Below are 60,005 nucleotides of genomic sequence, written 5' to 3'. Positions count from 1 at the left end.
CAGTTGTGAGTGCTTTTGTGGATTTAATACAAACGTTTTTAATGACATCTTTACCAAGTTCAAAAATTCGACACTCATCGCTCGACTTTCCTACAGAATATCCTAAATAACAATATTAATTAAAAAATAATCAATACCAACTTCATAACAATTAAATTCTATATTTGGCAATAAATTTGTGTTTCTTCGGCTCTTGAAAGTCTAATCAAAATTTTTGTATCAATTAAACTTAATACTGTTCAAAATAAAAAAAGCACCAAAAGCACTAAATGAAAATGCCAGAAAGCACCAAGTTGGTGCTTTTTTTGAAAAGGCACCAAAAAGGCAATTTGGTGCTTTTTAGAAATCAAAAAGCACTAAATTTGGTGCTAAAAGCACCAAATTGGCAACACTGCACCAGATGAATGACTTAATGGTCGTAGGTCCTTCTAGCATTGTCTAAGACAGAGAGAATAAAAACACAAGAGAACGAAAATTTCTCTTCTACAAAAACAACAAATGTCAACCGTATAGATGTCGCACAATGCCTGCAGCTTTGGTATTACCGGCGTTGCGGTCGAAGCTCTGTTTTGATAAATTCTTTATAAAGGTATCGGCAGTTATAATTTCAAATTGTCTGCCAAAAAAATTAATAGAATGAAAAGATTTATATGAAAGAACATTTGTTATTACAAAGTAGGTTCTAAATCCTAGTTTCCTTACGTTTCGTAAAGCCGGCAGAGAACTGAACTGGGTGACGCCGACGCAAACTGTATGATATTTGAGAGAAGCGCCGACAAAAGCTGCATGATATTAGAGAAATTTTCCTCATGACTGCCACCTACTGAATCAGTTTCGCTTCACAGTTTCGTCCTCTTGTCATTTTATTCTCTCTGGTCTAAGAATGTTCTCGTATTGCCACACCGTCATATATAAACGCGCTCGCATGCTGCTAACGAGTCAGTCTTAATTAAAGCGTCAAACGAATAACTTCAGTGTGAACGAATTATAAAGTGTGAAGTCATAGTAAATAAATTGTAGATTGTCGTTATTTAAAAGAACTGTGTTTTAATTGTCGGGTAATTAAAATCGCCTAAATATAAAAACGTAACAATACTTAATGCGCCGCCCAGACTATAAGTTTATCCGGATGACAGTGTTCGTGTCGCACATATCCCAAATGTTGGCTACACATACCTTGTCCAACTCAACAAGAAAGGAAAGCAAAAAATTATGACAAAAAAAGTTATTTCATATCGTTATCTTATTCAGCAAAAAATTTAAGGATTTTGACTACATTAGGTATATTTTCGTACATTTGTGTTAATCCTTTTGTACTTCATGGTTTTAAGTAACTACTTAAAAATATCAAGGCATGCAAATTTTTTTCAGATAAACGCGATCTTGTCATATTGTCGACGGACCTTTTATCATTGCTTGAGGACCTTATCGTTTACTTTGGTTTTTGATGAAAATTTGCTTTTTATAGTATACGCCATGTATAATAAATACTTACTCAAGGTGTACCATAAATGTTTGTTAACTCAATTTGTCGGGTATGAAATCTAAGTGCCGTTTGCACTCAAAAAAGTCTTCATATTTTCACCAAAACACTAAATTAAAAGTACAAAAATCGTTTTCAACGATTATATTTTGATAAAGTCTTGTGAAAGAAGGAATGGAAAAGATCTAAGGAATTGATTGCGAACATTTTTTTATTTATAATTTAATTAATTTAAAAAAGTAACCGTGAAAATAATCTGATTTTCAGCTTGAAAACTGAACATAGTACTTAGCTTAATGGTAAAAAGCTATATATTTAACAAATTTCAATTAGTTTTTTGGGATCCCGAAAAATCCCTGGATTCAAAATTAAAAATCCCAGGATTCGGGACGGGATTTATCCCGATTGACAGTCCTAATCACAATACACATTTTCCATTCATCCAGGTCCCAGTTTCTAGGATCAGCAGCGTTAGCACGACGGCGTTCATCACGCTCATCTCCGAAGCAGGGCGCCACCTGGGAAGTGAGCGGCTCATGCCTTGATAATGCCCTGGAACACCCTCTGGGCAACATGAACATAACGGCGTTGTAGTGATTCCAAGAAGTGCCGTAAAATTCAAACAATTCTACGACATCTATATTTGTAACATGTGTTGATCTCTCAATAATAGAGAGTAATTCCCTATCTTTCGTAAATTGTCTATGTGGTTAAAAATGATTGGCATCTCAGTTATGCAGTGTTAGTTGGCAATGCAGTAACAGTACAGCTGATTACCTCAACTACAACAAAAATTAAACTGTTTTCAAAATCGTCTTTGTTGCAAAATTTTGGTAAACAAACCAATTTGTTTTGGTAAATTTAAACATTCATTCGAAATTTTTAGTTTTAAGTGCATATTTGATAGAGCCATCCTGCCATGCAATGGTAAGTAATGACATGTAGCATAACAAATTTGTTATCTAGTATTTACCAAAATATACATTATTGCAATCGAATTGCGAATTGCTAGCAATAGAATTTGGCCGATCTCCCGATTTTACTTCTTGGGCTTATAGAAATCGTAGTTTTTATCCAATTTGCCTGAAATTTGAAATCTAGAGGTATTTTATGACAATAAAGAGGTGTGCCAAAAATGGTGAGTATCGGTCCATGTTTTGGTATAGCCCCCATATAGACCGATCTCCCGATTTTACTTCTTGGGCTTATAGAAACCGCAGTTTTTATTCTTACCTGAAATTGGAAATCTAGAGGTATTCTAGGACCACAAATACGTGTGCCGAAAACGGTGAGTATCAGCCCATATTTTAGTATAGCCCCATAAGAACGATCTCCCGATTTAACTCCTTGGGTTTCTAGAAACCGTAGTTTTTATCTGATTTGCCTGAAATTGTAAATATTCTGGTATTTTAGGCTCACAAAAAAGTGTATCTGATTAAGTTTTTATCGGTCCATTTGGTAATGCCTCCAAAAATATACATTATTGCAATCGAATTGCTAGCAATAGAATTTGCTCTCCAATGTTGGCACTTCATTACAATATTGTGGCTTGAAATTACATTATGAAAATAAAAATTGATTTAAAAAACCCAATGATTGCAGAACATAAATTAAATTGTGTAATGTAATGGAAAACAAATGGGTAAAAAAGCCCAAAAAAGTCTCCTTCATAATGATCTCTGGCAATGAGTACAAAATTGTCGCACTTGGAATCTTTATAGTCGTAGTTGCTTGACAAAACATTGACCTCATATGGAATTTTCAGGGTATTTCCAAAAAATACGAAGATCGGGTTGATCAAATGTTCGTGTAAAACTTTTTGATATTTTCTCCAATTGGGCAGCTCTACACTTAATTTCCCAGCGTTTTTCTTTGAACCATAGGCTTGTATTTTGATTTTAGTCACGTTCCTATGGTGCGATGGAGTTGTGGATATACTCCAAGAGCAGGATTAATGTTGTAGTTTTTCACAGCTTTCCTTACATTTGCTCTTGAAACCTACCGGCTGTAATAGTTTCTTACTCTACACCCCAAGTAATTTTTTGTTTACTACAAAGAAGTTACTAGAATCATGGGTAATTCCTTGTTCATGTGACACTGGGGGCCACCATAGAGCAATGGTTACATGCCTGCCCTGCATAGAATCGAGCAACACTTATTGATAAGAGAGTTCATCACATGTAATACCATAATGATCTGAATAATCTAAGTGGACCTAAAATAACGTGCTGCCAATACAGTTAAGCTAACATAACGCCATCTACTCAACCATTAAGCTGGGAAAATGTAGTTAATAATGCAAGTAAGTATTGATTGAGGTAAGTGTAGTGGCAGACATTAAAATAACATACAGACCATTCAGAACTCCAATTGACAGGGTGTCTCAACTTGATCATTTTTGTGTGGAGACCAAGATCCTTTCCAGCAGAACAGGGTAGTTTTTTTGCCCAACTAATATCAGATAAGTTTAGTCACCCCATCTGTAATCAAGGACCACATGACACGCGTCACCTTTTTGCTTGCCCATCCTAACATTCTCAGATCACTTTGGACGCATCCCATCTTAGAATCTGGACGCTGATGTACCAATAGCGTAACACAAAAATAGATGATAACATAACATACTGTTACAACACAACAACAAAACGAATCAGATCCACCACTCGGCACCCGAGAAATACATCCATCACCGTCAATTGAGCGGACTGAATTCCATGTATCCTTGCTAACGGAATTCGACAGGGCACTCTGCACATTTGTAGCAATTTAAAATTTTCTCAGGGTCAGGTAAGCTGAACAACCGTAGCACTACATTCATGAAATGCTCAAAAAGGCGACGGAGGAATGGTTGTCCACAGCGTTGCGTTACTGGCTCTAAAAAATCAAATTGGCTCGTTTTTGAACTGCTGTCTCTTTCTTATTTTGGCTCTAAACTTGGCTCTTTTTTACTTGTTTTTTTTTTCCAAATTAAAGTAACTAAATTGAAGGCTCAATCAAAAAAAAAAAAAAATAAAATAATAAATAACAAAGAAAATGAAAAGCGAGGATGTAAGGTTGGATCGAAAGTGGGTGTATTATTCTGAACTATTTTGTGGGAGATACAAGTTCAGTAAATCTTTATGGTTCATTTGTGTATAACTTTTCCCCTTCTGTAGTTAATTTAACTAACGTACACAAAAATTATTAAAGGCAAGAAAACTTTCTCCAAACATAACAATTTCATGAACTAAAATAGAGTTAAATTGGCCTCAGTGCTCTAAAAGGTTCACTTTATTTGAGTGTAGACTAAGCTCAGATTTGTTATGAATGAATATCAGCAAAAAAACTTGTCTGATACCCAGGGCTGTGGAGCCGGAGTCGGAGTCTGAAGATTTTGCTGGAGTCGGAGCCGTAAAAATTTTGCTCGACTCCGGCTCCGGCTAAACCAAATTTTTTAAAACACTTCACATTTTTGTAACTAAGCAAGTTTTTACGCAAATTAGTTTCCTTTGCGTTATTCATTCGATCAATGTACAGCATGATTGTAAATGAAAATCAAATTCCAATTACGGCTATCTTTTGATGTTTCCTAGAATGTTAGACTAGCAGATGGGCTGGATCGATCCATTTTAATACCCGAAATTATTTGTTTTTTAATTTTTTTTTTAAGGCCATATACATATGTGGAATATTGACAGAAAATTTTTTCAAAGTTGTTTTTATAGAAAATTTTGTCAAAATGTTATTTTTATAAAAAGTTTTGTCAAAATTTTATTTCTATAAAAAAATTATACAAAATTTTACTACTATAGAAATATTTTTTTCTATAGAAAACTTAGTCAAAATTTTATTTCTATAGAAAATTGAGTCAAAATTTTGTTTCTATAGAATATTTTGCAAAATTTTATTTCTATATAAAATTGTGCAAAAGTTTGTTTGTTACACAAATTTTTTTTAAATTTTATTTCTATTGATATTTTATTTCTATAAAAATTTAAGTCAAAATTTTATTTCTATAGAAAATTTGCCAAAATTTTATAGTAATAGATTTTTTATTAGAAAATTTGGTCAAAATTTTATTTCTATAGAAAATGTTGCCAAAATTTTATAGTAATAAATTTGTTTATTAGAAAATTTTGTCAAAATTTCTTTTCTATAGAAAATTTAGTCAAAATTTTGTTTGTGTAGAATATTTTGCAGAATTTTATTTACTACACAAAAATTTTTCTAAAATTGTATTTTTACTGATAATTTATTCAAAATTTTATTTCTATAAGAAAAAATTGTCAAATTTTATTTCTATAGCAAATTTTCTCAAAATTTTTTTTCTTAAGGCCGGTATGCACCTCTAGCGAAAAATTTCATTCCCACAAGAAATGCATTGCTATTTATGCTAACGAAATTTTCGGTAGCGTTCAATTTCGTAAGCTGGTACGCACCTCTAATGAAAATAACAGGGTTGTCAAAAGCATATTTTGGCAGCAAACATTTAATTTATTACAATCATTGTGTGCGTAAAAGTTTTAAAAGGTCTGTAAATAATAAACAATTTATTTGAGGAATATTTGGAACATATATTAACAATTTTTTAAAGCGATTAGCTGGTTTAAAATTTGTGTACACAGCCCTGTTTTTTTTGTTGTAGACTTAAATAAATTTTTGCTACCGAAAATTTCGCTAGAGGTGCATACCGGCCTTTACTGATGCTCATTTCTATAAAAAATGTATTCGAAATTTTATTACTATAGAAATATTTTTTTCTATATAAAATTTAGTCAAAATTTTATTTCTATAGAAAATTTAGTCAAAATTTTGTTTCTATAGAATATGTTATTTTGCAAAATTTTATTTCTATAGAAAATTTTGCAAAATTTTGTTTGCTACACATTTTTTTTTAATTGTATTTCTATTGATAACTTTTTCAAACTTTTATTTCTATAAAAAGTTTTGCCAAATTTTATTTCTATAAAAATTTTATTCAAAATTTTATTTCAATATATTTGGTCAAAATTTGACTTCTATAAAAAATTTTGCCAAAATGTTATTTCTATAGAAAATTTGGTCAAAATTTTGTTTCTGTAGAAAATTTTGCAAAATTTTATTTACTAGGCAAAAATTTTTCCAAAATTGTATGCTCACTGCTAAGTCGAAAACTTGTAGAAATGACTCAAATTTTCAAAGTTTTCAATGAGTGAATTATAAATGCATTTTTGCGAAATTGTCTAAACAATTATAAATATTTCCCAAATATTGCCCGAGGTTTTGTAGAAGTCTGATTTGAGATTTTATCAAAATGTAGATCTAAATACAAAGTTGTGCAGAGTATATTATTTTGCATTTTTTTTTTTTTTTTTTTGTTAAAATTGTGTTACGTCCCATAACGTTAGATTTAAACTTAAAGTACATAGATTTTGTAGAAGTATATACAATTTTGTCTAAATCTATTCAGATTCAAATTCATGCATATGGGAATATAAACTTTTATATAGCTCGCAACAAATTTAAAGGATTTGAGATAGTATCAATAATTTTGGTCCACAAATACATATTCTGTTGGTATCTTCTCATATTATGATGGGTATTTATAGCATTATTTTATTTATTAAACATTGCCCTAAATTTGAAATATAGAGTTCAATTGGCATCTAATGTGAAATTAAGACCTTTTTTTTGCACACATAAATAAATACGATACTTTATATCGATCCACTTACGGTACCCCCACAATAGAACTACAAATTAGTGGTATTAAAACGAGATTTAGTTATATTACCCGGAGTCGGAGTCGAGCTGATGAAAAATGCTGGAGTCGGAGTCGAGCAAGATTGGCTCGACTCCACAGCCCTGCTGATACCGACCCAAGAGGATGGATTCCGAATATAGATTTAACTGATAATACCGAAAACATTTATCTACAAAACGAAAATGAAAAAAAATCAAGCATAAATTCTTTTTTTTTACAATTGAATTTAACGCGTAACTTTTTCAGTTTTCCTTTGCAGAATTTACTCTTGTGTTCCTATGAATTTCCAATTCGTTTTTCTTCTAACAAAATAAATTTTTAAAATTTGGTTCTTTTTCAAAAAAGTTAGCGGCCACACTTACTTATACCTGAGTCGAAGTTACATTACTTCAGGTGTTCTAGATATGCGTTCTTACGAATTTCGTTGTAGTTTTTGAAGCTCTCCTTCCTGTTAATATACGGTTATGAAATCGTAATTTGGGTCAATTGTGCCAATTATGTGGTCTTTGTTTTTGATTTGGTTCTTGGAAATTTGAACGTTTCAAATCTACACGTTCTTGTCCTAATCTATCCCATATATTTCCTTTCTCTTTATAGCTTCAAAAATACTCGCCGCAAGATATTCAACGCCACAACATTAAAACAAGATAATCCCCATCGTATTGCAGATACATCAGGAAAATCTATAAACGATGTTCAAACTATTATCATTGGAGCTGGCTTGGCAGGACTATCGGCGGCTCATCATCTTTATAAAAATGGCTTCAAACGTACTATCATTCTCGAGGCTAGTGATCGCTATGGAGGACGAATTAATTCGAAACATTTTGGTGATGCATTCTGCGAATTGGGTGCTAAATGGATAACTATTGATGCAACGCACAACTCAGTTTATGAACTTTTACAACAAACTTCAGGCTTATCTAAAAAAATACAAACCAAAACGGAAACGGTTTATGTGGACACTAAGGGGGGAGCTATTAATAAACACATTCCCGAAGCAGTTGATATTTTCTTCAAAAAACTATGTGCCGGCGTGGAGTTGAAAAATCGCTATGCCAAAGGAAATCTCCATGAGCTGAACAATGTCCATACATATTTTCAAGCAGAAAGTTCTAAACTTATCAATGCTATGTTCAAGGAAAAAGATCGTCTGCTGGTGGGCGATGTTTTCAATGCTTTAATGAAAGAATTTGGTGGTAAATTGGGTTGCAATCTGGAATATTTAAACATTGAACAATTGATTAAATTTAAAAATCAATTTGCCTATCCCATTTATATACCTACGGGTATGAATAGTATTCTCCATGACATAATAACAGGCATAGGTAAAGAAAATCTTCTCATTGGTAAGCCTGTTGGAGAAATTAAATGGTATGGACCTAGCAGAGATACCCAAAAGACTGTAAACTGTTTGGATGGTTCAGTTATTGTTGCCGACCATATTATATGTACTCTACCTCTGGGAGTACTTAAAACATTTGCTGGCCATATGTTCAAGCCAGCACTTCCGTTGGAAAAAATGAAAGCCATTAATAACATAGGTTTTGGTAGTCCAGTAAAAGTTTACTTCGAATATAAGAAACCTTTGCGTCCATGGTTTTCGGCTAACGTTCGTCCATTGTGGTCGGCAGAGGAAAGACTACAAGATCGGCATTGGACTAAACAGGTTGTAGAGATCTCAAAGCTGCCCAGCAGCACACGTGTTTTAGAGGTTACCATTGGTGGCGCCTACTATGATGAAATTGAAAAGCTACCTGATCGTGAAGTTATTGACGAAATCACAAAATTACTAAGGGCTGTGTTAAAAAATCCAAAAATTCCTTTTCCCTCCGAGGTCTTAAGATCCGATTGGAGCAGAAGTGCGTGCTATTTAGGAGGAAGACCATATTTCTCTACGAACAGTAGTGCTCAAGACATACAAACATTGTCATCGCCATTGGGCGATCCCAGTCTACTATTTGCCGGTGATGCTACAATTTTGAATGGTTTTGGCACTGTTGATGGAGCTCGTATGAGTGGTATTCGAGAGGCTCAACGTATAATAGATTATTATAAGAAATAATTTTATTGCCTGTGACGACGCTTTTTCTATTGTGATCCTTATAATTATGTCAAAATTATTTTGTTATTATTAATCGCATATATTTTATTAAAAATATTAAAATATTATTTAAATTTTAAATTAATTAAATTTAATATAAATTAATATACTAAATTAATATACTATCGCAATTCGATAATAAATTTGCAATATTTACGAATATCTTATGAGTTTTTCTATTTACGAATATCCCATGAGTTTTTCTAATACGAGAACGATTGAAGATGGAATTAGGTATCGACAAAATATACATTTTTGGGACTTTAATCAAAAATCTTTAATTTGAATCTGTTTATACCAGCGCGGGATGAAGTCGCCGATTTTAGTCCATGCCGACTATTTCACTTATATTTACTGTCTGCCAATTGTCACGCAGTCGACAAAAATTGAGTGTCAATCGCCGCCTGCATGGGTTGGCTTAATTCTCCGATTCAGACTTAAAAATATGTTAGGCTAAAGGTGCCGTCTGTTTTATACACTCATAGAAAATAGTCTGCTAAAAACAGCGGTCGAAGTCTGCTGTTATATTTTTGTACTTCAGGGTTTAACGAACAACAAATTATAAAATTATTAGCTTATAAATTTTTTCTCAAAGCATACTTAAGAACCAAAAGTAGTTTTTGGTATTTTTGGTATATTAACTCAATTAATGCGCAGTTTCTTGTTCCTCTAGATTTTAGCAAGACTTTACAGGAATATGTTTTTTGTCGTTTATAATTCTGATTATTTAATATGGTGTTCTCACCAAGCATGTTTTGGGGTTTGAGATGTTTTCCCTATATAAGCACTTCAAAACGAGTCGTTTTCGCCATACTAAAAAACAAGTTCAAAACACAAGTTTTCCTCCAAAACACGTCAATTTTAGAATGTGAACCCACCTAATTTGGAATATACCCCGAATAACATACCCTATTTAAAATATATGTCAAAATATTGAAATAAGTTTCATAGAAAAAAAAGAATAAACAAAGGCTTTTTAGAACATGGACATGTGAAAATAACATAAAACATTTCTTCCCTTTGCGCTCGCGGTAATTATTTGGACATAGGTTGCATATATGTGAATTTCGAGTAAAGGTGAGTATTAAGTTCGAGTTTAGCCGCTAAAATCGCTAAAGTGAAAACTAAATCAGTAAGAAAAATGCATGAAATTATACATATTTGTTGCAAATTTTATTATAACTTGATGGAGAAAAGCCCAAAGCAAATTTTCACAAAGTTTGTATTCGTTAAAATGGATTATTAAAGAAAAGTAATTGTGAAAAAATCATGTTTTTAGCGGCTAAACTCGAACTTAATACCCACCTTAAATGTGAATTTCTAGTTTCCATGGTAACTGTCAAACTAAAACATCTCAACCCGGTGTGAACGGTGAAATGTTTTGGAAAAACGAATGAGGAAAATGAGTCGGTGGGAAAATAGCATAAGGACAAATAATTGCGAAAATAAATTAGTTTTCAACACGAGAACCGAACCTAGTACCTACTATAGATTGTAACGACGAGTTTCCTCCGTCTGCTGGGATTAGCTCGCGGGGGAAGGGTCCGTCACAGAAATTTATAGGGGGAAGTGACAGCGGAAGAAAACGGCAATGTTTGGTTTGGTTTTATTCTTGATTGGCTGATCCGTGTATGGAGGACTATATCGCGAAAGTGTGCCGTTGGAGTGCTTGCTGATTGACACTGGTGGAGGTCCTAAGGAGTGGGGTTGGAAAGGACAGGCGAGGCCGTGACCGGGTTCGGAGCACTTATTCAGCGCGACGACGGTGGTGTTGGTACCCTATCTGTGACCGGGGTCGGAACACAAGTTTACGTGGGCGTGAGGCGAGAATTGAAGACACGTGGCTGTGACCGTGTTCGGAACACAGTTTTGGTTAATGCTCGGCTAGAAAACGCTGTCGTGGATAGAAGGCTGTTGGCAAATGACCTTGGTGACGTCCTTGACCTGTATCGCTACGAAGAGGGCGGAATCAGGGCTGTGACCGAGTTCGGCACACAGAGCACGGCAGTCGTGAATAGGTGGCGAGCGAGGTGGATATTGAAGGAGACGAAGATGTTCCGCGTAACTCACGGCTGACCTTGACCATGACCTCGGACTGTGTTAACGCGACTGTCAAGGTAATATGACTGTGACCGCGTTCGGAACACAAGTCAGAGTAAAGATGTCCCCGATAAACAAGAAAACGTGACTTTGACCACGTTCGGAACACAAGTCACAGTAAAGATGTCTCGGATAAACAAGAAAACGTGACCGTGACCACGTTCGGAGCACTAGTCGTGAGAATCAGGGTGAAGCAAGAGAATTGACGTGACTGTGACCGCGGTCGGAACACAGAACACAAGGAGGCGGAAGTATTTGACGGTTGGCGCGAATGTCGATAGAAATCGAGGCAGAAGCACGCGTTATTCTCGCGACTGTCAAGGAGATATGGCTGTGACCGCGTTCGGAACACAAGTCGAAGTAAAGATGTCCCGGATAAACAGGAAAACGTGACTGTGACCGCGGTCGGAACACTAGTCGTGATAATGAGAGTGAAGCAAGAAAAACAAGACAGAAGCACGCGGTTTTCGCGAGTGACCTTGACCGTGAATCTTGACGACGTACACTAGTCAAAGTAGAGGAACACTAGTCAAAGTAGAGGATGACTCGGGTAAACAAGAAAACGGGACCGTGACCGTGTTCGGAACACAAGTCGTGGTAACGTGAGTGGAGCAAGGGAAGTGACCGCTGTCGGAACACAGAACGTGAACATACGGGGGTAATGGATGGTTAACGGAAATGTTGATGGGAGCGAAGACCAAACACGTGTTATTAGCGATTGTCCTTGACGGTGACCTTGAACTGTGATGACGGGCCTTACGAAGGGATATGACTGTGACCGAGTTCGGAACACGTTCGAAGCACAAACCGTGATGGAAGTTATAGATGACCTTGGACGGTCACGCGTACTCGAGCAATCGCCAAAAAAAATAAACGGCGTAGGAATTTAGTTGCTCGTTCGTCGCGCGGAATAACAACGTCAACCCCCGGTCACCTTGAGAAATTACCAATCTTTTTCACTGGATTTAGTTCACTACACTTCTTTGATCTCACACTGATTTTTCACTCTACTCACCTGTGTTGCTTCGTCTACGTGTCGTCACCAAAGAGACCGGTTTCAATTGTTATTCTTGCTTTTATAGCCTTGCCTCTTTGCGGTTTTTGCATACCTGTTTTGCATGTGGGTGTTGTGTTGTTTCAAACCGATAACGGTACCTTGTTTACCACTCATGTGCCCAGCAACAATTCGTACGTTTACCCAACCCACATTTTTTATCTCGCATGAGAGAGAATAATGCTATAAACTTATAGTATAACTCAAAATAAATGTATTTCAAGAAAAATAAAAACAATTCATTTTACTTAAAAAAACTTAACAAAATGACTTCGGTCTTAGTTATTAATTATAAAAAAAGAAAGAAAATAAAATGGTGAGGCGAAAACGAGTGTAACGACTTTCGCCGTTACAAGATATTCAAAAAAGATTATTTTAATTGTGTTACGATAGCCCCTAAGTTGACATTTATATTTGTTTCAACCAAACTGAAATATGTTTTAGTGTAATCGAGTTTAAAAAATAGCAAACAATGTTTGCTATTTCAGCAAAGAGTGACTGCTTTCCCTTTTTCAGCAGACTTTTTGTTGTTTTTGCAGACTTTTCTACTGGTTCTACTAACAAATTTCTTTGGGTGTATGTATTGAACCTACCCAATTATACATTCTTTTCGAACCAGCGTAATTGTTTCAGAACCATTACCAGCCTGTTTATGGTATGTTGAAACTTATGCTCCCTATTATTCCATCGACGTATACAAATAAAAGACATGGAACTCACAGAAGAGGTATTTGATTGGTGTTCTTCTTCCTCGTAATAACTCATGGAGTCATTGTACTTCAAAACAACCGTTTTTGCGCATTGAGCACACTAGACATTTAAATCAGGCCACCTTTGCTAGATGTCTTCGCTATGCTTGATTTGTATCATCGTTCATGCGCCAATCCTAAAAATCTAATTATGAGGATGGCCGTGGTGAGGACCCCTATTTGAGGACAGATATTTGAGTTATCAAGCAACTCCACAAAGTACCAGGTATACCGGTATGAAGTGAACGTCAAGATACAAATGTCTCGATAGAGAACACTTGTTGTGAACGAACTCTTAGTTTTTTTTGTTTTCTATAACATCTGTGAAAAATATTTAGTTTACATCAAGTCATTGAACATACAACGTCATATTTTCCATCGTGTTAAAAATGTAGAATTTTGTACCAGAAAGTTATGATTTGCGGAAAGCATTAAGTTTTTGTTTTCATTTGGAGATAAGTGCTACAGAAGCGCATCGAATGCTTGTCGAGGCATATGGTGATCATGTTCTATCAGAAGCAACATGCAAAAGATGGTTTCAATGGTTCAGAAATAATGATTTTGATGGGAGAAATGAAGAACGTGGAAGACCACCAAAAAAGTCTGGAGATGCAAACGATATTAAAAACGAGGAATTGAAAGATTATATCAACATAACCTTGATACATCATCGGCTACTGAAGGGGCGCCTATGTTTTCAAATTTATCTTGCTCAAGTGCTCGCAAAAAATATACGGATGAAGAAAAAAATTCTAAACTTATATTTCAAGTTTCCAAGGACTTTGGATTGCAATAAATATGAAGAGGACTTTTCTTTGCCATCTAAAAGATCAATCCGATCGTTGGTTCCGCAAAAAAATGTAAAACCAGTCATCAATTAGAACATTACAACATGATTAGCAAAATTAGCAGCTTTAATGAGCGAGAGAGATAGGTGTTCCATACTTCTCTTTGATGAACTGAGTTTGCGCACTGAATTGACCTATAACATTGAAAATGACTGCATCGATGGATTAGAAGATGACGGACGTGGTAACAGAACTAAATTCTTCGTAAAAAAGTCTTTGTATTCATGATTAAAGGAGCGTTCAAAGCTTGGAAATTCGCATTTAGTTTTTATTTTGAAATTGTTAAGGAGACAATAAATATTTTGGAAGAACAGTCCAACATAAAAATAATTTGTTAATTGTGGATCGCTTACGCCTTACACAAAATGCAGGGCTGCCAAGTGATCAGCAGAAGAACTAGTGCAGGAATATTAACTATGTACAAATCGCATAACTTTGCCCATTTGGAGGAAATTTATAATATTCCAACCGCTATATTGTTACAAGAAATGAGTGATGGATTTGATTTATTAAACGGACGTTCATTTGCACACAAAAATCCAAATAAACGGCCAATTACAAGAACAAATAAAATTACAACAAAAATTAACAAGTTTAAAGAATTTTTAAATTCATTGTCTAATGGTAGCCAGACCAAAAGCATCAATTTTTTTGGAAGCAATCTTAGACATGGCCGAATAACACAATGCCTCATATCAACTTTATCTGTCAAGGAAGATACAACCAGGATGCACTAGAGAATCTATTTGCAGGTTATCGGTTTAGTGGCGGAAATAATACAAACTCATCAGCTCGAGAATTTCCCAATCATATCAAATTTAAAATGCATGACATATGTCAAAAACAATGAATCGATGACGAGGAATATAATACAATTACCATTGACATATTAAGAAGTAATCTGAAAATTGTAGCTGTGGTGAATACACACAAAAAAATTTTTTTTGATTCAATCACGAAAATCGCGGATTCAATCATCTTTTTAATTGAAATGTCTTCAATCACGAAAATGATAGTATCAATCAATCATTTTGATTGAATACCAACACGATTTTCAATTAAAAATTTTATTGACTTTTGTCGCGGAATCAATTAATTGTGTGATTGAATCAATTAAAAACGTGATTGATTTTTAACATAAAATTCAATCATAGTTTTAATTGAATCAATTAAAATTTTAATTAATTTCGCGACAAAAATCAATCAACTATTTGATTCATTCAATTAAATAATTAATTGAAATTGGCTATAAATTTCGATCAAATTTATATATTGCGACCCCAAAATCGTATTTAGTTTTATTTGAAATAAAAGAAAATATATGTTTCTTATAAAACATATTTAATATTTTATTATTTTTTGAATTATGCAAAAGACAAATAAATTTGGTTCTTGTCATTTGTGTTTTGTTCTAACATAACTTACAAATACAATTACTATCAATAACAACTATAGGGAGAAAAAATAAATTATATAAATCATTATCTTCATTATAAGAATAACCATGTTAGCATGTTCCTTCTAATATGTAGATGCGCCTAGATTTCCAATAAATCAGCACCCTGTAAGCTAAATTAGTTTTTCTGAAAGTAAACAGAATAATTCGAATTTAATTTTGTTCAATAAAAGTTAATTTTGTTAAACATTACCTGCGTAGAATATCAAGTTCAATTCTTAGTTCCAGGTTGCAGATTTATAATCTTCTTTTGCAGTTGTAGTCTTTTAGCATAAAAAGGTGTATTAAGGAGCTCGGTAATTTAATTTTAGTAACAATTCCTTTCCAAAATCCACACATTGAAATCGTCTATTAAAATTTGAACCAATCAAAGACAAAAATAATGGGAAAACAATGTAATATTTGGTATTCTATTGATGATACTTTGCAAATTCTGGAAATAGAAAAAAATATAAATACATATTTTTATTATTTTCGGATATTTTTCATATTTTTAAATCCAAAAGAAAGAACTTTTTTAGCTCATTAGTTTATATATCAGAAATACTGCTCTCTACTTGGGTTCAAACTGAAAAAGGCAGGTAAAACAAAAATGCAATTTAATGCCAACGCCACTTCGCAACTTCAAGGTGAATCTTTCAACAAACCCATACCGCTATTGGTTTTAAGAAAACTAGGATCAATACGGTACCCACTTTTTTATTGCAAACATATTCTTATATATTTGATAAAATGATGGAGTTGATGGGATTGATTGGTCAATTTCACGAAAAAAAATTGGTCACTAAAAGAAATGAATAAAAAATATATTATTTTAGTCCGTTTAATGTAAACAGGCTTCAATGGAAAACGGTATTCACATTTCACAATTTCTTACTTCAATAAACGTAGATTGTTTTCCATTTTTACAATACCACGAAACACAAACACAGGTAATTTCAAATGCGTTCTCTCACATATTTTTTTCAAACCTTTACCGCGTGGTCGTTTGCTGTTGCACACTTTATTTATTTCAACCCTTTGCTATGATTTGTTGTTGCGTTCAAAATATTTATGCACACATTTTGAATGCAGCAGACAGAATGTCGCCAATCATGTTTTTCAATTTACGCGAAAAACAAAAACCCAACCGTTCGTTACGAGTTACTTCCACATACTGATCTCTCCATCATACATTGTTGAATAAATACCCATTCTCTTGTTCTCTTTTCGCTCTTTCCATTGCTCAAAATTATTCAATTTCAATCACAAAGGTGATTGGATCAATCACATGTGTAATTGGAAACGGAAAAAATTTCAATCACGTTTGTAATTGAAAATTATTTCCGAATTGATTAACAAATTGATTGAATCAATTAATATTTTAATTGGAAACGTAACAAATAGCAATCATTTTTTTAATTGGCTTTTATTCGGATTTGATTAAATAATTAATTGAATCAATTAACATATTAATTGAATCCGTTTCCAAATTCAATTGAGTGTTTAATTGAAAAGATTTTGGTGATCATTTTTTGTGTGTATATGGTTAAAGTTGGCGAAATACAAAATATATCGGAAAATGTCATTGCATTTAAGAATTGTACAAATGTGCTTATAGAATCCAAGCGAAATGTTTTATAAAATAGTTCAAGTTCACAATACCATCCTGAACCTGATTTATTCTGAAATTTTAGAAGTAATGGGAATATAATGGAAAAAAGTATAGAAGTGAACAAGAATTTATTTCCGGAGTTCTTCCAGCAAAATGAGTGCTATGACCACAGAATAATGATCCTAGATCATCTAACTATGGTGCTTCTTTGAAAAAGAAAATGGGCAAGAGAGGATGAAAGAGAGAAGAAAAAATAGCGGATTGCATTGCGAAAACCAACTCAAAAGTTTCATTATCAGCACAAAAACGGATTTCCCATTAAATTGATTTAATAATTAAATAAATTGTCGTATTAAGTACCTATTACGAATTTAAAGTGTGGTGGTACACTTAGCCACCATGCAGCGAAATTCAAAGTTATCCACTGGGTTGCTAACTTCAGGGCCCAGTTTTCGACTGAAGTTATAAATGTTACCAATGACCACGAGTTAGGCCCAATAAGTCGACCTGCAGACGTGTCGATAGGTGGCGACACTTTGGCAACTCGAACCTTTTCTAAGGTAACGTTAAAAGTGGATAATCCCTCTCGAAAGAAATTAAAGGAACGCAGAAATGTGATTCCTTTAAATTGGTGAAAGTAATTCTTGAAGTTGGGAAAAGGGAACGATGGGCTGCCATCTTCCAAATGGGATCAAAGATCTCTGTTGCGAAAGACAGCCTTGTGATGGCTATCAATAACAAAGGAGCATTGGGCGGTATGATTCCAAACGTAGCCATTCTGAAAATAGTAATGAAAATATTGGGAAACATAAAAGGAAGATGCCTCAATGTGCCGTTGAGATGGTTTTTAATAAGCCCTTTGATGAACAAAGGCGGTCTAAATGGAGCCAAGCCTGTTGTATTTCTTTGAACTCGTCTGAATTCATATGTAAGGAATATTTTCTAGTAGGTGACATTATAAGATATGTTGGTAAATATAGATCATTGTTTCCAAGAGCTTTACTTTTTATATTATCAAAAAGCAACAAAATCACGTATCCAAATAAAGGGTAAGACGTTTTAACTTCTTTGACCGTTTATGTTAATATATGATTCTCAGGAATAACCCACAACATGAGATACCAATATCACAACAAGAATTGCATAATGAGATAATATCGTAATATTATGAAATGGAGATTTCATTTTGTCTTGCGGAAGAGTTCAAAAAAGCTGCATCATATGGTATAAGGGTATCATATCATTTGACTTTATCTTTCAAGGAAGATATAATCGGGATACACTAGAGAATCTATTTGTAGGTGCTCGGTCTATAGGCGGAAATAATATAAACCCATCAGTTCGAGAATTTTCCCCAAACATATCGAATTTAAATTTCATGACATTTGTCAAAAAACATTGCAATTGCGAAGATGACGAGTATTATAACTTGAACGTTAAAATGCCAATTATATACGCAGCAGATGAAAAAACAGTTAACAGGTTTATATTCGCAGGGAGCGGTTAGTTTAACAAAACGGAAAAGCTATAGCAGAGGAATGTAGCGAATATGCGAGGAACGAGAAAACTGTAACAGCTGTGGAGGGTACCAATTACAACGGTAACGCGACGACTATAACAGATGTAGAAGAAAAAATTTATAACGACAGCAAGGCAAAAAAATACAATATATATCGGAAATTTTCATTGCATTAAAGAACTACACAAATGATTTGCGAATGTCGAATCCAAGCGAAATGTTTTATAAAATAGTACGAGTTCATATTACCATCCTCAACCATATTTATTCTGAAAATTTCGAAATGATGGGAATGAAACAAAAATGATGGGAATAAAAAAGGTATAGAAGTGATTTCTTCCAGCATAATAAATGCTATGGCCACAGAATGATGATCCTAGATCATCTAACTATGGTGCTTTTTGGAAAAAGAGGAAAATTAGCAAAAGAGAACGAAAGGGACAAGACAAAGCAGCGGTATTGTTATCTGCAAAAAACGGATTTCCCATTAAATTGGATAACACCATCAACAAAAGGCGTTCGAGTAACATCATCATTCCACAATGATTAATACAAGTGTTGAACCACACAGAGCTAGACTCACAGAACTTTCGATTTAAATAAATTATCGTAATAAGCACCCATTACGAATTTCAAGTGTGGTTGTATAGCGAAATTCAGAGGGTTGCTAACTTCAGGGCCCAGTGGGGTTTGGAGTTATACATGGGAGAAATGAAGAACGTGGAAGACCACCAAAAAAGTTTGAAGATGCCGAATTGCAAACGATATTAAAAACGAGGACTTGAAAGATTATATCAACATAACGTTGATATATCATCGGCTACTGAAAGGGCGCGTGTGTTTTCAAATTTAACTTGCTCAAGTGCTCGCAAAAAATATACGGATGAAGAAAAAAAATTTCTAAACTTATAGTTCAAGTTTCCAAGGACTTTGGATTACATTAAATATGAAGAAGACGTTCCATTGCCATCTAAAAGATCAATCCGATCGTTGATTCCGCAAAAAAATGTAAAACCAGGCATCAATTAGAACATTATAACATGATTAGCAAAATTAGCAGCCTTCATGAGCGAGAGAGATAGGTGCGCCATACTTCTCTTTGATGAACTGAGTTTGCGCACTGAATTGAGCTATAACATTGAAAATGACTGCTTCGATGGATTAGAAGATGACGGACTTGGTAACAGAACTAAATTCTTCGTAAAAAAGTCCTTGTTCTCATGATTAAAGGAGCGTTCAAAGCTTGGAAATTCGCATTTAGTTTTTATTTTGAAATTGTTAAGGAGACAATAAATATTTTGGAAGAACAGTCCAACATAAAAATAATTTGTTATATTGTGGATCGAGCCCAAACAAATACCAAGTTGACCTTGAAGAGTACTGAGAGCCAACATTATTTTGTTTCAAATGGAAGGCGCATATATACATTTCATGATGTGCCACACATGTATAAATGTATACGGAATGCACTAATTATGGAGGAGTTTTATTAAGAAGATATACAATCAACTTCCGCGAGAGTGGGGGAAAATGACAAACAGTCATATATACTAGAGGTCTGCACAATTGCATTTGTAAATGCAGAGTACACGTGTACTTGCTACATGAGTACATCTATTTGAGAGAGTCGCAAAACAATTGGTACATATTTTAATGAACATCAAAAGCCACGAGTAACTTCTTGTTGCTACTCTGATGTCTTCACTACCAACAAACACATATTCCTCTTTCTCTCTTATTGAAGTGTACTCAGATTGATCACGTCGAGTATGTTGCGAGAACAAAACTTCATAGAGTACTCCATGTACCACGTGAAGTTTCAGAAATACAAGAAAACAGTTACTCTCCATAATATATGTTTTCGGATTGATATAAAGAACGGAAAACGTTAAGGTAAGTGTGTGACATACACAAATATATGAAATATGTGACATACATACATATCTATGATTAATAATAATGGAAAGTTTTGCTTCGCACATAGCTAAGCAATACTTGTGGTACCACGTGAAGTGAAGAGAATCCATGTTGTACTTTTTCTCCAGTACTTACATTTTTATTGTTCCTTTTTTTCGGAACACATATTGTTTCGGATAAGTACTTGGTGGTATTTGACAAGCAACCGTTCTCTTCACTTCACTACTTGCGCTCTGAGAGAAAGACAGTGTATGTACTATATTCGACAGCGAATTGCATACATGTAGTGAAAAGTTATTCGATGCAGACCTCTAATATATACCCAAATGTTTTCCATAAAATAAACGTCCGAATGTGCAGGCAAAGTTAAAGTGGAAGTCAGATTTGATTCAGACTGACTTAGACTATTCAGTCCATTGTAATCCCACATTAACTAAAAGTACCTATTACAAATAGCCACTTCTAGTTTTTTACCGTTGAACCCACGCGATTATTTTCTTCTGTTGAACCAACCTGATTGTTCCAAAAACATTAGCAGTCTGCTTAACGTCTGTCTGTAATCTAAAGCTATATACCCTTAAAATTCGCTTACGCCTTACACAAAATGCAGGACTGCCAAGTGATCAGCAGAACAACTAACGCAGGAATATTAACTATGTACAAATCGCATAGCTTTGCTCATTTGGAGGAAATTTATAATAAAGCTATTCCAACCGCTATATTGCTACAAGAATTGAATTATGGATTTGATTTATTAAACGGACGTTCATTTGCACACTAAAATCCAAATAAACGACCAATTACTAGTACAAATAAAATTACAACAAAAATTAACAAGTTTAAAGAATTTTTAAATTCCTTGTCCAATTCATTAGAAGTAATCTTAGACATGGCCGAATACATTTTTAACACAATGCCTCATATCAACTTTATCTGTCAAGGAAGATACAATCAGGATACACTAGAGAATCTATTTGCAGGTTCTCGGTTTAGTGGCGGAAATAATACAAACCCATCAGCTCGAGAATTTCCCAAATAATATCAAATTTAAAATCCATGGCATATGTCAAAAACCATTACAAATTTTTAATTGCGACGATGACGAGGAATATAATGCAATTACCCTTGACATATTAAGAAGAAATCTGAAAATTGTAGCTGTGGTGAATATATGGTTAAAGTTGGCGAAATACAAAATATATCGGAAAATGTCATTGCATTAAAGAATTGTACAAATGTGTTTATAGAATCCAAGCGAAATGTTTTATTAAATAGTTCAAGTTCACAATACCATCCTGAACCGGATTTATTCTGAAAATTTAGAAGTAATGGGAATATAATGGAAAACAGTATAGAAGTGAACAAGAATTTATTTCCGGAGTTCTTCCAGCAAAATGAGTGCTATGACCACAGAATAATGATCCTAGATCATCTAACTATGGTGCTTCTTTGAAAAAGAAAATGGGCAACAGAGGATGAAAGAGAGAAGAAAAAATAGCGGATTGCATTGCGAAAACCAACTCAAAAGTTTCATTATCAGCACAAAAACGGATTTCCCATTAAATTGATTTAATAATTAAATAAATTGTCGTATTAAGTACCTATTACGAATTTAAAGTATGGTGGTACACTTAGCCACCATGCAGCGAAATTCAAAGTTATCCACTGGGTTGCTAACTTCAGGGCCCAGTTTTCGACTGAAGTTATAAATGTTACCAATGACCACGAGTTAGGCCCAATAAGTCGACCTGTAGACGTGTTGATAGGTGGCGACACTTTGGCAAGTCGAACCTTTTCTAAGGTAACGACATTAAAAGTGGATAATCCCTCTCGAAAGAAATTAAAGGAACGCAGAAATGTGATTCCTTTAAATTGGTGAAAGTAATTCTTGAAGTTGGGAAAAGGGAACGATGGGCTGCCATCTTCCAAATGGGATCAAAGATCTCTGTTGCGAAAGACAGCATTGTGATGGCTATCAATAACAAAGGAGCATTGGACGGTATGATTCCAAACGTAGCCGTTCTGAAAATAGTAATGAAAATATTGGGAAACATAAAAGGAAGATGCCTCCATGTGCCGTTGAGATGGTTTTTAATAAGCCCTTTGATGAACAAAGGCGGTCTAACTGGAGCCAAGCCTGTTGTATTTCTTTGAACTCGTCTCAATTCATATGTAAGGAATATTTTCTAGTAGGTGACATTATAAGAAATGTTGGTAAATATAGTTCATTGTTTCCAAGAGCTTTACTTTTTATATTATCAAAAAGCAACAAAATCACGTATCCAAATAAAGGGTAAGACGTTTTAACTTCTTTTGCCGTTTATGTTAATATATGATTCTCAGGAATAATCCACAACATGAGATACCAATATCACAGCAAGAATTGCTTAATGAAATAATATCGCAACATTATGTAATGGATATTTCATTTTGTCTTGGGGAAGAGTTAAAACAAGCTGAATCGGACATCATGTATGGTATAAGGGTATCAAATCATTTGAATTTATCTGTCAAGGAAGATACAATCGGAGCTGTGGAGGGTACCAATTACAACGGTAGCGCGAAGACTATAACAGATGTAGAAGGAAACATTTATAACGACAGCAAGGCTACGAAATACAAAATATATTGGAAAATTTCATTGCATTAAAGAACTACACAAATGATTTGCGAATATCGAATCCAAGCGAAATGTTTTATAAAATAGTTCATATTACCATCCTGAACCATATTTATTCTGAAAATTTCGAAATGATGGGAATAAAACAACATATAATGTTAAAAGGTATAGAAGTGATTTCTTCCAGCAAAATAAATGCTATGGCCTCAGAATGATGATACTAGATCATCTAACTATGGTGCTTTTTCGAAAAAGAGGAAAAGGAAAGGAGGATGAAAGTGACAAGACAAAACAGCGGATTGCTTTGCAAAAACAACTCAAAGTATTGTTATCTGCAAAAATCGGATTTCCCATTAAATTGGATAACAACACCAACAAAAGGCGTTCGAGTAACATCATCATTCCACAATGATTAATGCAGGAGCTGAACCACACAGAGCAAGACTCACAGAACTTTCGATATAAATAAAATTATCGTAATAAGTACCCATTACGAATTTCAAGTGTGGTTGTATAGTGAAATTCAGAGGGTTGCTAACTTCAGGGCCCAGTGGGCGGGTTTGGAGTTATACATTTGGGCAATGACCACGAGTTAGGCCCAATTATTCGACCTGTTGACGGGTCGACAGGTGGTGACACTTTGTCAAGTCGAATCTTTTCTAAGGTAACGACATTAAAAGGGGTAATCCCTCACAAAGGGGGTTAAAGGAACGCAGAAATAGGTGCAAGGAATTATTGAAGCTGGAAAAATGGAACGATCGCCGCATGAGCTGCCATCTTCCAAACGGGATCAAATTGCCTCTGTTGCGAAAGAAAGCCTTGAGAGGGTTATCATTATCAAAGCAGCATTGGGTGGTATGATTCCAATGCAAAAATTGGGGGAAATTTGTGTCGACTCACAGGAGCTAGAAGAGTTTCGCGGACCAGGTCATCAACTCCAAGATGCTGAATGATATCAAGGACATTTAAGTTCGAGCTGCAAAACTATCGATAGTTTTACTTTTAAGGTACTATCGATATTTATTAATATCGGATGGTGCGACTATCGATAGTTTTGCAGCTCTAATTTAAGTTAATCGCATTTGCGGACCAGATGTCTATGGATAGCCGCTTTGGAGTTAAGGCCTGGTTATGCATCCAAACACGGGTCGTAAGCGTAGCGTGGTGTGCCAGCTGTTTGTTTTTCATATACGACAGCCCATACAAACGATTACAACGTTTGCACAACGTAAACGTGTCGTAAGTTCAGAGAAAAACACAAATTTACGTATCGTTGTCGTATCAGCTGATCGAAAAACAAGCGTCATCGATGAAATATGCAATTAGCGTAAAAATATATTTCATTAAAAATGTAGTATTGTGTTTTTTTCTGTTAAAATGGATGATGGGAAATTAATATTTTTGTAAAATTCATTTTAAATCCGTTTTGTTTTGTTATTGTTGGTTTTGTTCATTGATCATGTGGTTTTTTATTTCAGCTTAAAACCATGCATTCACTAAACTACAAGTGTAGCTTAACAAACAGAGGAAAATAATGTTTGTCAAATTTATTTGGGCAAAGCCCTAAAGACTGCAAGATGGTTGGATGTGCAGCTGTTTCGGAATTACCGCAACAATAACATATATTTTAAATATAAAATGTGGATGGACCAAGACAACATGCCACGTTTATATTGAACATTGAATCTTTGCCACACCTGGCCAAGACCCAAAGCCGTGTGTGTTACGGCTTTCATGATCTCCATATGAATGTATACAAAAGGGATTAGCCAAAGGATTCCGAAATGTTGAATAATATCTTTAATTTAGATTTTTCAATTTCTCTAAATAAATTTATTAATACTTTAGATTTAATTTATTTTTAAGATTGCTAGTCTGTAAGGATTGTAATCCATAGACTTAAATAAATAAATAAATGGACAAGCCTCCGTTAGAGTCAGAAGTGAAAAGATCTCCTTGTAAAGCTGAAAGAGACATGGCAAGAAGTTTCGATAGCCCCAAACCTCACCTAAGCAGAACCGAGGGTTGTTGCGAGAATCATCGAGATCTGTGAATAGGGTGTTCTTGATGACTCAATTGAAACGGTTGGTGTGACGGTGGTTGAAAATTTGGATGGCTCTACGGTTCCTTCAGATAAATCTCCACCACAAGCAGCCATACGGTGCCTTAAAAGTCCACCGGATGAAAGGGGATATAGATGTGGTTCTTATTCAAAAACCATATGTATATAAGAACAAGATCTGTGAATTAGAACTCCTGATTTCAAACTGCTGCACTATACCGGCAAAGATATATTAATCGAGCATTTACAATTGCGAAAAACGATCTAAACTTATTTCTGCTTCCTTCATTGAGCAATGACACTGCCGTAGCCAGTCTACACACAAAAAAATTTCACGAAAATCTTTCCAATTAAAATTTTAATTGAGTTTTAAAAAATATTCAATTAAAAATTTAATGGATTCAACAAATTTTTTAATTGAAACAAAAATCAATCACAAAAATAATAGTATCAATTAATTTTTTAATTGGATTAATTAACTTTTTAATTGACCTTCAATTAATTTTTTAATTGATACTATCATTTCTGTGATTGAAGACATTTCAATTAAAAATTAATTGGATCAATTAATTTCGTGATTGAATCAGAAAAAAATGTTTTTGTGTGTAGAGATAGCCAAGGATATCGAACAAACCATGGAGCAGATTACAAAGGTCTTCAACATCTCACTGGAAGCTGCATGCCTTAGAGGAAAGCCAAGGGGGGAAACCATGGCGGGCTACGGAGTTAAATAATATCAGGAAATCCTGTAGGAAGCTCTTTAACAAGGCAAAGTCCATCAGAGCTCCGGAGGATTGGTGCGCTTAGGTACTAGCATTCACTAACTCCGTTTCAGATTTCATTAAAACATCGGAGGGCAAATATTCTGGACTTACATTTCCCTGGAATTCAGATGGTTGAAATTTCAAACTGTGACTGGTTTCCATTTTCTTAGCAAAGGCTTTTTCAGCCGACTTTTCTGTTATGTCTACTAACAAAATTATTTGGGTGTATATGTAATTGGCTAAATCTCATTGACGAGAAAAAAACGCATAAGGTAGTAACCAGAGAACTGCAAGCGACCCCTTTTTTCGAATTGCAATCTTACCCACAGATTTCGGTGGCATTGAGTAAGACACCAATTACTATGCGATATTTCATGGTACTTAATACAAACCCAAGAAAAAAAAACACCAATATATACCATTAAATTTCCTATTGAATTGAAAAATATGATTGAATATAATATAAGAAAATAGATATGAAGCAAACAACTAATTGTGCTTTTTGTTACTTTGTTGGAAAGAGAGAAAGAGTTAAAAAAGAAAAAATGCGGAAATGTATTTGTGCCAAAAGAGACGATGGGACAATTGGATCGTTTTTAAAGTGTCCTTTGATGAACAAAGGCGGTCTAACTGGAGCCTCGCCTATTGTATTTCTTTGAACTCGTCCCAATTCATATGTGAGGAACATTTTATAGCAGGTGACATTATAAGAAGTGGTGGTAAATATAGTTCATTGTTTCCAAGAGCTATACCATTTATATTATCAAAAAGCAACAGAATCACTTCTCCAAATAAAGGGTAAGACATTTTAACTTCTTTTGCCATTTATGTTAATATATGCTTCTCAGTATTACCCATATCACAACAAGAATCGCAGATTAATAAAACCATATCGCAACATGATGAAATGGATATTTCATTTTGTCTTGGGAACGAGTTAAAAAAAACTGAATCGGTCATTAGGTAAGGTATAATTGGGTGTTGTAGGGTATCATTGTAATTGAAAAGCGGTCAAAGTTAAACAAGATTCAATATAGACCAATTTTCGGCTATACATATTTGTCAAATATTTAATGTATTAAAAGAAATAGGTGCAAAACGATGGTTGATGTTTAAACGCAGACGGATTGGAATTTCGCAAATAAAAAACGCAGACTGAGTATGTTAATATTTTGCTTTTAAGTTCAATCATTTTATTTCCCTATAATATATTTAGATCTATTGAATTTTGTTCTCAAACGTATAAGAAGCAAGACCAGAAACTAATTCAAAAAATAACTATTGAAATTTCTGATTTCCGAATGCAATTAATAGAGGCAAGCACAGTTATGGAGACTGTACGATGTTATGGAAGCGTTTTAATGTCAAAACTTATTATTCCCAACAAAAAATCTCTTGAACATTTTCAAACAGGAATTGTAATTTCGAACGCAGCATTGATTATGCTGTATAATTACCTGCAGCAAAAATTTTAACTCAAATATATCCTCACATATAGGTTAAACCAGGAGCTCCAAAAAGATGGCCTCAATGACCATCCTTCTCCCAAACAATTCATATACTGATTGCAGAAGTATCTCTTAGGTAACGTATATAAAAAATATAAAACCCCTTTTTAAAAAAGTTTTATTGTCAGCCAGAAATACTGAACACTTGAGCGGAACAGGAAGTTTTGAACCAGACTATACCGAATGGCTGCAATCAGTTCATCAGATGCCGATGATGCAAATGTCCCTTCGGATTTCGAGGCTGTGGAAGAAATTTTTGATGGCACGACTTCTGATCTTTAAAACAATGAAGAATGTTGTGTTCTGTTTCCATCATTTGGCAAGATATCCACGACAATCCCTAGTCTCTTTGAATTTTGGAATTCACATTTTGTAAAAGCAGTTATATTATCTTTTGGCCGCGCCGTTGGAGTCATTTTGTCTTGTTTAGCCACATCGTCTTGTTCACCGAAAGCCAACAAATTTACATTGTAAACAAAAGATGATTAGCACTTTAATTACAAACGAGGAATAGAAAATGTTGTGGCCATCTTCTTTGGGTCCTTATACATTTTTGAACTGCACAAATTTGCTGAATCTAAATAACATTTTTTATTAATTATATCAATTTTTTATATTATTATTAAGTGTATTCTGCTCATGCTAACAAACACCGACAGTGGTCGGTTCCGTTAAATATTGGTGGTTGAAATCCATTTTACCAATTGATAATTTAAGATTGCAAATATTGGTGTTTACTAAATGCACTGGTCGGTTGCGGTAGATCGCATCCGTAATCTTTAAGCGGTAAAAGTGCTTACAATAACTGGTATCGAACCAATCCAAATGCCTGTTACTAATTTTTCTATATTATTTCAAGTTTTATCTAAATTAAAAAAAATATATATTCAACATTTTTAAATAGTACATTTATTAATTTTATTGCATTTTTATATTAATCCTTTTTTTAATTTTTATCATATTGGTGTCCCAATTTTGTAACATAAATTAGCAACAACATACAATAGTATAGCAGTTTATAATATCATTAAAATCTTAAATCTAATAAATATCATGGTATAGATAAAAAATGGAACAAAAAAATCTCATATGAAGCACATGTAATTCCCTAAATATGTTGCAATGATCGATGGTCCCATCGTTGATGATTAAGTCATTCATTCGCATTATTTCAAAATACTGTATCTCTACTTCTTCAACATTTCATCGGCAGCAGCACTGACTTCATTCCATGAATAAACCATATCCTCGGATTTTGTGAATCTTGAGCACAAAGCCATACGGATGAAGTATACATCACGAATTTTCGAAGGAACCATATGAATGTTACCACGACCATTAATAAGTTTCAATAAATTCTCACTCAATTCATTGGCACCCTTTAGACGGAAGCAAACCAAACCCATATTAACATCACCAACAATCTCGAAACGTTCGTCAGCCCGGCATAAGGCTGCAAATTCTTGGGCAAATTTGCAATGGCGTCTAATGTGAGCCTGAAGATTTTCCACACCATAGAGACGCAAAACAAACCACAATTTCAGGGCACGGAAACGACGACCCAAAGGAATTTGCCAATGTCTGTAGTCGGGAGCAGAACCTTGCATTTCATGTCTCAAATATAAAGGATCAACATTGAAGGCATCAACCAACCAGGTGGGATCTTTCAGCCACATAGCACTGCAATCGAAATTAACCAACATCCATTTGTGGGGATTGAAATTGAAGGAATCTGCAGTCTCAATGCCCTTCATTAAGGGACGATATTCGGGGCAAATAAAAGCTGAGCCAGCATAGGCGGCATCAACATGGGCCCATACATTGTATTTATTGCAAACGGGACCACATTCGTCCAAGCGATCAAAGGCACAACTGTTGGTAGTACCCAATGTAATAACGGCCTAAAAGTAAACTTTACTTCAGTATAATTTCTTATGGTAGGGCTCCTCTATTCTACTTACATAGAATGGAATTAGTCCTTTCTCCAAATCCTCTTTAATGGCTGCTTCAAGATCTTTACCCCTCAAACGATTATTTTCATCAGCTTGCACAGAATGCATTTTAACACCACCCAACAGACCAGCTCTTTCAACTGACGAATGGGCTTGGGCCGAATTGTATGCTACCAATTTGGAGACAATCATATCATCTGTCCAATCGGGATGTTCCTTTTTAACTTCTTGTATCTTTTTCGCCTTGGCTCCCAACAAACCCACCAATGTGGCTTCACTTGCTGTACCTTGAATGACACCACCACCTTTGCCGCCTGAACAGGCCAAAAATTCCTTGGGCAAACCAATCATTTTACCCAACCAATCCAACATAACCACTTCCAATTCAGTACAGGCGGGACTGGCAATCTATAAGTAAATTAATTAAAAATTAATTTAGAGCTACACATTATATAGAAATTAGTTTACTTACCCATGAAAAACCAATACAAGCAATGGCACCACTCAACATATCAGCAACAATGGCAGGATATGAATTGGCTGTTGGGAAATAGGCATGGAATTTGGGACTGTGCCAATGTGTTACACCGGGCATAATAACCCGTTCAATATCACCCATAACTTCTTCCCATGTATCGGGTTTCTGGGGGGCTGAATCAGGTATAAGGGGGCGCAAATAGCCAGGTTTGACATCGGCCAAAACACGACTGAAAAATCAGAAGAAAAAAATATTAGGATTTAGTAACGACCGATTAGGTTAGAAAAACCCTCACAAGGATAAAGACAAATGTTTTGGAAATAAGATAAATATCCTTAATGTAGATAAGAATATTCTTAGTTTAAAGAAATAATATTTAAATTATAAAAATTTCACATTGAAAAAAATATTGTCGTGAGGTCAAAGATTTCATGTCTTTAGAATATGAATGCAAATTTTGCTAAGCATACAAGACGCATTTCACTAATAAAACGTTTTTTTCCTTGTCCAAAAGTCGATAAACTTTTTAATGAAGTCGTATTGTCCTTATAATTAAAAGATTTCACTTAAAATGGGTATCATAACATGAAAGAAAAAATGTTTGGGCTAAGGTCAACTTGACTTTAATAATTCAGAAAATTATTTAAATTTGTTGTCTTTTTGCATCTTGACTACAAAGCAAAAAATCGCTCAAATATTGGACATGTTTTTCAACATGTTTTATTTTAAAGACGTTCTTTACTTGAAACATAGCAACATTTCTACTGGAAGTCGAGTCTGAATTTGGAAAATGAAGTTATCGTTAACTCGTTTTTAAAGGACTTTGATATCGTATGGAGAAAAAAGCTGAAAAGTGAAAAATTTAAATTTGCTTCCTATAAGCAAGTACACAAATCCCAAATTTAAAAGAGAATTGTGTCTTAAAAGTGTCCTTACTTGTATTCTCCGCTTCTTTGGCTCGGAATCAATACCAAAGTTTTTAAAGTAAAGACAAAATCTTTGGAACCGGGCAAAATTTTTTTCAGTGTTGGAAGTTCATTTTGATGAAGAAGTTTCAAAAACTAAAAAACCTTTTTTTTAATATCTCTTTTTATTTTTATTATTATTTTTTGCACTTTTATTTTCTTATTATCTAATTTTTACAAATTGAAAAACTTCTTCGCTTCCACTGGGGTTTGCACCTGGGTCTGTTGGCACCATAACAGAAACCTTTAACACTCAGCCACAAACGCCATTGAAGACGATGCATCAAAACGTATATTCAAATATTTGTGATATGAACCTAATATGACACCACGGCATTACATTCTAACTACTTCCTGATATGTTCTTTATTATTATTAATGAAAAAATAAAGAACGCTGGTTCAAATCTCACTAGCGGAAATATTTTGCGAAAAAAATTATATTATCGTTTTTTTCGGTACATATTTTTGTATAGATATGTTTTTTCCATTAACTAAATATCAACAAAAAATTAAAAATTATCGCGATTTGCAAAACCTTCCATAGAACTTCCATGGATGTGAAAAAGTCAAACGGCACAGGTTAAAATCCCAACGGGAATGAATTATTTATTTATTTTTGTATTATTTTTTAATTTTTTTTACTAATTTTCTATTCTTTTTTGCGAAATTTAATTGTCCAAAACTTTAATTTTCACTTAAAATGTCCTAGTTCCGTACTTTGTAAGACTTGTCCAAAAGGGCTGCATCGGAAGAGGAAAAAAATTGATAGGGGATCCAGGGATGCGCTTTAAAAGAAATGTTTGTAGACTTGTCCAAGATGGCTGCATCGGAAGTGGAACAAAATTATGGGGGATTCCGGGATGCGCTTTAACAGAAATGTGTGTAGAACCACTTCCAATTTTTTTGCTGGGATTTTTAGCGACAATTTGTCAAATCTCATTTGTCGAATTTCCACTCTCTTTTTGCGGTATATTAATAAAGCTACTCAAGTACGAACATATGCCAGTTTTAAAATTCAAATTCTAACGGATACTTCAAAGTAAAAAATGGTTTCTTAACTCAAAAAAAAAAAAACTTAATCCAAAGATGCTACATCCTCAAAATAAGTCTTAGTCTATATTTGAAACGTTTTTATCTTAAATCTAAAGATTTAATATTTCAGTTAATTTAAGGACGATTTCTTTAAATGAAAATGTGTCTCTTTACTTTAAGGAAAAATTTTGAAGCAAAGATTATAAACTTTATTTTAATTAAATGTTCATTATTTTAAATTTTTCCTTAATATTTTGTAAATTGCGCATCCTAAAATTTGGTATGCGTAATCTTTAATATGCTGTAAATATTTTTTTTCAGTGAAGATTTAAATTTCAGGCAAATCGGATTAAAATTTCGACTTTATGTGCTGAAGAAATTAAATTTCTAAAATTAACTTCCATATTGTATTTCCAGATGAGTTCATTGTTTAGTGAATATATTTTTTCTGTTCTCGAAATTTGTTATTATCCTTGTTCTTTTATAGCGATTTAATCGTTACAATTGAAAATCCCATTATCCTATTACAATAAGTACTGGAGCCTTTTACATAAATATCATTATTACACTAAAAGAAATATTGTGGTAAGAACAAAGCTTTTTTTGAATGTATATAAAATCACTAAAGTTATAAATGCTTAACATTGCGTTCCGCTTAAATTGTTTCTTTTTATAAAAGAACCCAAAAAAGTCTCAAAATCACCAAGGCATTAAATCACCAAAGGGGAGGCTGACATTCGAATGTAACCAATCCCAATTCATCACCCCTCAATTGCATTGGCAAATACATAAGACTCCGGAATAAAAATCGCACAGAAAATGAATGGGGGCCAAAGAAACCCTGATTTAGGAAATGGAAACTTAACAATCCATTAGTAGACAATAGATACCCAGCTTTTATACACACACAATCACACAAATACACATACAATAGTAATTGGGTATAACAAAAAATAATGAAATCTAAATGCGTTTCAATTGAAGCAAAGAATAAAAGTTTCTATCATAACCTTGACCCAGAGAAGTAAAAAAAACAACAAAGTATACTTGAAACTGTATGTACATTCGAAAATTATTATGCTCTGGGTAGATACTTTAAAAGTAAAAGAACAACTTGTTGCCAATAGATAATGGTGTTATATGTAATTTAAATAGACGTTATGTCTTAATGCGAGCTATTATATAAAAGATAAAACCAGATTCAAGTTCATTTTGTATGCCAAAAGGCCTATATGTTTTTATAAGTGAATGTGTTATTGAATATTTCGACCAGGTGGGTTAAGACTCTGACAGTTTTTGTTTTCACAAATTAGCTTAATTTTGTATTACATTATTATTATTATTATTAATTACAATGAGTAATTATAATTCTCCAAATTAATATATGAATATAATACCATTGTATATTGAAATCGATTAGGTGATTCATTATCGCCAATAAATACTTTCATTTCCGTTTTCATTATTTTACTTTCAATTTTATAAATTCAGGGAAAAATAAAGTGCTCTAATTTATCGGAAGTACATTCACTTGGTTAATATATTTGGTCATTTGAAAATGTATTTATAGTCTGTTGTTAAAGTTCTCACCTGAAATTCTTGAGATATTTGTATTAATCCATAATAACAACACCTGTTCAAAACCGGATTTTTTTAATATAAGTTCATTTAGTTTAGTTTGAATTGATTTGTATAAAATCGTGTCATACACAAGTCTCATAAACAATTAGAGAATTTTTAATATTTTGTAAATTATGTAAAATATCCAATATAAATGAAAAAAAAATAACTACACGGAAAAAGTGAAGTGAGCCTATCATGAAACAAATTGTTTTATATTAGAATAAAAATATTTTACTAATTACATCATTATACAAATAAGTTAATAATTTTTATCAAATTGAAGAAAATTTATTAAAAATAATAAATTTGTTACTATTGTTTAAGATTTTCTAAGGGAAATTTTCTGAAACGTTTGACCTCAAACATTCTCAAAAATTCCAAAATTTTAATAATTTGTAAAATTTTTTTTAATTTTATTAGTTTTTTATTAATTCATTTTATTAATTCTTACTCTGTTTTAACCTATTTGAACCAAAAAGGTTAAAATTACCCATTAAAAACATGAAAAAAAGCAAGTTATAAAAAATTCCATTTAAAGAACTTGCTGTGTAGTTAAAATCTTTTGGCAGGGCATTCCTGGAAGTGCTGCTAGTGTTGTGTCTTTAGAAGAACTTGCAAATTTTTTGCTGAGATGAGTAGCATAAACCGCAAATATTACACATTTGAAGGTTTCGTTGTAAAAATGTATGCAAAAAGTCTATGTAAAGCCGCAAGGTTTTCCCAAATCTTGTAAATTTTTTTGAAATATTTGTAAACTTACATTACTTTGATGTTTGTTCTACACAAAAGTTGTATTCGATACATTCACACAAAAAAAATTCTGATTCAATCACGAAATTAATTGATTCAAATAATTTTTTAATTGAAATCACAAAAATGATAGTATCAATTAAAAAATTAATTGACAGCTAATAAAAAAATTAATTGATCCAATTAAGACTCGCTTCGGATTTAATACCAAAATTATTAAGTGAGTTGGATTTTTTTAAATTTATCTAAAGTTTCCAAGCTTGAATTATCTACATAATCGACTTGTTTTTATTAGTAAACTTACCGATCTCGAATATTTTCCAAATATTCTGCAATGTAGTCAACCATAGCTTTGGCAAAATCACGGAATTCTGGAGCCTCCATATCGATCTGGTGAAAAGGAATAAAGAAAACAAAAATTTCATATATTGTGTGTTATATTTAGTTACTAAGTTTTTTTTTTGCTTCTATTTGTTATATAATATTATAATATATTTTAAATTCGAAGTCAAATTAATTTCATTAAATATGTTATAAAAACATATTCAAAATTTATTATATTCAAACAAGTATATACGGCCGTAAGTTCGGCCAGGCTGAATCTTATGTGCCCTCCACCATGGATTGCGTAGAAACTTGTACTAAAGACTGACTGACAATAGAATTACTTGGGTTGCGATAATACTTGCCGATGGCAAGATATCTTAAAACTTCTTAACACCGTGTTCTCAATTGTAAGTTAGTCCATACGGGGTATATATTAACCAAAAAAGGCCGATTAAATACGTAAATAATTCAATTTGACAAAATTTTCTATAGAAATAAAATTTTGACAAAATTTTCTATAGAAATAAAATCTTGACAAAATTTTCTATAGTAATAAAATTTTGACAAAATTTTCTATAGTAATGAAATTTTGACAAAACTTTCTATAGTAATAAAATTTTGAAAAAATTTTCTATAGTAATAAAATGTTGGTAGATTATTTTTGGGGATCGGCTATATATAACTATAGACCGATATGGACCAATTTTGACATGGTTGTTAGCGGCCAAATACTAGCGCAATGTACCAAATTTTACCACGTATCAAATTTCAACCGGGTCGGATGAATTTTGCTCCTCCAAAAGCTCCGGAGGTCAAATCTGGGAATCGGGTTAAAAAATATATAATTAAGACCGGTATGGAAAAATTTTTGCATGGTTGTTAGAGACCATATACTAACACCACGTACCAAATTTCAATCGGATCGGGTGATTTTTGCTCTTCCAATGGGCTCCGGAGGTCAAATCTGGGGATCGGTTCATATGGGCGCATGGTTGTCAGAGACCATATACTTACACCACATACCAAATTTCAACCGAATCGAATACATTTTGCTTATCCATGATGCTCCGAAGGTCGAATCTGGGGATCGGTTTATATGAGCGCTATTTATAATTATGGACCGATGTGAACCAAAGTTTGCATGGTTGTTAGAGACCATATACTAACAGCATGTATCAAATTTCAGCCGGATCGGATGAAGTAATATTTCGATGTGTTACAAACGGAATGACAAAGTTAATATACCCCCAATACTATGATGGAGGGTATAAAAAGTTAACGTAAAGTTTGTCCCTACTTTTGCTATGTAAGTTCTTTCGATAAATTATTTTTTTTAATTTTTATTTTTTTTTTAAATTTTGAATATGGGCATTAATATGAATGTATGTAAAATGTTGTATAATTCTGTAACCAGTCAAATCTTATAGCTCATACACATTAGGCTTAAAATCTACTATAGTGTACTATACTATACTATATACATTTATAAAAGTAGATTTGAAATACCTTTTTTATAAAGCAAATGACATTTGAAATCGGGTTCAAGTGAATTTTGGAAGTATAATATTAATTAATCTAGAAAAGTCATTAGATTATGTTTGGAATATTTCAAAATATTTATTTTATTTATTTGAAAGTAAATTTATTTTTGAAAGAAAGAAAGTAATATTTGTTTTTGAAAGAAACTTTTTTTTATCAATATATGTATGTCGATGTGAGTATCTAAAACATATAGCCTCAGCATTATATATTAAAAGTTTTTATTAAAAGTTAAAAAATAAGATATTTTCATCGCATCGCATTTATCGTAATATTCTCCAAGCCTTCGTAAAAATTGCAATAATTAAACAAAAAAGAAAGTTCTTTTAGTGCCAGATTTATTTAAGGCGATTTATGTTTTATTTTGCCAATTTTTCAGTGTGAATTCCAAGTGTTTGCATATTTTAATCAATATTTATTCAACGCACTCACCGAAACATTAGTATCCAACTTATCTTCATTAATAGTATATTTATTAGTGTCTTTGTTTCCACTCTTTTTATTTGAAGACATTGTTAGCTACATTTTGAACAGTGTAAAATCATTTTAGGAAAATAAAATAGATAGAAGTTTTATAAAGGTATGTAATTAATAGATAAAATGAAACTCTTCTAAAATTAAACACATATCATGCATAATGGTTTTTAGTAAATCCCAAAAGATTTGCTAATTTAATTAATTCGATTTGCTAGTGGGTTTCAAAGTAATGCGCTCTATTTTCAAGAGTGTCATAATTCAAATATTGGTTTTACTTTCAGAACTGGTTATGAAAAAAAAAAAAAACAAAGTAAAAACGTGTTTAACAAAGACAATTTAAAAATATTTGGTTATGATGTTATAAAAATTATTCAATAAATAAAATAAATGAATATTCTTATGTATAAAAAACACAATATTAAAGACAAATTTCTTTGATATAAAAATAGTTTAAATTTTCTAGAGAAATAAAATTTGAACAAAATTTTCTATAGAAATAAAATTTGGACAAAATTTTCTATAGAAAAAGAATTTTGACAAAATTTTCTATAGAAATAAAAATTGTACAAAATTTTTACAAAATAGAAATAAAAATTTTACAAAATTTTCATAGCAATAAAAATTTTACAAAATAGAAATAAAAATTGTACAAAATTTTCCATAGAAATAAAACTTGGACAAAATTTTTTATAGAAATAAACATTTTACAAAATTTTCTATAGAAATAAAACTTGGACAAAATTTTCTATTGAAATAAATCTTTTTTAAATTTTCAATAGAAATACAAATTTTGCAAAATTTTGCAAAATGTTCTATAGAAATAAAATTTTGCAAAATGTTCTATAGAAATAAAATTTTGACAAAATTTCCTATAGAAATAAAATTTTGACAATATTTTCTATAGAAATAAAACTTGGACAAAATGTTCTATAGAAATAAAATTTCGCTTAAAACCATGCATTGACTAAACTATGTTACAAGTGTAGCTTAACCAACAGAGGAAAAGGATGTTTGTCAAATTTATTTGGGCCCTATATATATGGGACCCTATAGACTGCAAGATGGTTGGATGGACGCATGAGGAATGTGGTAATTCCGAAACGTGGGTCCATCCAACCATCTTGCAGTCTATAGGGCTTTGCCCAAATAAATTTGACAAACATTCTTTTCCTCTGTTGGTTAAGCTACACTTGTAGTTTAGTCAATGCATGGTTTAAAGCTGAAATCAAAAAAAAAAAACAACAACAATGATTAAAGAACAAAACCAACAAATTGGTATGAATTTATTTCGGCTTAAGCCTTTTTCCTTTTTTTTTCCTTTTTTTCCTTTTCCTTTATCCTTTTTTCGGAAGGTTAAAGTGTGGTTCATTGTTGGGTTTAATGAACTGTCTGAATTTATTCTGATAATTGGTTGTTGTTGTTGTTGTAGCCCTTTGGAGTTGATATTTTCGAGTTTTTTGGGAAATAAGCATACTCCAAATGGGGGTTTGCAGCCCTTGGACAGGGTTGAAAACCCTGTGTCCGCCCCGGGCCGTAGACCCGACTGCAACGAGGGCGGTCTGATAATTGCTTGATAGTTTTGCTGCAAGTAGAGGATGCTGATGAGGAATGTGGTAATTCCGAAACGTGGGTCCATCCAACCATCTTGCAGTCTATAGGGCTTTGCCCAAATAAATTTGACAAACATTCTTTTCCCCTGTTGGTTAAGCTACACTTGTAGTTTAGTCAATGCATGGTTTTAAGCTGAAGTCAAAAATAACAACAATGCAAGAACAAAACCAACAAAAACAAAACGAATGAAATACAATTTCGACAAACTTTTCTATAGAAATAAAATTTTGACAAAATTTTCTACAGAAATAAAATTTGGACAAAGTTTTCTATAGAAATAAAATTTTGACAAAATTTTTTATAAAAATAAAATTTTGACAAAATCTTCTATAGAAATAAAATTTGAACAAAATTTTCTATGGAAATAAAATTTTGACAATTTTTTCTATATAAATAAAAATTTTACAAAATTCTTCAAATTACGATTTTTTTGTTTGATAGTTTTTTTTGATAAAATTTTCTCCAAATACAGACAAAATTGGACAAAATTTTCTATAGAAATAAAATTTCGACAAAATTTTCTATAGAAATAAAATTTTGACAACATTTTCTATAGAAATAAAATTTGGGAAAAAAATTTCTATAGAAATAAAATTAAAAACAAAATCTACAAAAGTAAAATTTATATAAAATTTTCTATAGAAATAAAATTATGACAAAATTTTCTATAAAAAGAAAATTTTGACAAAATTTTCTATAGAAATAAAATTTGAACAAAATTTTCTATAGAAATAAAATTTTGACAATTTTTTCTATAGAAATAAAAATTTTACAAAATTCTTCAAATTACGATTTTTTTGTTTGGTATTTTTTTGGTAAAATTTTCTCCAAATATTGGTAGATTATTTTTGGCTCGAGTGACAACCGTGATCATAACCCTTGGTATGGAAGGCAGATATGCAAACCTTTGCTCTACGGTGGTGGTGAGATATTTTGACCATCCCTTATGGACTTTGGAATTAATTCCGAGCAAACTTTTTAAAACTTTTTATTTTTTTTATTTCATGTGTGAGACTAATATATATAGCGCATAAAAAAATAAAACCCGTGCATTTTAATTGGGGCATGAAAGGATTAACGGAGGGACACACATTTCATTTCATTTAAAAAAAATGTCCTTGATATCGTGTAAATTGCGTGTTCTAAAATTCAGTGGGGTTTTTATGATGAAATTGAAGAAGTTTGAAAAAGAAACCAACAATAACAATAAAAACTTAAAATATTTTTATCAAAGAAATTCGTTCTTAAAATTGTGTAAATTAAACGTATCAATATTTTTTTCAGTCTAATAACATTTTTCGTCAAATATATTTTCAGAATATATAAAAGAACAAAGATTTTGAGTTATGACTTTCTTCTTGAAAATAATCTTCATGAGTTATAGAACAAATCAAATAAAAACACGAGTAGTCTTCCAATTTACATTTTATCGTGCTTGGACGAAACAAACATATTATAAATATTTAAATATCGATATTATAAGTAGCAATTATGTAAATGAATCCAATGATTATAAACATTATAAAAAATAAAATCGCAATGATTAAAATTTAGCATACATTTTATGCTATTAACATACCAAAGAAAAAAAGAGTTCAAATTAAAACAATTTCTATTTATGATTACTTTCTTTTTGTAATTATAGACATATAAATCGCATCTAATGGATATACATATTTCAAATAAATTAATTATCGCAATAATCTATAAATAAAATCAGCCTAATGTTAAACCAAATCACATGAAATATGATGGCAAAACAAAAATTTAAAAGGGACGCATACAGACAATAACAAACAATACAATCAAAGGTACATATTCTGGTTAGCCTTGAATTTAATGAAAATAAAAATATCAACAAACAGAAATTAAATAACATTTCTAGAGTTTAAGCCAAGATTTACGAAATACTTGTAGTAGACACTATTTCACAGTAATTCTGTCACGATATTCATTATGTACATGCATGCAGAGTGCTGCCTCAATTGCAGTATATGATTAATTGACTTTATGGATTTCTTAAATAAGCTTTTATGTCTTTCAAGTTTGTCTCAAAGTGACCAAAATGTGACAAATAAAAGTATTTCAACCGTAGCAGTATTATTTGCAATTTAGTACATTATAAAATTAAGTTAAAGATAAACGTTTGCTCTTATACAAACCAAATATCTTGTTGTAAAAATATTCAGCTAATAACAGTAAACTACGGACTGAAAAAAATTCTGAATCAATTACGAAATTAATTTATCGATTTAATTTTTAAATTGAAATTACTTCAATCACGAAAATGATAGTGTCAATCACAGAATTTATTAGAATTAAAGAATATAATAGATTAAATATTGAATGATTTTTTCGGAACTTTAAGTTATTTTTTTTAATTGGTTCAATAAAATTTAATTGATTATGGCTTAATTAACCTAACGAACCCTAGACCTTATGTATGCAGGGCGGGCATGCTAACCCTTGCACCACGGTGGTACCCTAATTAATTTTAGTTAATTTTAATTTAGATTTGAGGCAAAATTTAATGAACCAATTGATAGTATGAAACTAATTATTTCCGAATAAAATTTTCAATTATATTTATAATTGGATTTTTTTATTTAATTGGCGATAATTAATATTTTTATTAAAATGTAAAAATTTTCAATTGTTTTCTTAACTGACTGTATTTATTAATTGATTAACGTAATCATTTCTAATTGATAACTTCAATCAACATTTCAATTGAAAATATTTTGGTGACTTGCTGTTAAAAAAATTTAGATCATATAATTTTTTCGAATTTAATGAAAAATTAAAATACTTTCTTTCCCACAAAAGAAAATCCCCTATATTCTTTTTTAATTCTAGAAAGTTTTAACTTAACCATTTTTCTAATTGTCACAAAAATTGTAAAAATTTTATTAAACATAATAACTTTTTTTCTGTTGCTCAAGAAAAAGTTATATGTTCCAGGATAAATTGCTAATAAAAATTGTTATAATGTCTTTAGTTCCAAACGGACACTATTTAATAAAAATGTACTCATGTTAGAAACTTATGAACACAATTTAAGTAAACTTTACTTATTTTAGAAAAATATGAATTATTTTGGACGAATTTTTGTATTTAGTAGAATGTACTTCATTTGTAAATATACAACTTTTTTTCTAATATTTAGTTCATGTCATTAAAGTAAGAAAATATTAATTAAGATAAGGAACATTTGCTCACATTTAGCATAACCTTCTAATGCCCCAATTTTTTGCCAGCTGATTATATATTCAATGTTAATGACACAAAAGCAAGAAAACGAAACAACAAAAAATTATGCGGTAAAGTTCAGTATATGCTGCAAAGCCTCTTGAACAGATTTTACTAAGTTTTCTTTTTATTTTACCCATTTTTGTTGTCTTAAGGTGTGTTTTACTAAAAGCTTCCTGATTTTACGAAGACCGCCTAAAGGCGGGATTGGGCATTAGAGCGATAATTGAACTTTTTCTCAAATAACCAAAATCATATATGAAAATCACATTTCTATTAAATCTTGACGAAATCTAGTTATGTTAAATTATCTGCATGAATTCAAAAAAAATTCCTGCTTAAATCAAACTATTTGAATAAAGTAACCGCGAAAATTCCAAGGAAAAATAGTTTGTATTTCAAAATGGACACTTGACCCGCCTAAAAGTATGCAAAGAAAAAGAGTGTGTAGTAGGCAAACTGAGCTATTCCCCCGAACTACCAATTTCAGTGAGTGATTTTCAATAAAATAGATATAAAACTATTGTTAGATTAGTTTAGATATAATAAAATAAATAAATTCACAATTTTATGAAAAAATATGAATATAAGGTAATTTACTTTCTATATTTTTCATGTGCAAATTTTTGAGTGTTCCATCTTTTATTGCGAGTGACACTTTTTGTGCCGCTTTTTAAAAATTCGCAACTTAAACGCGGGATATAACATCTGAATCATTGAAAACCATGCGAATAAGGAGCAATTTCGCTTCATGCTAAATTTATGGAAAATATCGAAATGTGTATTAAAGTAACGAGTATTCAAATTGATTGTATAAGGTATTTTTAATGGTCTATTCTTTAAAATTAGTTAACTTTAATTAAAAAGTTCCAACTGTCAGTTTATTTATTTATTATCCGCTTATTTTGATGGCATGAACTAAAAATGAGAAAAATGTTTTATACAAATAAAGTACACAATATTACTAAATTCGAAATTTGCACAAAATAGTTCATATTTTTCTAAAATTGGTAACATTTTAAACATTGTTAACTATTTTTTTCTTTTAAAATATGAACATTTCAACAGAAAAATTTTATAATTTTTAAAAAATTGTCAATAATTAAAAAAAAATAATAATTTATTTATATCATTTTGAAATTATATCACATAGAATACAGTATTTATTTTTTATTGATTTATTTCCAATTTTCCTTATTTCAATGACATGAAATAAAAATGAGGAAAAAAATGTTTGTACAAATTAAGTTGCCATAGATGAGTTTTATTGGTTTATTTCAAATACAATATTTTTATATCATGCGAAGATTACACAGCAAAATATATCTTTAAGATTTTTAAATTAAAATTTTAATTGAATTTAAAAACCAATTCACGTAAAATATTAAACGACTCTATTCATTGTGTAATCGATACAAAAAAATGTGGTTTTGTTTTCAGTTACGAAATTAATTGATCCCATTAATTTTCAAATATTATTTTATTTTTTAAACAATAATTTTATTTAATTCAATTACTTCAGTAAAATTTATAGTTTTCAATCACGAAAGTAATAGATGCAATTAATTTTGAAACTGTTTGAATAAAGTAACCGCGAAAATTCCAAGGAAAAATAGTTTGTATTTCAAAATGGACACTTGACCCGCCTAAAAGTATGCAAAGAAAAAGAGTGTGTAGTAGGCAAACTGAGCTATTCCCCCGAACTACCAATTTCAGTGAGTGATTTTCAATAAAATAGACATAAAACTATTGTTAGATTAGATTAGATCTAATAAAAAAACAAATTCACAATTTTATAAAAAAATACGAATATAAGATAATTTACTTTCTATTTGTTCTTTCAATTAAGAAATTAATTGATCTAGTAATCAATAGCATAAATTAATAGAATAAATTACAGTTTTAACTGCATCAATTATTTTTTTTTAATGAATGAGGATCAATAAATTTTGTGATTGAAAACAAAACATATTTTATTATCTAAGGAAGTACTGAAGAAGAAATAAGATTATTATTTGAAAATTAAAATAATATTTAAAACTTAATGGGATCAACTATTTATTTATTTAAATAAATAAATAGTTGATCTCATTAATTCTTAATTTTTATAAAGGAAGTAATAAAGTGACTGAATTTTAAAAATTATTTCCCATACTGATTATAAATTCTATTTTTTTAGAAAAAAAAATATTTTTTTGTGTAGGGGAAGTACTGATATATTATCCAAGAAGCCCAAATTTGAACATCACATATAAATATACATGGTATTTTTGTACATGAACTTATTATGTACAAATTCTTAAGCATGCTAAAATACCAATTTTTTTCGTCAATTGACAATGAAGAGCCTGTTAATTGTATCCAATTGTTTAAAAATAGAATTTCCTTCCAAAGATCATGCACACGAAAAAAACAATCAAATTGAAGTGCCATGGAAAATGTATTTATATGTCACTTACCCTCTTTTTTTTTTTGTTTCTAGTCCTTTAGCAGAAGTAATTGAAAGCTAAAATTTGATTATACGCTTAGTTAATTTGATTTAGCACTTTTGTTATTACACTGTAATAAATCTGCGAAGATGTATTTGGTTTCTTCACTGTACAATTTTTTTTCTATTACAATTGTGTTTTGTCAATCTATGTAAAGTAATAAAGTCTTTACAAAAGATTTTCTTATTTGAACTATTCTTCAAAGTTGCAATACTTTTATTATACTTCTAGCCTCCCGTATTTTTTTGCTTTGCCTATTTTGCTTTATTTTTCAAATTTCTGTTATACACAACAGTAGTCAAGTGTTATAGAGTGCCGACGGCAAAGTTACTGTTAATGACACGGCTTAACACAGCAACAATCAAATCTCGACTGACTGTTGGCATCAGGTTGGGGCGGCTTTTAAAGCATACGATTTTGCATCAGGACCGGTTACGGGGGGTGTGCAAATCACAATGTTTCGATTTTCTGTTTAAAAGCAAGGGCCCTTGTTAGTTGATGCGCATGAATGTGTGTGTGTGTCTGTGCAAATTTCATGGGGGTCTGCTGCGTGTTACAGTGATTGTGGAGCAACTTATTGTTAGAAGTGAGAACAAATTCTAAGTGTTATATTTATTACGTATGAGTATTAATTATTACATAGTTTTAATTTTTAATTCAGAATTCGTGTAACATTCTATTGTGTGCTCATAGATTAAAACGTGGTTTTGAATCGGTGTTGCTTAGAATTTCTCTACTACATACCTGATTAAAATGCAAAAGGTTGAGAAAATTTCAATAAAAAAAATACAAAAGAAATTTTAATAAAACAAAACCTTTTTAAAATTTTGCTTATGTTCAGACACTGATAAATATTTTTGATTGTTGTTACAACTATACAAATAGTTTGTTAAAAAATAAGTATTCATCAAAGATTCATTATCCATAACTAAGTCCTTGTGGATATCGTTAGGTAAGGGCGAAAATCATCTAAAGTCTATTCAATGTGACAACAAGTATAGGGGTCGGATTTTTTGCAGGGTGGCTGATATGTAATGCAATGTAAAGAGCTATATTTTTTATTTTTTTTTTTTTATTTTATTAATCAAAAGCAATAATTTTTAGAAATAACATAAAATTTCAGAATCTGTTTAAATTTATACGAATTGGATACCATGCATTGAAACAAATGTTTACCTAATATGAAAGATTAGCAAATTTTAGGATATGCAATTAAAACAATATTAAAAAAAATTCTTTGAAAAAAAAAGAAATTTTAATTAAAAGAAAGTTTATAATCTTTGCTTTAAGCATTGTTTTCTTTAAATTTAACACCAGACTCTTTGGAATTTGCGTCCCTCCGTCATCTTTGAAGAAAGGCAAATTTCTCTCAAAGTAAAGAAAAATATTTTTAGAAAACATATTTAAATTAACTAAGATATTGACTCTTTGGATTAATGGTAAACAAGTTAAAAAAATGGGTTACTACTTATATTAAGGATTTTGCTTCTTTGATTTAATTTTTTTTTTGGAAATTAAGAAACATTGTTTTGTACATAAATACCTTTGTTGGAGTATCGCAACAATAGAACGAAAATCCTATGGGATTTGTATGCAAATTTAAAATTTATAGAGCCTATATTTAAAGCTAAAAATGTCTTTATTTTATCATCAATACCAAAATCCTTAAAAGAATGTCAAAATCTTTGAATACTTCATTTAAACTTCATTTTTGAGTGTTGCAACAAAATATGACCTTGAAACGGCCGACAAAGCCATCACGCTCTGCACGAAAGTGGCTGGGGGGTACTAATATCAAAATCCTTAAAGGAATGTCAAAACCTTTGAATTGAAGTAAACTTCTTTTTTGGGTGTTGGAACAAATTATGCCCTTCAAACGGCCGACAAAGCCATCACACGCTGCACGAAAGTGGCTGTGCCGTGCTTTGGCCCATTCCAGGCGAAACTCGTCTTGACGTGATCAATATTTTTGTATTTTTTTAGTGCCGGAGAGTAACTCTCCAAAATGTCCCAGGAGCAAAAGTCCAATAGATTGAGAACCGGAAATTTTAGTAACCATTGTGTGATAGAAATGAATCGAGCAACATCATTTTCAAGCCATTATTGATAAACGCGTGCAGAGAACGGTTGCCAATCGAGCCAAAAATAATATACCAACATTTGGAGGCATTTTTACCAAACAAAACAGTCATATTTTGCAAAATTTTATTTCCATAGAAAGTTTTGTCAACATTTTAATTCTATAGAAAATTTTTACAAAAATTCTATTTCTATAAATTTTTTTATAATTTTTATTTCTACAGAAAATTTTGTCAAAGTTTAATTTAACATTTTTTTTGTCAAGATTTTATTTCTATAGGCAATTTTTGCAAAAATTTTATTTCTATATTTTTTTCAAATTTTTATTTCTATAGAAAATTTTGTTAAAATTTTATTTCTATAGAAAATTTTGTTAAAATTTTATTTCTATAACAAATTTTGTCAAATTTTAATTTCTGTAGAAAATTTTGTCAAAATTTTATTTCTATAAAAATGTTGTCAAAATTTTATTTCTATAGAAAATTTTGTCAAAATTTTATATCTATAGAAAATATTGTCAATATTTTATATCTATTTTATTTTATATTTTATTTTGTCAAAATTGTATTTCTTAGAAGATTTTGTCAAAGTTTTATTTCTATAGAAGATTTTGTCAAAATTTTATTTCTACCCTGAAAAAACAGTGAACCCACCAGGAAGAAACATTTTGGTTAATTGTAGAAAATGTAGATTATTTTTAGAAAATTTTAAAATTACAAAATTTTTTAATTACAAACGCTGACTTCACGCCGATATCACAAAAATAATAATGTCCCAAACATAATATGTTCTAACATATTAACATATATGTCGCAAACATGTTATGCTAGTTTATGAACATTATATACTTGCACTTAAATATATTGTGTTAAAAAATTTGAGTTCCAAACATACAATTTTTACACCCAAACATATGAAAAACAGTCTTTTTCGTCCGTGTACGATGTTCAAAATCGACGCATTTGCAGTAAAATTTCCAAAAAATAATGGACTATGAAGAAATAATGAACTGTTTTTTGAAAAGTGCGAAAATAGTACATCTTTATGCTTCATTTGTGTATAATTTTTCCCCATTTTTTAGTTCATTTAACTACCGTACACAAAAAGTTATTAGAGTAAAGGAAACTTTCTCCAAACATAACAATTCCTTGAACTAAAATAATGTTAAATTGGCTTTAGTGAAATAGAGGGTTCACTTTTTTTGAGTGTATAGAAAATTTTGCAAAAATTTTATTTCTATAGAAAATTTTGTGAAGATTTCATTTCTAAAAAACCATTCTAAAAAAACATTAAAAAATGTACCAAACAATAAATAGTCTACAATTTTTGGTTGAATGATACCAACTGTGGCAACCGTGGTGCTAAGTCCTGTTCGAATACCCATGGTTTGCGGCCGAAATGGTTGTCTGCCTTTAGGAAATGTTTCCGATAAAGTTCGGACTTTAATTTGACCCCACGGCCAATGAATACGAGCGGGTGGAAGCGAAGCAATTTCTTGACTCTTTCCAGTCGAAGAGATTTTATTTGTGAATGCAATTGATCAACATACTTTTGTAAGCTTGTAAATAGTAAGATGAACTACCACTGGAATAAATCTGTCAGGCGAGCGGTTTAGAAATTATAGCAATATATAGCATGTCCGTCTGTCCGTCCGTCTGTTGAAATCACTCTAACTTCCGAACGAAGCAAACTATCGACTTGAAACTTGGCATAAGTAGTTTTTATTGATGTAGGTCGTATGGTAATGCAAATGGTCATATGGGAACACTTTTACGTATGACCCCCAGATTTGGCTTGCGGAGCCTCTAAAGAAGCAAATTTCAACCGATCCGGTATGGTATGTGGTGTTAGTATATAGTCTCTAACAACCATGCAAAAATTGGTCCATATCAGTCCATAATTATATATAGCCCACATATAAACAAATCCCCAGATTTGAACTCCGGAGCCTCTTGGAGGAGTAAAATTCATCCGATCCGGTTGAAATTTTGTACGTGGTGTAAGTATGAGGTCTCGAACAACCATGCCAAAATTGGTCCATATTGGTCCATAAATATATATAGCCCCATATAAACCGATCCCCAGATGTGGCCTCCGGAGCCTCTTGGAGAAGCAAAATTCATCCGATCCGGTTGAAATTTTGTACGTGGTGTTAGTATGAGGTCTCTAACAACCATGCTCATACTAGTCCATATCGGTCTATAATTATATGGTGTATAGCCCCCATATAAAGCGACCCTCATATTTCAATTCTGGCTCTCTAATTACCGCGAAAAAGTGCATATCGGTTCGTAATTATTTGTAGACTTCCGTATATATACCTTTTTTGCCTAATATGGACTAAATTACCATTTAGAAGACAGTGTTAAGAAGTTTTAAGATACCTGGTCATCGGTGAGTATTACCACAATCACAATCTGTAGTAGAAGTTTCTACGCAATCCATGGTGGAGGGTACATAAGATTCGGCCTGGCCGAAGTTACTTTAATCATGAAATTGTTTTATCCAATTAAGTTTTAATTGAAATTGCTTCAATCGCAGAAATTATAATCGAGAGGGTTCATTGACGTTAGTCAAATTTTATTAATTCAATAAATTTATTGTTGTTATTATGCATAATATTTTCCCAATAAATCGTTTTATTTTAATTGAAAAATATTAAATATATTTTTTCTGTGTATGTTATGTATATATCAACTGCATATTACATTTTTTAACACTTCATAAGTTCACATTTAAAAAGATGCAAAATTTGTGTGTGTGCAAGTTTTTTTTTTCAAAACACACGTACATATTTTTTTTTTTGTAATGTTTTCCATTCTTCAATTTTTTGTTTATTGTTTATGTAAATCATGCCATGGAATTATATTTAAAAATTTAATTAATCATGTACATATTTTTCATAAAATTTTAATTTTTAAACGACAAAAAATATATTTTATAATATTCTTCGATTGAAAAACTGCGTTTAAAACATTAAGGCCTGAAGTTAGTTTTGTATTAAAAACTCTCCTGGAATATATGCTATTCACCTAATGTAAAAATTCTACACACTTTAAGTAATACTATAAATAGTTCTGTTTAAATGGCATAGTGTATATATCATGAACCCTACTTATATCCCTACAAATATTTTGAATTAAAATTTCGTTTTCAGTTTTTTTTTTTCTGGAATTCACAAACAAACTCCCTTCTCTTACAAATAAGGAACTAACACCTGGAATAAGGTAAATTACAAAATTAAAAATAAAAACGATTTGCGTATATATAAAATGATTCAAAGCTACCGTAACAGGTTTTTCAGAAACTCGCATGACAAAAAATGATCGCTAAACTCCTAACAAAATAAGCACAAATTAAAAAAAAAAATTAAAAAGTTAACCATACAAACAGTAACATACAAATTATGCAAAATTATTACGAATATCTTATAACGACGTCTTGGAATCAGTGACATTTTTATTATGCCGGTAATAGAGATCACATTTACACTCGTGCCCTACTCTGTTAAAGTGGCAAAATCATTTCTTTGGGAGAGCAACTCAATGTTGCTATTATTCCTAAATGATGAATTAAAAATCCCCACATCAAAGAGAATATCCCCCAAGAAGAAGGTATATTAAGAACATAGGAAAGTAACGTATCAATGCATTAAAATTCTGTTAGACAAAACACATTTCATTATATTAATTTTTTTAGTTGTTGGTATTTTCCATTCTTGAAAATAGGCTGACACTCTTGCATCCATAAGTGCACGGTTGAAAAAGACTGTTTTTCATATGTTTGGCTATAAACATTATATGTTTGGAACACAAATTTTTAAACACAATATTTTTGAGTGCAAGCATATAATGTTCATAAACTAGCATAACATGTTTGGGACATATATGTTAATATGTTAGAACATATTATGTTTGGGACATAAAATGTTTGTAAATATAATATGCTTGAATGCAAACATATATTAATTTAGAAATAGCCTATAAACATATATGTGTTTAGTAGCTTGGAGCGCTATTTAACAGGGAGCGATATTGAATTAAGTTGGTGGTTGTTGCTTGTTATTACAAAATTAACATTTTATTTTTCCTTGGGCAATTGATCAGCTACTTCTTTGATCCTTACAAACTGTGTGGTCCGCTGTTCGAATCCCCGTCCGGCAAAAGGTAAAATTAAAATAAAAAAAATCATACAATTGAATAATTTCTTCTACAATGTTTGTATTACAGAACTAAAAAATCTCGTGAAAGTGAGAAAGATGTGGGGGAATATACAATTGGGCAGAAACAAAATTTTGAGCATTCAGGTCGAAAACCTATGTTGTTAGCACCTATATTACCTGTTTATTTTCATAATTCATTGTGATTGTAAATATATAAATAAATAAAATTTTGAGCACAATATTGTTTGGGAGAATTTTTTTTAAGCATATAATATTTTTGGGTGCAAAATGCTTCCAAACATATTATATGTTCACATAATAACATATTGTTTTTTGGAAGACAACATTATTGAATTTGGATGCAAAAATACAAAATGTTTGGAACTTAGACTACCCAAACATATATTGTTTAGACCAATATGCTTTCAAACATATTATATATTGGAAGAGATCAAACATATAAATGTTTGGGCAATACCCAAAAATGTATATGCTTGAAGCAAAATATGTTTGGGAGTATATGTTACAGAAGCGATTTTTTGTGAGCGTGTGGTGAAAACGAAAATAGGTAATAACAAAACTTCATTGATCATGACTTCATGGAATTCTAGTCCAGTACTATTTTCTAACTTAGAGAATTCGGTCCAATTTCCATTAGAAAAAAAATGAAAAACTTAATAAGGATTGATTTAAGACACTTTACCTTTAGAATTTATTCTTTTTTTCTGAATTTGCTATCAGAGTTATCTAAAAACATGTTAATGAAAATTAACACTTTTTTTCAGACTCGACTTCAAGTATAAATTATGCTATGTTTCAAATACAAAACGTCTTTAAAATTAAGTGTTGAAAGACATCTTCTCTTTTTGAACGCTTTTTACGTTTATAGTTAAGATACAAATCCATAAATTTAAAGACAATTTCATTTCTTCGATGCTAAGCAAAACTCACATTCATATTATAAGGACAAGAAATCTTTGGCAATATTGTTTTACGAGTAAGTGTGGCAACACTATAATGGTTTGGTTTGTATGTGTTTCTCAACGTTTGCTGTTGCCCTGCTCTATTAGCTTAGTTAGTGCTCACAACTTGTTGCAGTGATTTAAGAGTTTTTAGCTTCTGATTGTTTCTTCAGAGATGGACAATCTGTTATATGAAGAATTAAAAATATTGATTTATTGTATTTTTTAAATAATTAAAAAATTTTTAATTTTATTAATTCTAACACTTATAGAAAAAAGTCTCCTAAAAACAGCTGTCGATGTGTGCTGTTATCTTTTTGTACTTCAGGGTCTAACAAACAACAAATTATACAATTTTTAGGTTATAAATCTTTCCCCTAAACATATTTAAGAACCAAAAAAAAATTGCACTGAACATAATGTACTTACAAGCTTCTAAATGCGATCTAAACTAACTCAAACAGGTTTTAGTCTAATTGCACTGTTAGAAAAATATGTTTTTCATATGTTTCGATATAAACAAAACGTGTTTCGGCCACAATTTTTAAACACAATATATTTAAGTGCAAACATGTAATGTTCTCAAACTAACACTAAATGTTTGGAACACATATGTTAATATGTTAGAATATATTATGTTTGGGGCATGCATGTTTCATAAAAATTATATGTGTGAATGTAAACATATATAAATTTACAAATTTCGAGTAAACATATATATGTTGTGATATTTTATTCAGAGAGCGACAGAGAGAGAGAGAGTATAGAGAAAGAAATAGAGATAAAAACCGGGAGGGTTGACGAAAGATATCAAATTAACACAGCGAGAGAATCGAAAGAGAGCAATTTCTGTGAAACCGCTTATATGTTGTTTCGGAAACTGCTTTATGATAAGACCAAAAATTTTATACGCTTAAGTCCAAATATTATTTAATTTAAGTCTAAATATTATTTAATTTGTGTATATTATAAAATTATTTATGTATGTTTATACTCGACCCCACGTTCTTCCTTTGTTAGAGTTTTTGAATTCCTTCCAAAATATCAAACTTTTATACCAAAACCAGTTTTTTATTACAAAACTGTTATTTTTGCAATAAAAAAATAATATTTTATCCAAAAGCTCAGTCCATTTCGTTTATATCAAGCACTGTTTCTGACTGTAAATCTTTAATAACCCACATTTCGAAGTTTCATTATAAAAATTTAATATAGTATAAATATAAATGTCTAAATTAAAAAAAAAACAATTGGTGTTTGGTCGGGGCAGGGATTGAACCCACGACCCTTTGCATGTACGGCAGACATGCTAACCACTGCTCCACGTTGCCAACACATGTATGTTTCTGTTAAATAATGTCATGTTTGCATGGGCTCGTGGGCGCTGCAAACTATGCTATATAAATGTAACTTATAACGATAATTGTCTTCTGGTGACTATAACAGCTACGTAGCTCAGTGGTAGTGTGTTGGCTTACAAACTCTATGGTCCTCGGTTCGATTCTCCGTCCAGGCGAAAGGTAAAATTTAAAAAAATTATAAAATTGAATAATTTCTTCAACATTATTTGTATTACAGAAAAAGGTGCCAAGAACTAAAAAATTTCGTGGAAGTGAAAATTATGTTAGGGAATGAGCACAATCTTCTTTGGGGAAAATTCTTCCAAGCATATAATATTTTTGGCTCAAAATGCTTCCAAAAATAGAATATGTTCACATAAAACAAACATATTAATGTTTCGGCAGTATCCAATAATATATGTGCTTCCTGCAAAATATGTTTGGAACATATGTTAGAGAGGCGATTTTTTTTGAGGGTGTGAGCAGACAATTTTTGCTATTTCAGCAAACAGTGACTGCTTTTCATTTTTCAACAGACGTTTCTGCTGTTTCTAATAAAAGATTTCTTTGGGTGAATGTTTTTATTCACCTACACTCAACCAACAGTAAACACACCACACCCCCAAAAAAAATAGCTTCTTTAACATATGTTCCAAACATATTTTGCAGGAAGCAGATATATTATTGGATACTGCCGAAACATTAATATGTTTGTTTTATGTGAACATATTCTATTTTTGGAAGCATTTTGAGCCAAAAATATTATATGCTTGGAAGAATTTTCCCCAAAGAAGATTGTGCTCATTCCCTAACATACTCGTTATTTTCACTTCCACGAAATATTTTAATTCTTGGCACCTTTTTCTGTAATACAAATAATGTTGAAGAAATTATTCACTTTTATAAATTTTTTAAATTTTACCTTTCGCCTGCACGGAGAATCGAACCGAGTACCACACAGTTTATAAGCCAACACACTATCCACTGGGCTACGTAGCTGTCATGGTCACCAGCAGATAATTATCGTTATAAGTTACATTTATATAGCATAGTTTGCAGCGCCCACGAGCCCATGCAAACATAACATTATTTAACAGAAACATACATTTGTTTGCCACGTGGAGCAGTGGTTAGCATGTCTGCCTTGCATGCAAAGGGTCGTGGGTTCAATCCCTGCTCCGACCGAATACTTTTTTTGGTTTTTTTTTTTTAATTTACACATTTATATTTATACTATATTAAATTTTTATAATGAAACTCCGAAATGTGGGTTATTAAAAATTTATAGTCATTAACAGTGCTTGACATAAACGAAATTGACTGATTTTTGGATAAAATATTTTTTTATTGCCAAAATAACAATTTTGTAACAAAAAACTGTTTTTGGTACAAAACTTTAAAATTTGGAAGGTATTCAAAAACTAACAAAAGAAGAACGTGGAGTCGAGTATAAACATACATAAATAATTTTATAATATAAACATAAATTTATTTAGGCGTGAACAGTTTTTTACTAGCATTTAACACCATCGCTCTAAAATGCCTTTTATTTTTCTTTAATAATTCATTTAAAGAAAATAAACTTTTTAAATTGTTTTAACTGCAAAACTCGAACTTAATGCCCGTTTTTATATTTGAAGGTGTCCGTCAACTCCTCTTGGACTACTTATTAATAAAGAGGAACTAAACTTTGTTTTTATACATTTTACTGTGTAATTTTTCACTATTTCCTCCTTATTTCATTTTGCTGTCCCAACTCTAAAAAGAGTATAGTGCCCTTTCGTTATTTTTATGAAGACCCCTGATTTCTTTAAACGAACCAAGAAAAAAATTGTGCCCATAATGCCAAAATGATAAACAAAACACATGTCCACACATACATATTCTCTTGGTTCCGAATGTCCATTCTCTTTATTCAAATTAAATAATATTTAGACTTAAGCATATCAAATTTTTGGCCTTATCATAAAACAGTTTTCCGAAACAACATACCAGCGGTTTCACAGAAATTGTTCTCTTTTGATTCTTTCGCTGTGTTATGTTGATATCTTTCGTCAACTCTCCCGGTTTCCATTTCTTTCTCTATACTCTCTCTGTCGCTTTGGATAAAATATCACAACATATGTATGTTTAGTCGAAATTTGTAAATTTATATATGTTTGCATTCACACATATGATTTTTATGAAACATATATTCTAACATATTAACATAGATGTCCCAAACATTTAGTGTTAGTTTAGGAACATTACATGTTTGCACTTAAATATATTGTGTTTTAAAATTGTGCCCGAAACACACTTTGTTTATATCGGAACATATGAAAAACATATTTTTCTAAGAGTGCAGGAAATAAAACCTTAGGTAATTATAAAAAATTTTGTTTAATTCTACAAAATTTTAACGAAAATTTTAATAGAAAAATAGTTTTCGAAAAATTCAAGAAAATTTATTAGATATAACATAACTATATTTTCACTTGGTAAAGAAAACTTTGTAGTTTGAAGTAAAAACAACAATTTAGGTATCTATTGTTTGCTAATGAAAGGAATGGGAATATATTGTTAATTATTAAAGAAAATCTGAATAAAACAAATCTATTAGTTTTCCTAAAAAGATGATATTTCGTAATAAAAACGCTGATACAGCATCGTGTAATTTATCTAATTTTCTATTCTTTCCACATACTTGCTCTCGAAAAATAAGTTTACTTGGATCCAAAGATTTTGACCCTCCCTTAAAATTTTTGATTGATTAATTCCGAGGTAAAGATGTGGCTTCTTATAAATAAAGACACTTCTAGGAAGTTATTCTGATCCAATCACGAAATTAATTCATCCAATTATTTTTTAATTGAAATGTCTCCAATCACGGAAATGATAGTATCAATCACAGTTTTAATTGGGTATAAAAAATATCTGTTTAAATTTTAAATTGATTTCATTAGAACATTTTAATTAATTTTTTAATTGATTCAATCAAAAACTTAATTGATGTTGATTGTAAAACTCAATGAAATTTTTATTTAAAAACTTAACTATTTTCAACCACTTTCTTAACTGACTTAGTGTTTATAGTTCGATTAAAATGGATAGTTTTGATTAAATTTTTAATTCATAATTAAAAAAATGGCAATCATATTTTTAACGGACTTTTTATTCCGAATTCGATTAAAAACTTAAGTGAATTAATAAATTGTTTAATTAAAAAAAATTCAGCAAATTCCTCAAAATAAGTCTTAGCCTATTAACTGATGGCCATTTCTACTTTTTCTTCTAATATTATTCTTATATTATACACTGAAAACAATGTTGTCGTGAGGTCAAAGATATCATATCTTTAAAATACGAATGCAAATTTAGCATAGCATAGGAGACGCATTCCTCCAATATAAAGTTTTTATCCTTGTCCAAAAGTCGATAAACTTTTCAATGATGTCGTATTGTCCTTATAATTAAGTGATTTCACTTAAAAATGGGTATCATAACATGAAAGAAAAAATGTTTGGGGTAAGGTCAACTTGACTTTAATAATTCAGAAAAATTCTTTAAATTTAATGAAATTGTCTTTAAATTTGTTGTCTTTTTGCACCTTGACTACAAAGCAAAAAATCGTTCAAATATAGGACATGTTTTTCAACACTTTATTTTAAAGACGTTTTTTACTTGAAACATAGCATAATTTCTACTGGAAGTCGAGTCTTAATTTGGAAAATAAAGTTGTCGTTAACTCGTTTTTAAAGGACTTTGATAGCATATGAAGGAAAAAAGCTGAAAAAGCGAAAAAATAAAATTTGCTTCCTAGAAGCAAGTACACAAAACCCAAATTTAAAAGCCTATTTTGTCTTAAAAGTATCCTTAATTGTATTCTCCGCTTCTTTGGCTCGGAATCAATACCAAAATTTTTAAAGTAAAGGCAAAATCTTTAGAACCGTGCATGCTTTTTTTTCAGGGTACTAATTTTGTAAATAAATAAATCTTAGCCTTTGTTTGAAAATTTTTCTCTTGAATCCAAAGATTCAATATCTCTGCTAATTTGATGACTATTTCTTTATGTATTATGTCTTTATCTCAAAAATGTTTTTCTTTACTTCAAGTAAAAGGACAAATACATACACTGAAAAACAGGCCCGGTTCAAAAGATTTTGTCTTTACACTAATGATTTTGGTATTGATTCCGAGCCAAAGAAGTGACGAATTAAAGTAAGGATTCGTTTATGACACAATTCTCTTTTAAATTTGAGTTTTGCGTAATTGATTATAGAAAACGAATTTTAATTTATTCGTTTTATCCGCTTTTTTCTTCATGTGCTATCAAAGTCCTTTAAAACCATATTAACGACAACTTAAATTTCGACAAATTCGAACTTGACTACATGTAGAAATTATGCTTTGTTTAAATTTAAAAAAATTTTTAAATAAAGGTTTAAAAAATCGCCTATTTTTAAACGCTTTTTTCCTCTGTAGCCAAGATGCAAAAAGTCAACAAATTTAAAGACGATTTCATTAATTTTGAAGAAATTTTCAGAATTTTTAAAGCCAATTTGACTTTAGTCAAACGAAATTTTAATTCATGTTGAGATACCCATTTTTAAGTCGATTCACTTAATGATAAGGACAAACCGACTTTATTGAAAAGTTTATCGACTTTTGGACAAGGAAATAATCTTTATATCAGAGAAATAATTTGGATTCGTATTTTATGGACATGAAATCTTTGGCCTCAGTACAATATTTATACCCTTCACCACTACTGTGGTACAGGGTATAATAAGTTTGTGCATTTGTATGTAACGTCAAGAAGGAGTAATTATAGACCAACCTTTTAGTATACGGATCGGCTGAGAATTAAATTCTGAGTCGATTTAGCGATGTCCGTCTGTCTGTCTGTTGATGTATATTTGTGTGCAAAGTACAGCTCGCAGTTTTAGTCCGATTGTCCTAAAATTTGGTATAGGGTCCTGTTTCGGTTCAAAGACGATCCCTATTGATTTTTGAAGAAATCGGTTCAGATTTAGATATAGCTGCCATATATATTTTTCACCGATCTGGTCATAATTGGCGATCTTCCTCAAATTCCGTACATCCGAATATTTTATGAGTCTCGAAAAACTTGCAAAATATCAGCCAAATCGGTTCAGATTTAGATATAGCTCCCATATATAGCTTTCGCCCGATTTACACTCATTTGCCCACAGAGGCCAATTTTTTGCTCCGATTTAGTTAAAATTTTGCATAGGGAGTAGAATTAACATTGTATATATGTTTGATTTGGATATATCTCCCATATATAGTTTTCGCCCGATTTACACTCATATGACCAGAGAGGCCAATTTTTAAATCCGATTTAGTTGAAATTTTGCACAGGGAGTAGAAGTAGCATTGTAGCTATGCGTACCAAATTTGGTTGACATCGGTTCAGATTTAGATATATATGTTTTTCTGATTTCGACAAAAATGGTCAAAATACCAACATTTTCCTTGTTAAATCGCCACTGCTTAGTCGAAAAGTTGTAAAAATGACTCTAATTTTCCTAAACTTCTAATACATATATATCGAGCGATAAATCATAAATAAACTTTTGCGAAGTTTTCTTAAAATTGCTTCAGATTTAAATGTTTCCCATATTTTTTTACTAAAATTGTGTTCCACCCTAGTGCATTAGCCAACTTAAATTTTGAGTCTATAGATTTTGTAAAAGTCTATCAAATTCTGTCCAAATCGAGCGATATTTAAATGTATGTATTTGGGACAAACCTTTATATATAGCACCCAACACATTTGACGGATGTGATATGGTATCGAAAATTTAGATCTGCAAAGTGGTGCAGGGTATAATATAGTCGGCCGCGCCCGACTTTAGACTTTCCTTACTTGTTTTTAGTGTAGGATAGTAATGGAGGAACACAAATTTCAAAGACTCGTGTCTTAAAATTAATGAAAATAAATGTTTAAAGCCAATATTATAAAACTTTCCATCTCTGAAATCCCATCCCAACAATGAAATGTGTATGTGACTGTAGGTCCAAATAAACGTATTCAGGAACTTGCTCTATAAAATGATTTTCAACTTAATTGTGTTTGTGGAATACTATTGTGCGGAAAACCTTTACGGAGCGTACGTTGCCTCTTGATGATGGGTAGCTATGATGACGTAGTTTTGGGGGATTTCCTCAACCCAAAAATTCACGTGAATAACACAGAAGCAGTGCGATAAAGAAGTTGGCTCAGATTTTTGCGTAGATAAACAACGACTAAAAACCCCCCAAGTCACATATGAACACACACATATCACTATTCAATGGGCCAAGTCAACAATGGGGGGATGCTGTAGTGAAAGAGGCATGGAACGAACATAAATGTTTGTGACGTCTAACTTGGCCACTTTAGAGTAATCACTTTTTCCCCATTCGGTGAATCAACAGATTTGAGAGAGAGAAAGGGACAGTGACAAAGTAGAATGCTGTTAACATAGCATCTAATAAATATAAATGTATGCAGGTATGTGTTTGTGCTTAGGAATGACAATAAGAGATTTTATTTGTATGTTAAGGATGTCACCAGCAAGGCAGACATATTAACCATATAATCACGGAGGAAATAAAATAGTGAAGCTATCTTTCTGAAATTTGTTTTATCTGCAGGCAAATATAGTACGAAGATGGGGGTTTCTTAAGACTTCCAAAACCGTCAAAACTACACCCATAGAAAAATTATTACCATACGGGCTCAAATCGATACCGTACGTTATTGATAGTTAGCCAACCCCGTATGGTACAATATTAATACCGAACGGTACAGGCGGTACACGGAGCATGAAAGTACCATACGGTCTTATGAAAGTACCATACGTATGACGTATACGTCAGACCATTTTATACTCAACACTACGAATACACCCAGAAAAACGTAAAGCCACCATGAAAGTGAATGTAGGTTTATATTAGAACACTTTATTTTAGTAATTGCAACATGATACATATTAGTCACATTAGTTATTAAAAATCATATTTTTTCTGTTGTTTAATATGTATACATTACAATATACAGGGTGACTGATATATATTGTAACCAATTTCAGTTTGTTATCATTTCTTAATGGCTCACCTAACATAAATATTCCAAAGACAGTTCATTTTATTTTTTACAAGCTTACAAAAGCATTGCTTACAAGCTTACAAAGCATCTATTTCATTAAGAAATAAAGTTATTCGTTATGGAATTTAATCGTGATCAGAGAATGAAGCCGACCCATTTTTGTCGGCGGCGGCTGACATTAAATTTTTGCATCCGGCGGCGGCGGCTTGACGGCTAAGCCGATATAAATAAGTCTCTTCGGCGGCGGACAATTATCCATTATAAAATCAATTTGAAGTTTTTCGAATGGTAATGAGATTAGTTGTACAACCAATCTTACAATCAAATTTACATTTCATTCAAATTTTCGGAGGTAAATTTTTGCAAAATTAT

The 60,005-nt window shown here is 31.5% G+C and overlaps 2 protein-coding genes and 1 long non-coding RNA gene across 4 annotated transcripts; 1 reads left to right on the top strand and 2 right to left on the bottom strand.

Moving 5' to 3' along the window:
* Positions 1-2,271: 2,271 nt before the first annotated feature.
* On the top strand, positions 2,272-9,469 carry LOC142224359 (protein anon-37Cs). The gene is made up of 2 exons (XM_075294134.1): positions 2,272-2,410; positions 7,803-9,469. Exons 1-2 carry the CDS (start codon positions 2,403-2,405, stop codon positions 9,268-9,270), a joined length of 1,476 nt encoding a protein of 491 aa, XP_075150249.1. The 5' UTR covers positions 2,272-2,402; the 3' UTR covers positions 9,271-9,469.
* Positions 9,470-15,382: 5,913 nt separating this feature from the next.
* LOC142227538 (uncharacterized) lies at positions 15,383-16,796 on the bottom strand. The gene is made up of 2 exons (XR_012719890.1): positions 15,710-16,796; positions 15,383-15,643 (listed from the first exon to the last, which is right to left on the bottom strand). It is a non-coding gene; the product is annotated as an uncharacterized LOC142227538 (long non-coding RNA).
* An 11,590-nt stretch (positions 16,797-28,386) lies between these two features.
* Ddc (aromatic-L-amino-acid decarboxylase) lies at positions 28,387-44,377 on the bottom strand. 2 transcript variants are annotated; one of them, XM_075294132.1, is made up of 5 exons: positions 43,965-44,377; positions 34,607-34,692; positions 29,925-30,159; positions 29,462-29,860; positions 28,387-29,401 (listed from the first exon to the last, which is right to left on the bottom strand). In XM_075294132.1, the coding sequence occupies exons 2-5, from the start codon at positions 34,684-34,686 to the stop codon at positions 28,688-28,690; spliced, it is 1,428 nt and encodes a 475-aa protein (XP_075150247.1). In that variant the 5' UTR covers positions 34,687-34,692; positions 43,965-44,377; the 3' UTR covers positions 28,387-28,687. The 2 variants fall into 2 exon arrangements, with proteins under 2 accessions (XP_075150247.1, XP_075150246.1); XM_075294131.1 differs by lacking the exon at positions 43,965-44,377 and adding an exon at positions 36,601-36,663.
* Positions 44,378-60,005: the final 15,628 nt, after the last annotated feature.

The sequence above is a fragment of the Haematobia irritans genome, chromosome 2, assembly GCF_050003625.1.
Source record: "Haematobia irritans isolate KBUSLIRL chromosome 2, ASM5000362v1, whole genome shotgun sequence".
Classification (NCBI taxonomy): Eukaryota; Metazoa; Arthropoda; class Insecta; order Diptera; family Muscidae; genus Haematobia; species Haematobia irritans.
Note: the sequence above shows the minus strand (reverse complement) of the source record. Positions and strands in the feature narration are given on the sequence as shown.

Coding starts and splice junctions, on each gene's coding strand:
- Ddc (XM_075294132.1), bottom strand. CDS start 34,686: ATGGAGGCTCCAGAATTCCGTGATTTTGCCAAAGCTATGGTTGACTAC. Junction 30,160..34,606: donor TTGGAAAATATTCGAGATCG/GTAAGTTTACTA, acceptor CTGATTTTTCAG/TCGTGTTTTGGCCGATGTCA. Junction 29,402..29,461: donor AAGGACTAATTCCATTCTAT/GTAAGTAGAATA, acceptor GTTTACTTTTAG/GCCGTTATTACATTGGGTAC.